General features: G+C 31.7%; 7 protein-coding genes across 11 annotated transcripts; 5 read left to right on the top strand and 2 right to left on the bottom strand.

Annotated features, from left to right (window-relative positions):
• The first annotated feature begins 2,118 nt into the window (after positions 1-2,118).
• Positions 2,119-5,371, top strand: LOC124934027 (two-component response regulator ORR21-like). Of its 4 annotated transcripts, none has more exons than XM_047474487.1 (7): positions 2,119-2,352; positions 2,433-2,693; positions 3,145-3,297; positions 3,385-3,822; positions 3,914-3,987; positions 4,348-4,927; positions 5,012-5,371. In XM_047474487.1, the coding sequence occupies exons 2-6, from the start codon at positions 2,495-2,497 to the stop codon at positions 4,924-4,926; spliced, it is 1,443 nt and encodes a 480-aa protein (XP_047330443.1). In that variant the 5' UTR covers positions 2,119-2,352; positions 2,433-2,494; the 3' UTR covers position 4,927; positions 5,012-5,371. The 4 variants fall into 4 exon arrangements, with proteins under 4 accessions (XP_047330443.1, XP_047330442.1, XP_047330441.1 ...); XM_047474486.1 differs by having other exon boundaries at positions 2,120-2,352; positions 3,911-3,987; positions 5,021-5,371; XM_047474485.1 differs by having other exon boundaries at positions 2,121-2,352; positions 2,437-2,693; positions 3,911-3,987.
• Positions 5,372-18,003: 12,632 nt separating this feature from the next.
• On the top strand, positions 18,004-21,417 carry LOC124934029 (CRAL-TRIO domain-containing protein YKL091C-like). The gene is made up of 5 exons (XM_047474489.1): positions 18,004-18,443; positions 19,992-20,028; positions 20,128-20,245; positions 20,935-21,045; positions 21,120-21,417. Exons 1-5 carry the CDS (start codon positions 18,107-18,109, stop codon positions 21,258-21,260), a joined length of 744 nt encoding a protein of 247 aa, XP_047330445.1. The 5' UTR covers positions 18,004-18,106; the 3' UTR covers positions 21,261-21,417.
• A 10,255-nt stretch (positions 21,418-31,672) lies between these two features.
• LOC124934031 (CRAL-TRIO domain-containing protein YKL091C-like) lies at positions 31,673-35,382 on the top strand. Its single transcript, XM_047474490.1, has 5 exons — positions 31,673-32,065; positions 33,853-33,889; positions 33,995-34,112; positions 34,905-35,015; positions 35,093-35,382. Exons 1-5 carry the CDS (start codon positions 31,729-31,731, stop codon positions 35,228-35,230), a joined length of 741 nt encoding a protein of 246 aa, XP_047330446.1. The 5' UTR covers positions 31,673-31,728; the 3' UTR covers positions 35,231-35,382.
• Positions 35,383-36,840: 1,458 nt separating this feature from the next.
• On the top strand, positions 36,841-41,776 carry LOC124934024 (eukaryotic translation initiation factor 3 subunit A-like). Its single transcript, XM_047474481.1, has 13 exons — positions 36,841-36,941; positions 37,286-37,375; positions 37,474-37,955; positions 38,036-38,251; positions 38,328-38,696; positions 38,791-38,820; positions 39,304-39,531; positions 39,634-39,795; positions 39,938-40,159; positions 40,231-40,431; positions 40,515-40,802; positions 40,872-41,073; positions 41,156-41,776. The coding sequence occupies exons 2-13, from the start codon at positions 37,330-37,332 to the stop codon at positions 41,584-41,586; spliced, it is 2,877 nt and encodes a 958-aa protein (XP_047330437.1). The 5' UTR covers positions 36,841-36,941; positions 37,286-37,329; the 3' UTR covers positions 41,587-41,776.
• Positions 41,777-47,508: 5,732 nt separating this feature from the next.
• Positions 47,509-50,774, bottom strand: LOC124933876 (alpha,alpha-trehalose-phosphate synthase [UDP-forming] 6-like). Its single transcript, XM_047474318.1, has 4 exons — positions 50,638-50,774; positions 48,491-50,560; positions 47,959-48,232; positions 47,509-47,883 (listed from the first exon to the last, which is right to left on the bottom strand). Exons 2-4 carry the CDS (start codon positions 50,485-50,487, stop codon positions 47,599-47,601), a joined length of 2,556 nt encoding a protein of 851 aa, XP_047330274.1. The 5' UTR covers positions 50,488-50,560; positions 50,638-50,774; the 3' UTR covers positions 47,509-47,598.
• Positions 50,775-52,933: 2,159 nt separating this feature from the next.
• Positions 52,934-53,724, top strand: LOC124933482 (CRIB domain-containing protein RIC10-like). Its single transcript, XM_047473892.1, has 4 exons — positions 52,934-52,991; positions 53,085-53,182; positions 53,273-53,381; positions 53,489-53,724. Exons 1-4 carry the CDS (start codon positions 52,934-52,936, stop codon positions 53,716-53,718), a joined length of 495 nt encoding a protein of 164 aa, XP_047329848.1. The 3' UTR covers positions 53,719-53,724.
• A 5,424-nt stretch (positions 53,725-59,148) lies between these two features.
• Positions 59,149-65,028, bottom strand: LOC124935686 (vacuolar fusion protein CCZ1 homolog B-like). Of its 2 annotated transcripts, XM_047476102.1 has the most exons (10): positions 64,468-65,028; positions 63,760-63,853; positions 62,185-62,368; positions 62,040-62,078; positions 61,842-61,951; positions 61,630-61,725; positions 60,636-61,082; positions 60,393-60,548; positions 59,464-59,696; positions 59,149-59,389 (listed from the first exon to the last, which is right to left on the bottom strand). In XM_047476102.1, exons 1-10 carry the CDS (start codon positions 64,647-64,649, stop codon positions 59,359-59,361), a joined length of 1,572 nt encoding a protein of 523 aa, XP_047332058.1. In that variant the 5' UTR covers positions 64,650-65,028; the 3' UTR covers positions 59,149-59,358. The 2 variants fall into 2 exon arrangements, with proteins under 2 accessions (XP_047332058.1, XP_047332060.1); XM_047476104.1 differs by lacking the exon at positions 62,040-62,078 and having other exon boundaries at positions 64,468-65,027.
• Positions 65,029-70,864: the final 5,836 nt, after the last annotated feature.

Here is a 70,864-nt window from a genome sequence, read left to right as displayed (position 1 = left end):
AACTCACTCAAGAGTTTTGAGTTGGGATTTATATATAATTTTTATCTAAAAATTATAATGATTCAAAATCCAAACAAAAAAACATGTTATAAAAATTCATGGTGTAAAAAGTAATATTTATATCTTTTAAAAATTAATATTAAATAAAAATATATATAATATAATCTTAATAATGATCTAAAAATAATCTTGTAGTTATACCTAATTAAAATTAAAAGAAGTTGCAATTTTAGTTTAATGGAAATCATCAAGCAAAAGAAAAATAAATTTTATGTGTTGGATTGTTTTACTTTATTTCTTTCAATCATTTTATTCATGTAACAAAGTCCAAAAATATTATTATTAATTTTTATAAAAAAAAATATTATATTAATTCAACCAATTAATTTTTTTAATAATTTAATAAACCCTAATTCAAACATAGAATGTCAATTTTCAAATAGTTTGATAATTCTAATGCACATGCCATTTATATATATATATATATATATATATATATATATATATATATATATATATATTTTAATAACTTTTATTAATTCTTGTGACCATCATACATCATATAGTTGACAAGCTAAAACTCGGAATTAAACTATTTAATATATAATAATAATAATTTGTAACCATCATCATTCACAATGATGAAATCTCATAATTAAATTGTTTTAAAAAATAATAATTTAACCTTTAGTAATTGTAACTATCATCATTGACAGATATGTATAAAATATAGGAATGATTAAAAACAAATCTCGTAATATAATACTGTAAAAAAAAAAAACTTTTTCCATTTCAAAATATACAATTAAATTTGTATTTAATTTTACTTATAAATCATTCCCACTTTTAATTAAAATAAAAACATATTGGTGGCAGTCATATTAATAGTAACGAAAAAACCAATCCTCCCCTATAATTAGTTAATATTAATCATTATAGATTTTAAAGTAATATTATTTTAATAATGAAATGTACAACTTGATAATATCCAAATGAATATAGAGAAATGAAAATACATAATAGAAGATTTCTTTAACAAATAATTAAAATTAAATTGGGGGATTGCTTGTAAAGGGTTATTTGAGGTCGGTTGATATGTTTTGTTTTTATCTGTTTTTTATAATAAAAAATTCAATTATATTAATATTATTTTAACAATTAAATTATTTATTTTATTCATTAAAATATTAAAATATTCTTATTTTACTTTTATTAAATTTTAAATATAAAAATTATTTTAATAATTAAACCAAAACAACTTATTTTCTATGAAACAAAATTAATTAAATTATAAAAACCAAGTTCAAACAAATTTTATATTTACATATTTTTTAAACAAAGTTTATTTTATGTAAAAAGTTAATAAGATTCATTACAATCACATAAATTTGTTAGTGTTGAATTTTTTTACTTAATTTATCCTAATTAATTATTAAGTTATTTTTTAAAACGTTATATATTAAAAATGATAATAATCGTTTAATCACACAATAACCCAACCTGATACGAAAAAAAAAAGTCGCAAAACATACCAATATTGTTGCAAACGAGTCAAGCCGAACTCAAGCCAGCTTGAACTTGAACTCAAGTTCGGACGAATTTATAAATTTGAGCTCGACTCGACTATTTACCTACAAACTCGGCTCGATTCGAAAAACTTAAACTAAAATTAAATTTTCAAATATTTGTGAAGAAAAATATTTATTTTAAATTTTAAATTTTAATATTAAAAAAATTATTATCATGCTCGAAAAAGCTTTACAAATCATCGAACAAATACTATATTAGCTCAAGCTCGACTCGAATATTAAACAAGTCGGTTCGAGCTCGACTTGAATTTGGTCAAAGTCAAACTTAAGTTGAGCTTTGACCGATCGGCTCACTAGCAGCCCTACATGAAAACAAGAAAAGAATACAAACACTTTACTCAACTGATTATCGAGATAGATCTAAAAAATAATGAATAACTCTATGACCAACTTTTCGACTTTTCAAAATGAATATTATCATTTATTGGTAACTATTTAGATTTACATGTTTGATAAAGGTTTAGGGTTTCTTGTAAGTTTTCTTTACTTGTAAATTATAAAATGAGAAAAGAAAAATGGAGGATTTTGACTATATCAAGTCACTCCAAGAAGCCATGGGAGTTGTCTTTGGGGGTCGCGTTATCCTTTCCATTTTAAATTCCTTTGTCGCTTGTCTCAATCATCTTCACTTCTCTCTCTCTCTCTCTACTCCACTGTACTCGCTTACCATTCTTTCTTCCATTTTGATCGCTTATCTCCTCTGATTCTCGTACAGATCGCGTTCCAAATGATGCTCTAACCGATCTTTTCTAGCTAAGAATTGGTAAGTTTCGTATTCGATGATGTTTGATATATTAATTCTGTGCTATGAAGGCGGATTTCTGAATGTTTGATTACTATTAGTTAGGGATCCAACTGGAACTGGACTTTCGTGTAGAGAAAATAGGGCGAGAAACCGTTTACTTATGGCTGCCCTGCATAATAGAATGTCGCCGACGAACATGAACACTAGCACGGATTCAAACAGTTACGTCCAGTCGAATTCAAGAGTTGATGCGACAGTTACCGATCAGTTTCCGGCTGGTTTAAAGGTCCTTGTGGTTGATGATGACATTACTTGCCTCAGAATTTTGGAGCAAAAGCTTCGAAGATGCAAATATCAAGGTAATTTCTTGGTCTATGTCAGTCAAGTTAAATGATCCATTCGATCTGAGTTTAGAATGGTAAAAGCTGTAGCATTATGCTCTTATGTTTGAGATGGATTGCAGATATTGATGTTATTTCAATTATAAATTTGATTTAGTATGAAGGCCTCAAACACAATTGCCATAAGGCAGACTTTGTCTTCATCGAATTATAGTTTTAACTGTATAAGAATCGACATTGAATTACAATTCAATTATTGTGTTTCGAAGAATCATAAGATTGTATGAAGGAAGACTCGTTAGTTAAGCTAATGTATATGGGTTTATGATGGAGTTATATGTTTCCAACTCTTTGTTAATTCAGACCATTAGAATTCCAATGTCAATTCCTCTCTAACTCAACACACCCTTATGGACATTTTTGTTAATGCAGGATTGAAACTAAGCCTGATGTTTTGTTCATATTGCAGCTTTTACCTGCTCGAAGGCTACTGAAGCATTAGATCTTTTACGGGAAAGGAAAGGCTTTTTCGATATGGTATTAAGTGACGTCCATATGCCTGACATGGATGGGTTTAAACTTCTAGAACTTGTTGGATTGGAAATGGATCTTCCAGTAATTAGTAAGAAGAAGAATCTCACTATTGGTTAGATTATGTATACTCTGTTTTGTACAATACTATATATAATAAACCTATATGAATTTGCAGTGATGTCAGCTGATGGAAGAACAAATACAGTAATGAGGGGAGTAAGACATGGTGCTTGTGATTATTTAATTAAGCCAATACGAGAAGAAGAGTTGATGAATCTATGGCAGCATGTTGTGAGGAAAAAGTGGAATGGAAATAATAAAGAACATGATAACTCTTGTAGCTTGGACGAAAATGACAAGCATAAACGAGGAGGAAGCGATGGCGATTCGTCTAATAATGAAGTTGTGGAAGGGTGGGTTGAAAAGACACAAAAGAAGAAGAGGAGAGATCGAGGAGAAGAAGAAGATGATGATGATAATAATAATAATAATAATGGTGATGAAGGTGAAATGGACAATGACGATCCATCTATGTCAAAGAAGCCGCGTGTTGTGTGGTCAGTGGAGCTTCATCAACAATTTGTCAGCGCAGTAAATCAACTTGGCATTGATAGTATGTGCTTTTCTCCTATTTTTTTTCTTTCTATTATTGTTTCAGTTAGTTTAATTCAGATTCTTCTATTTATTCTCTTTCGCTTCAGAAGCTGTCCCGAAAAGAATACTTGAATTGATGAATGTTCCTGGTTTAACTAGAGAGAATGTTGCGAGTCATTTGCAGGTATAGCTCTTTCCTGCCCATTATTATTATCGGTTTCTCTTGGGCTTGTTTGCTATTGGGTTATTTGAAAATGATTTTGTTGAATGAAAAAATGAATTATTTGGGTGGGTGGATAGAAATTGACATTAAACAAGCCCTTATTATTTGTAAGAACTTATTTGAAGTTGTTATTTGGCTGTCTTACTTGATTTCGTTTACTTAATTGCTTTGAAATGACTTGAATTTGTGTATGTATTGGGTTATATCCAAAAGAATTGACAAATGGACCTTATATCTGATACATATGGTCTTGATTTGATAGAGTTTAAACCCACGAATAACGAATTCATTCTTAGTCATATCTTCAATGTTATTTGACAGAAATTCAGATTATATTTGAAGCGGTTAAGTGGAGTAACTCAACAAGGTGTTATTCCTAATAGTCTACCATACTGCGGGGCTCTAGAACAACAACAACGGAATACAAGAAGAATAGGGTTTGATATTCCTCCTCAAACACTGGCGGCTCTCCAATCCGAGCTCTTAGGTCATCATTCATCTGGGGGAATACTCTTTAATGATTATCATCATCATCATCGCCAAGTTGCATATGGTCAGCCGTTGATTCAAACAGGATACGGATATTACGAGCAACAACAGAAACCACCACCACAACCACCAATGATAATGAATGTGCCGCCTTCTTGCTTGGTTATACCCCCTCAATCAAAATCAAATTCATTAATCGATATGGATATTAAACCTGCCACTGCTATAAATATTGGTTTTGTCGGTAAAGGGACCTGTTCTATTCCAAAAAGATTTGCAATAGATGAACTCGACTCACCACCCAACAACAACAACAACAACAAAGTAAAGGAAGAGCCAAACGCGGGTATTCCAATTTCTCAACATTATCTCTCGCCCTCGAATGATCTCATGGGCGTGTTCTCCAAATAAGGTAACTCATTCCCATTTTTATTGCTAATGTTTTTCCATTATATATTAGTTTTGAGCCAAACAATTGACATCGAGTATCTTAAAGATGAATCAGAAGAACTTTCGCGGTTTGCTGCTAATGGCGGAAGGACAAAATTGAGGTAAAAAAACTGGCCAATTATTACCTCTTAGTTACTTCTTAGATAGTCTTTGGTTAAAAATAAATGAATTGGTTCTTCTAGAATTAGGATATAGCCCATAAATCATAATATTGTGTAGCTATGATATGTTAAAAATGATCATTTATTCAAAAATATACCCAGTTTGGGGGAAATTATTGAATAATAATTAGAATTTTAAGAATGTAATTAATTATGATGTCTTACTCATGTATATATGGATGACTATGAATCATGTTTGGAAATGAAACTTAGGTATAATGTTTATTGTTTTTGAATGTGACCAACTCTGTATTTCCGAAACTATTATTTGTTTTTTTTAAAGGTAAAACATTTGATTAATAACAAACCAAGTTATGATGTCGATTTATACAAGTTAATCCGAAAAACCAAGGAAAAACAAACTGTTCTTTGTTCAAATTATCGTATTAGAAATGTCAATTAGACCCTAAGAAAATGCTTCCACATGCAATTTTTTTCTTTTAACATAATTAATTGTTTTGACTAAAGATTATATTTGTGAGGAAAGCATAGTTTTTGAAACATAGTCAAAGTAAATTGAATATCTAACTATGAACAAACCTTACAAAGTATCTTGAGTATGTCACACTTTTCCAACATTTTTTTAAATATTCAAACACATTAAAATTAATATGAGTTTAAACCCCAAATACAATATGTTTAATGTGTTCAAATTAACTGAGTTCTATGCTTAAATAGCATAATAACCTTGAATCTTCTTCTTATTTTTCAAGGGTAAATAGAAAAAAACATTCAGTTTGATTTTTTTTTTATTAAGAGTTAATTCTCGTTAATTTAAAAAAGAGTTAAATATGCAAAAATTAATTTGCAAATAATACCATATAACATCGACACAATCAAATAATTTACGAATATGTTAAATTTATAAAAATTAAAAGTCCAATAGAGATGATCCAACAATCTTGTATTTTATTGATGGTGACTTTGACAAACCGAATAAATCAATTAAGCGATATCGAAGAATTTTTATCATATATTATGTATGGTAGTGAAAATTGCATTTGTCCATGGTTAACAAGCAACACCGGAAAATGTTTTTGTCAAATTATAACTATGGCCGACAATTTTAGACCCGACACAAAAACACGATCCGAACCGAATACGAAAAAATCAGGTTAAGGTCATGTATTATTTTGTTCGAGTCAAAATCAGGTTAAGGTCATGTTTATTTTGTTCGAGTCAAAATCAGGTTAAAATTGGGTCGACCAAAAATGACCCAAGTAGACGGTAACTCGTTTACAAGTTTCTTTTGTTGAGTTTTGTTTTTTTACTGCTCACTCGCTCATTTTTTTAGGATTTTTTTTGTAAGAAGAACTATGATTTAGCTTTATTTTTGTTTTGTGTTGTAATTTTAATTATAAAAAGAGATATAAATTAATTATATCGAGTTGGGTTCGAGTTGAGTTAAATAAATTGAGTCAATCAAGTCATGTTCGGGTCAATCACAAATAAATAGGTCAGGTCAAAGTTAGAGATTTTGACACAAATTAATAAACAGACCAGGTTCAAGTTAGTATTGATCAAACTGTTAAACTGCCAACCCGAACCTGCCAATTTAAAACTGACCCGAATTATCATTCCTAGTGATATTCAATGGTCAAAATAATAAAAAATCAATACAAATAAATAGATGATGATAGGTTTAAGAACTCCTCCAAATGGAAGATTTGTTCAAATAATTCGTTAACTTTATCCTCTTTGCTGTTAGGAAGACGATGAACACGGACTCGAAAAAATCTCACTAGAATAATCGGTAGGAATGAGAACAAACAACCCATCAAAAGTTGTAAGTATTATTCGAATTTCGAGACAATAAATTCGATTTGGCTAAACATAATTTCAAATCAAACAAAATACAAATACCAACTTAAATTTGAGTGGAAAAAATAAAAATAAGATATCTTTCCGACGCTAGAAAAGTCAACTAAGGCCAAACAAAAAAAAACTTTTGATATAATTTTTGGTTAAAGTGGAGGTAATAATGTGTTTTGATTGAAAAAAAAATAAATAGATAAAAGAGAATTATTATTATTATTATTTTTTTGTCTCTCACATTTTTTTCGTTCAAATTCTCTTCATAATTATTTATATATATATATATATATTTGAATATATATATATATATTTGAATATGACAGGTTTAATTTATAGTTTGAAAGAGTTGATGGCTTTAATTTCTATAGATATTTGGTTCTAGAGAAATGATTATATATATATTAATTAGAATTGAGCAATACAAATTTAAATTTTGTGATTCTAAATTATAAATAATTTTTAATTTTTATTTAATTTTTTAAGAAGATAAAAAGTAAAATAAAAAGAGATAAAAAAAAAGATATATATATATTATAATATATATTTAATATGAAGAAGGAAAAAAATATTAATAATATAATATAAAGTTAATTATACTATTATATTATTATATTTGAAAATTTTGATATATATATATAAATCGAGTAAAGGTTGGGGATGTGATTTGAATAGATATGTGAGACTAATTAATATGCAACACTCTATTATACATATTTGGTTCTAAATAACTAAAATTTTAGTAATAAAGTTATTTTTAGTTAGGTGTCCGAATGGTTTAAGAATGGTCATTTCCAACTGCAATGTTATTATTATCATCCTAATAATTACAAGAGTAACTCCACGATCTTAATTAATATTGTTTTTCACAAAATTCATAAAATAATAATTTAAATTATAATAAAAATACATCCGCATCACAATTAAATGATCACACCAACATACATTTATAAAATAAAATAAAAATAGATGATATAACATTTAAGCAAAATTCAACATCATTATCTTGGTTTATGTCATCTTCAATGTCCTATATGTTTAGGTTATAATTTATTGTTTTGACAATTGGGGTTCCGGTGGTAGGAGAAGACTCATGGTCTTCATTCAATCTTTCATCACGTCTTCCTATTTGAAAAAAATTTATTGAATTTTTGTAAATAAAATTTAACCTAAAAAGTATAAAAATGTTGAGTGTTTTTTCATTAAAATGGACAAATCTAACAAATTAAATATAGAATATAACATATACAAGCTTATAAGACGATATTCACATATCCATTGTCTTCTTCATTATTGTTATTGTTATTGTTGTTGTCCTCATCTTCTTCGTCATTGTCATTATCAACGGCCTTGGAGGCGTCTTGAGCGTCATCTTCCTAAAACAGTTCAGAAATGAACGGTCTCTGTTTTAATGTAACTCTATTTTTTTTTTTTAAACCGACATATCTAACAAATTAAATACAAAATACAACATATACAAAGTTGAAGTAGACAATACTCACATCTTTATTGTCATCATCATTATCGTCTTCATCGCATTCATCATCTTCTTTGTCGTCAACATCTATGGAAGAGAGATTCTATAATTGGAAGAGGTGGTCGTCTTCCTCCTTTCATTATCTTATCCTTGTCGAAGAGAAAAAAGAGAAGATTCATTGTCTTCATCCTTGTCAAGAGAAAAAAGAGAAGATAATAAACCTAATAAGAAGATTACTCAACTCTTTTTATTTTTATTTTATTTTGTTGGAGGTTCTTTCATATCATTTTATTTAATTTTTTTAAACTTTTGTTTGATTCGCGGATTAATAGATATGTTATCCGTTATGGTGTTATGGTGCAGATACCCAACCATCTAAACTTACACTATATAACTTAAACGATATTATATATATATATATATATATATATATATATATATATATATATATATATATATAAACATTTTAACCATTATAAAAATTAAAATATTTTATTTATATTTTATGTATTCACATATTAATTCACATTCTCTATAAAGTTCTTTAAAATATAATAATCAAATAATTGAATGACTAATCTTAAAGGGAAATTCAAGTTACAGTAGTTATTTATATTCAAGTACAAATTTAAATCAATAAAAATGTGACACCATATAATAATAATTAAACTATATATTAAATAAGAGGATAAACATTATTAAATTGATTAATTTATTTTACTCACCTACCTATTATTTATTATTATTATTATTAATTATATATAACGCGGCTGGGAGGATTTGTAGATTAATTTTGTGACGGTAGGTGTTTGATTTCGTGGTGGACTTTAATAAAGGGGACAATAACAATTAATGGGCACTCCAAAATACAGTTGCCATAAATAAATAGAGATTTGTCACCTGTCACTTTGAATTAAGGTAACACGGCTTAGGGCAATAACCGATTTGTTTGTGTAATTTTACACTGAAAAATTCATTATAATTATTGATGTCGTCTTTTTAAAATCTTCATCCGTCGTTTGACAGTTAAATATCAGATCGGTTTAATCGATTAAAAAATCAGTATATCAGTTTAATCGATAAAAAATAACAAATATATATAATATAATAAACTAAAGAATGAAAAAATTGATTGAATTATATAATAAAATTCTAATAAATTATATAATAAAATAACTGTATTACTTTGAAAAAAAATATTATAATATTAATTAAATCAAAATAGTTTAAGAAAAAAAAAAGTTAAATATACAAAATAATAAATATTTGTACCAAGATTTAAATCCTAGACATAAAAATATTATGTTTCTATCATTTATCAATACACTAAAATATATATTTTTTAAAAATATATCGAAACACATATATATACCATTGGTTGGTTAAACCTAGGGCGGGACATATTTGGAGGCGAGAGAGACCATAGCCTCATGGCCCCGCATACCGAGGTGCCCAAATTTTTTAATATTAATATATATATATATATATATTATATTTAATATAATACAAAAGGCTCGTCACAATTTTTATCTGTGCAACTTGTCGGTTGTCGCCCCTAATCCTCATTTGGCCATCTAATGGCCCCAAATGTATCAAACAATTTCAATCCTTCTTAATCTCATCATCTGGTTCAAATCTTGTTTGATTCTTCAATTTGTTAATCTTCTAGTCTGAATAAATAAATATTTTTTCTAATAAACTTATGTGATTTTGATGAAATGTCTGAAATATGTGTAGTTTTGGTGTTTTACTTGCATTAATAGATTTTTTATTTGTTATATTATTAATGAATGTTTGGAATTTGTAGGCGAGAACTCAAAATCAAAATCATAGCAATTAATTATGATTTTATATTTGTTATATTATCAATGAATGTTTAGAGTTTGTAGGCGAGAACTCAAAATCAAAATCACAGCAATTAATTATAACAGATGTTCTAATATATTGAAATGATAAAATCCTAATTCTATACTTCTATTGCTCCATAGTATGAATGAATGTATTATTGAGTTAGGCTGTGTTGATTAAATTAACCTTGTTTAAAAAAAACTTGATAAATTCAATCTTTATTTGATGAAATTGTAAATTATGATAATTTCAAAATCTGTCGACTGAAAAAAAAAAAATGATTGTAGCTATTGAAATTGATCTTGTATAAAAATGCCTCCTAAATATCTATTTGGAGCTCAAAAGAGAAAATGGGAGGAGACATTAATTCAAAGTCAAGTCGGTGATAATAACAAATATTTTAGTAGAAATAACATAACAAAAATAGAGGAATGAGATAGTTTGGTGATTGAAGAACGTCACTATGAAAATGAAGAATTAGTTGAGGTTAGTCAAAAACTAAGAGATTACTTGGTACATATGGGTCCAAAAAGAGTGAATGATTTTTTGTTTCCTAAGGATAGTAACAATATGCATTTTGATTCATCGCATTATACACGTATAATAGCAAATGGACAAACATTTGATAGATTATGGCTTGTATATTTTATTTCAGATATAATATTTTGTTGAAAGTGGTAATGATGATGTGACACAATCTGGTGAAGAGTTTTTAGAGTTGAATATTTTTTGTTTATAATTGATCAAGCTCGATCTTCGCTTCAGGTTCGGTTTGAACAATTTAAATAATATCAAGAAATATTTGGGTTTTATTGAATTTGGAGAAGTTAAAACGTGAGCATGTAACTAGCTTGATAAAGTTTTGTATGGAGCTTCAACAATTTTTGAGTCACGATGGACGTTCAGACATTAATGGTGATGAATTGTATTTAGAGTTGATGGTCGTGAGATGCTATTTAACAAATGGAAAAAGAGAAATTGATATGCTACAATGTTTGGAAAATCTGAATGGTTTATTCCCAAATATTAATATTACTTATAAGATTTTATTAACCATAACAGTAATAGTTGCATCGGTAGAAAGAAGTTTCTCGAAGTTGAAGTTAATTAAAAATTATTTTCGATCAACAATGTTACAGGATAAACTAAATGGGCAAACAATGTTATCGATTGAGAAAAAAATAGTCCGTCAATTAGATTATACATATTTGATCAATATTTTTGCCTCTAATTAGACGAGTGATGTTTATTTAGTTATTTCAAATATTGTTAACTTTTGTCTTTTTATTGACGTGACATATTTCAAATATATATATATATATATATATATATATTGCATACTAAATTTTACGGCAACGAAATGGCCTATTTTTTATTTTTTGCCTCAGGCCTTATCGAACATAGGTACGACTCTAGTTAAACCATCGATTTTTATTATCTAAACTGCCAACCGTACCGACTAGGATCAGTACAAAAAAATTATGAACCTAACAACTATATATACACGTGTTTTTGGTGGGTCGTCCAACCTATCTAATTCGAAAATATTAGGTGGAGAAGATGTCGGTTCGCACTTACACAGTTCTTAGCTGCATGCAGCCAAATTCTCATGCCATCAATGTACCATCATATGCAATGCAGGCTGGCTCAGGAAAGCGCATTATATGGTTGGACTAGACAGAAAAGATAATGGTCGGTGGTAAGTGTTTAGAATTTCAAACCTTAGTCCTGGAGTTGTGGTTATTTCAGAATGTAAGATGGGTAAAAGGAGATAGATCAAAGTGAATGAGAATCACTTAAAGTTGATATGTAAATCTCTTCGATCATCATGCAAGAAGGAGCGACTTGCATCCGGTCCTTATAATGAAGAATTTTGGTCGGGGTATAATTCACATGGAAGGTGCATTTCTTTATGGTGTGAGTTCAAACAATATTTATAATGCCGATTGTAATTTGTGTAATTCCATTGGTGGAGGATAGATTTCGTCGACTTGTTAATGGTCGACCGATCGTCACTGAGAAATTGTAGGTTAAAAGTGGCATTTCTAATGTTGTGGATATGAATAGACTAGTGTATGAAACAAAACACGTCACTCTAAACTAGGTTCAACTCAGAATGGTATCTGGATTTGTTTGTTTGGAATGTCTATATTATTATGGAATTCTAATCTTCTCCACAAAGTAGAGGATGATCTTGGTGGGTTTATTGAGTGTGATGAGAGTTATCAAAGCATAAATGATGAAAGATGGGTCTGAATTCTTATTGACCCTCTTGAACCGAACATCAAATATCCGGAAGTCCTTCTTGTGGATAACAGAACACATGATTGTAAGGTTATGGTTTGGCTAGAACACTTTACCAAGATTTTAATAACGACGAATACTAGTTCTTGTCCTGATCCTAACAATGATACCAATATTGAACCTTTATCGACATCTCATCCTACGAGTTCGACGATATTAGAAGAATGTGTTAAGGAATTAGTGGTGACTCATTTCTATGTGGATCGGATTCGTTTGGCTGGGCTCAGTAATGTTGAATGGTTAACTGTTGTGGAGGATAATAAACATGTATTGAGTCTTGATGCCTTATATGTCGAGGATGTCACAGTGTGTTTAGGCGAAGAGGTCAGATCCACCGTTATATTCGATTCATCATTCTCATGAGTGTCACGCTTTATATAAGAGTCATGTCAATGTTATGGAGTATTTGTCTGAGATGCACACGGTTGAGACAAATATCAAGCATTTTTCTCCTCTTTTACACGTGCTTGAGACTATTAACCATGATTCTCCTGTTAGGGGAGAAATGATTTAAATTTGGTCTCATACCATGTTATGGTGCCCCCGGTCTCACATCCAATCTTAGATTTAATTGAGAATTTGGAGCATGTTAAAAGAGTTGAGGATGATATTTGGTCCCCTTTTTAGTACGTTTAATGTCACCACAAGCAAATCGCTTTATCCCATTGGCGAGCCGACTGTGGTCATTCATGAGGTTTCTAAGAAAGAGTGTTGAGTCTGATCCTGAGTATGATGCTGAGGAGGAGGTTTGCGCAGAGTTCTCGACTCATAATATTATTTTGAATGTGAATAGATCTCCGGTACAAGAAGTTTTGAGGTGTGAGAATGAGGTTTGACTGGAGATTCGTGAGATTTTCCCACTTCCATATTGTTATCTTCGAAGTGAAATGAAGAAGATTATTTTGCTTAATGGTAATATTATAGATGGAAAACATGTTTCAAAGCCTAATAGGGCGTATTCTAATTAATTTATCTTAATGATTGAAAAAATTGTGGTGTGGAATGTCTGTGGGATTAACAATAGTGTAAACCCGCAAAATAATAAAGTCTTTGGTTGGCACTTTGAATTGTGGTATTTATTGTATTAGCGAGGCTAAGATGCAACATATGAATCAATGGATTATTCGTGACCTATATAATTGGAGATTTTGTGGTTAGGAGGCTCTTAATTCTATCGGGGCATCATGTGTGATTTTGGTAACTTGGAATGAGGATTTATTTGAGAAAATTGACATTAATAATAGGTCGATTATCCGTTAGTATTCAGTTTCATAACCGTGGGGATAATTTTTGTAGGGTGTTTTCTAAGGTGTACGGACATGTGCTTTCTAACCTTAAGTCTGATTTTTTCAATGAGCTTGTAGATGTGACAAGTATTTGTGATCTACCTATTATTTTTGAGGAGGATATGAATGAAGTTAGGGTTCCTACCAAGAAAAAAGGGGCACGAAGACTCACAAGACATATGCGTGAGTTTTCTAAGACAATTAAAAATTTGGAGCTCGTTGATTTGACTTTGGAAGGAGGGAAATTCACATATAGAAGAGGTAACAGACACAGTAGGAGTGTGCAATCCCGCATTGATAGATTTCTTGTGAGTAACTCGATTTTCTATGGTGTATTTAATATATTTTAGAATGTCTTACTGTGGAGTTGTTCTGATCATTGTCCTATATATCCTTATTGAGCGGATTGAGGTGGTTCCAACTAGTCAACCTTTCAAATTTGAGAACAAGTGGTTAACTAAAGATGATTTTATCTCGAAGGTGGAAGGGTGGTGGGCAAGGGAGGTTGTGTTTGATTCCCTATCTTCTAGACTATTTATTAAGCTTAAAAATCTACAAAAGATGTTAAAGACTTGGTTTGTTGGGGATCGTGCATTGTTTTGCTCCAAGGTTGAGGTTCTAAGTCGTGAAATTTTATCAATTATTAGTGTAGAGGAAGTTCGTGATCTCTCTAGTACAAATTTTTTAACACAAATTCATCGAGTGAGCAAGTTGCTTGAACTATGTAAAGAAGAGGAAATTAGGGCAAGATAACGCAATAGAACGATTTGGTTGCGAGAAGGTGATAAAAACACCAAGTATTTTCATGGCATCTCTAAAGCACACAGTAAAAAATAACGCTATTAACTCGATATTCATTGTTAATGTCGTGCATGAAAACAAACTATGTATATCTAATAGTATTATTCAATTTTATAAATATTTATTTCAGGAACCATTCCGGGTTAGACAAAAGTTGAATAACATTAGTTTTGCATATATAAATGCAAATGAGAAATGCATGTTGGAACTTGGAAGCTCCTTTTTCTATTGAGGAGGTGGAGGCGACAATAATTGACCATGGTAGTGATAAGTCCCCCAGGAAGGACGATTTTACTTTATTATTTTTTTTAAAACGGCTTGGGAGTTCCTTAAGGCTGATATTATGGAGGTTATGAATCACTTCTATCAATTTTCATCTTTTGAGAAAAGTTAGAATTTTACGTTGATCGTCCTAATTCGTAAGGCAAACAGTACTATCGACGAGAAGAATTTCTAACTCATTAGTTTGGTTACATAATTTTATAAGATTATCTCGAAATGTTTGGCAAATAGAATGCGTGAAATTTTAGGTACGGTTATCTCTGGCAATCAGATGACTTTCATTAAAGGCCGTCAAATTTTTGATGCAACACTAATCGCCAATGAGTATATTGATTCGGCTAACTCCAGATGCGATAAATATGATTTTGTCAAAATCGATATCGAGAAAGCATATGATCATATTAATTGGGAGTTCCTTTTTGATATTATGGGTAGAATGGTTATGGGGAAGAAATAGATCGGATGGATTAGATTTTGCGTATCGACGGCGAAATTCTCTATTATCGTGAATGTGAGTTCTCATGGTTTCTTTGAGAGTTTAAGGGGTTTAAGACAAGGGGGACCCTTTTTCCCCTTTCTTATTATTATTGTCATGAAAGACCTTTCTAGAATGATGTCGTTTGTTGAGGATGCAATTTTGTTTCGTAGGGTGGAGCGGTGCAAGATGATCTTTGTTCTCAGTGTCTCATTTATTATTTGCAGATGACACTCTTTGCATGATTTAGGCTACAGAAATGTCAAGCACCTTCGTGATATTCTTTGGTTATTTGGAGCGTGTTCAGGACTGCGTGTTAATTTGGGTAAGTCATATATCTTCTTTTCTAATTCAGTTTCGTCTAAGAGAAATATTAAATTGGCTTGTATTTTGGAATTTAAAATTGGAACTTTTTTGTATATGTATCTCGGGCTCCCTCTAGGGGCTAAAACTAGCTCCAAAGCTTCTTGGGACTCGATCATAAGTAAGATGGAGAGAAAACTTCCCATATGGAAAAGTAAGATGATTTCTAAGGGAGGTCGATTAGTTCTTATTAAGAGCGCTCTTTCTTTAATGTCAACTTATATGATGTCTCTATTTGTCATCCCTAAGTCTCTGGCCGTGAAGATGAAGAGAATTATGTATAAATTCTTATGGGGATCGTCTGATTCCTCATTTTTCATTTAGTGAGTTGGGATAAGGTGAAATTAATAAAAGAGCAGGGGGACTAGGAATCTGCGATCTTGTTTCCTTTAATAAAGTCTTATTATCCAAATTGTGTAGTAGATTTGCAAATAAACCTTATTATAAGGAACAACATCAACAACCAATGAACTCTTGCTTAGCTTCCATGCTCCACCACTAAAAACATTATAGTAGCCTCCATCATTGAGCTTACCTACTGAAATCAAATTCATTCTCAAATCAGGAACATGTCTTACATCTCTCAATGTCATGAAATAACTCATGTTTGTCTCGATTCTAACATCACCAAGACTAACTATCTTGGACACACCACTGTTACCCATGCGAACTTCACCATAATCACCAGCTTTGTAGGACTGGAAGTAACCTTTGTGTGGACTAATATGGAATGAGGCACCTGTGTCAACAATCAATGTTGTTTCATTTGAAGATGTGCTAAGAAAGAAGTCTTGACAGTTAGAAGCATATGTCAGTTCACCATCTAAAACATAAGCAGATGTATCTGCACTTTGTTCTTTCTTTTTTCTAGGCTTCACCGTACCCTTCGTTTTATCATTTTTAAATTTCCAGCACTCGTTTTTTTCAATGACCCATTTTCCCACAATAATGGAAAGCACCATCCTTCTTTGGAGCTTTAGACTTGCTTCTAGACTTGCCCCTGCTCGAACCACTTCTATTATCCTTTGATCTTCCTCTACCAGTCACCAACATATCAGACTTAAAGAGTTTATCCCCCTTTCGATTCTCCTCATCAAGTAAGGAACTGGTGACAAATGCCATGTTGACTTTACCATTTGGTGTTGAGTTGCTGAGAGTGATAATAAGTGTCTCCCAACTTGTAGACAAATATCCAAGGACTAAAAGTGTTTGCACCTCATCATCAAAGTTTATCTTCATACTACTCAGCAATTGATTTATTATCAATGTACTTCAGATTCACCAACCTTCGTACCAGTGTTGCTTTATTCTTTGTTGACCTCCCAGCGTAGAGAGCTTCAAGTTTGCTCCACACACCATACGCCGTAGTCTCATTCTCAACATGATGCACAACATTTACACCAACCTAGGAACGAATAAAGCTGCAAGTCTTTCTATCTGTCTTTTTCCAATCAGCCTCTTTTGTAGTCTCAAGTCTAACACTCTCATTTTCAATTGCTTCATTCAAATCATCTAAAACTAACAGATCATTAATCATCAGTTTCCATTGTCTGTAGTTTGTACCATTCAGACTCACCATATCACGTCTAGATTTCCCCATTATTACTGCTTTAACAACTGACAAAAACCCCAGCAAAGAAATCAGTTGATCTCCTCTTTGAATTTCGTCAAGTAACCAGTAGAACACTCTGCTCCAATGTTAAAACAGATAACCAATCAATACTGCTCTGATACTAGTGTTGGGTTTTACAACAGCAAAACTACGGATCTTCTTAGAAATCAAACATGCCGCTCTCAAATTAAAAAAGTGATTACACTAGGAATGATTAGAATACTCCACAACCAAAAGCTCCCCAAATTTTTCTCTCTAGATCAGCCAAAGAGCAAGAAAGAAACTAGAAAACCCTAGATCTATTCACTCTCTTTCAACCTTACTTTATTATGAGAAAAAATACTCAAAAAAAATATTTATACTCTAACCCGTTATCCTAACAGAAAACCTGACCCATTTACCTGAAATTTAAAATCCGCCCGCAATCACAAAGAACACCTAACCCATCAAAATCATATTTATACTTCACAATAAATTAGAACCTAAATATTAGGGTTCTAATCTAAATATTGGCGTTCTAGTCTAAACTACAACCAATAAGATGACACCACGTCATGAATCGGCCGATTATTTTATAGCGGAGAAAAAAACCCATCAGTCTCTTTCTCTGTGTCGTGTTTATAAAAATATCTTCCTCATCTAATACCAACTCCCTCCTCCATTAGAGGACCCAACCATCCTTCTCAAAATTGCAGAATTTCAATTTTAGAAAGGAACTAAATGGATAGAATTAGAAACGGTGAAACGGCGATAACCCAGATGAGAAAATCAGTTCAAAATCTTGGATCATCAACAGAGAAATATGAAGAAGCAACACTGATGAGATTCTTGATTGCTAGATCGATGGATCCAAATAAAGCAGCTAAGATGTTTGTTGAATGGAGGAAATGGAGAACTGCAATTGTTCCTGGTGGATTTGTTAATGAATCTGAAGTTAGTGATGAATTGGGAGCTAGGAAAATCTATTTGCAAAGCCAGATGTCGAAAGATGGATATCCTGTTTTGATTATTAAGGTTAACAAACATTTTATTTCTAAGGATCAACCTCAGTTAAAGAGTATGTCTTTTTCTCCCTTCTCCTTCATTTTTAGGGTTCATGTTGTTTTCTTCTTTCTCTTTTCTTTATAACAATGGTGATTGGTTATTTCTTTCATACCCGGTTAGCCTATTCGAACACAAATAAACATAATTAAAATATTGTCATTGATAAAAAAAAAATAACTCTTTCTTATTGAATTAACTAGATTTGGAACTTTGTTCAATTCAAACTTAAAATCTTACTCTCAAATAAAATATTAAATTAGTCAATTTTTTAAAATTTTAAATTTATTAAAATAAGAATTTAATTTTATGATTTTATACCAATATTCTACTAGAAAATAGTGTATTTATATTTATAAATAAAATTATATTTATTTAAATAAATTAATTAATATGATTAATTTTATATATATATATATATTGTTATACTGTTATTTATTTATTTATTATTATATACGAAACACTTAGTTATATATAAAAATAATAATAATATAATATATAACTAATATTCTTGCAAAATAAATTCTTTTAATTTTAAATAAACTTTTAATTTTACAATCAATCAACCAGTCAAAAATTTTAAATAAATTATCGATTTTGAATTCTTTCCAAATGAAGAACATTAACCATCCTTAAAACTAACTCGAGGCCATAAAAATGTTGAGATTTCTTTTGGAAGCAAAAAAAGAGTTTTGTGCAAATTAAGAAAACAAAATAATATTTTGTTTTCTTTTGTTATATATACTTAACAAGTCAAGAAGGTGACCATTAATTAATTCCCTACATTGAATTGGGTTTTATTGCAAGATGATAGGGATTTTGAAGTCCTTCTCTTGATTTTGGATTGTCAAAACTAGGCTAGATATTTTACCAATCAATTTTGATTTAATGTGAAGGATAGAAAGAACCCAAATATTGTAAAATCCACCTAACTTTGTCAGCACTAATATGATCATGAATTTAATTCATTAGCCCCACAACTCTTTATAATCATGTGTTGCTTCTTTGACCGACCTTCTTACAATCATTTTTGTATGCTAATGAATTCTTAACTAGATAATAATAGATTGAAAAGTTAAAAGCACAAAAGTTAGGGGATCACTAATCTAGGGTTTGGTTCGAATTTGGGTTAAAAAATTATGTTAAGAGAAAATTAAATGATGTTTGGAAAGTTTGTAAATAATGGGTAAACTCAAAGTTCAATATAAACCCGAATTGAATAATTAAAATTGGATTCAATTCGGGTTATCTAAACTATTTGAATTTTCATTTTTGTAAAAAAAAAAATATCTGAGTCTATAGACATCCCAATCACGTAATAGACATTGCACATTTTCTATATCGTTTGCTCAATCATTTTTATATGAGAAAAAAAATGAGAAATATTGAAACATAAAATAATTATATTACATAGGCAACCCATTCTAATTTTTTTATTACTAGGAAAAGAAAAATGGTTCAAACACATTGATTAAAAATATAAAAATCACTTAAATTTGTGATGTTTCCATAAGCTAAGTTGGTTGGAGAAAAATTAATTAAATTAATTACTTTAATGATGCAGAGTTTATGATTCATGTTCTAGATAAGACAATTGCCAGGTATTCTCTTCTCCTTCAAAGATTTTGATATTGATCATCTGCAGAAGTTTTAATGTTATAATCTCAATTCTCTCTTTGATTTTGGTTATATACATATAGTTCTTTTAAGGAAAGGGAAATTGGAAATGAGAAGTTGATTGTGATAGTTGACTTACAACATATCACATATAAAAATGTTGATGCCCGTGCACTCATTACAGGTTTTCAGTTTCTTCAGGTATCTCCCAATCTTAAACATATTTATAGTATAATTGTATTATTCCTTCCAAAAAAAGTAGAGTATGCTTATATGTGTTATTTGTATCATTTAAGGATAACGACAAAAAAATATTTATAAAAACTCAAATCGCATATAAACATAACCTCTTAAAAGGTAATTAAAACATTTGCGTCCAATTAGAAACTCGACCAACCACATGATGAAAATTATAGTCATAGACCTCTCTTTACATTTTATTAAGTCTTTATTGGTTAGAACTCTAGCTACATATTATAAGATATGTTTGTCAAAATAAGTTAAGGTTATCATAATTCAAGCCTAAAAGATGAATGTAACTTTAATAGTTTATATGGTTCACAATTGTAATTGTTTATTTGGTCTCAAGTTATTAAGATATTGTTTACAAATATGAGAAACTAAATAATTTAGGTAAATTAATTAAAATATCTTCAATTTTAAATATTTTAAAATTATTAAATAACATGATTATTTTGAATAGTAATTTAAGTGAGTAGACAACTTAAAAGAAAGGAATTTAAGTGAGCAAACCTTTTTTTCCATATTTTTTATGAGCTCAAGTATCATTCTAACTCTTACATATATAGTTGTTTAGACTATTTGGTGGCCTTTAAACAAAATTACATATTTACTTATGAATTCAAATAACTGTGGTTCTTATATGACAGGCCTACTATCCTGAGAGGTTAGCGAAATGTTATTTCCTACACATGCCTGGTTTCTTTGTGAGGGTTTGGAAAATGGTTTCTTACTTCGTAGAGAAAACAACTTTAGATAAGGTGATTACTTTGATCCAATCCAAACAAAGTTTTCATTTTTTTAAATTACTCTAATTAAAATATGGTAAGCCTAGGTTGTAATCATATCTAACGAGGATGCTACGAAGGAATTTGTAAAAGAAGTTGGTGAGGGCGCATTACCAAAGGAATATGGTGGTCAAGCCGAGCTAATAGCTATACAAGACCTAGTCGTCGTGACTCATTTGCATAACTAATATGCAAACTATGCCTAATGAATAACCCAACCATAATTGATGAAATGCTAATTCAAAATTGAATAACAATGGTTGTATTTAGACTTGAAATACATTATTATGGTGAATAACAAAATTGCTAAAAACTTGTTATTAATAAATGTCTTTAAATTTAGTATGGAAGCATATCTTGTCTATTATTTCTATTTTTTTTTAATATTAAATATTATAATAAAGAATTTTACTCTTTTATTGAATTGATGTATTTTTTTTTGTTCATGTTCTCATGTTAGTATATAAATATGATATATATCAATTCAATAATTCATCTAATTTATTTATTTATTTATAATTTAACTAGATTATATTTGAAAGTGGTTGTTATGCCACCTATTATTTTTTAATTTTAGTTTTAAAATTTTTGAATGAGCTTGTGGAAGTGACAAGTATTGGGATCTACCTATTATTTTTTAAGGGGATATGAATGAAGTTAGGGTTCCTACGAGAAAAAATGGGCACGAAGACTCACAAGGCATATGCGTGAGTTTTCTAAGACAATAAAAAATTTGGAGCTCGTTGATTTGCCTTTGTAAGGAGGGCAATTCACATTTAGAAGAGATAACGGACACGGTGGGAGTGTGCAATCTCGTATTGATAGATTTCTTGCGAGTAACTCGTTTTTCCATGGTGTATCTAATGTATTTCAGAAGGTCTTACTGTGGAGTTGTTCTGATCATCGTCCTATCCTTTTTAAGCGAAGGGAGGTAGTTCCAACTAGCCGACCTTTCAAATTCGAGAACAAGTGGTTAACTACAAATGATTTTATCTCAAAGGTGGAAGGGTGGTGGGCGAGGGAGTTCGTGTTTAGTTCCCCATCCTCTAGACTATTTATTAAGCTTAAAAATCTATGAAAGATGCTAAAGAGTTGGTTTGTGGGGGATTGTGCATTATTTCTCTCCAAGGTTAAGGTTCTAAGTCGTGAAATTTTATCAATTGATGGTGTAGAGGAAGTTCGTGATCTCTCTAGTACCGAAATTTTTACATGAATTCATCTATTAAGCGAGTTGCTTGAACTATGTAAAGAGGAGGAAATTGGGGCGAGACAACGTAGTAAAGCGATTTGGTTGCGGGAAGGTGATAAAAACACCAAGTATTTCTCTAGCATCTCTAAAGCACAAGAGAGAAATAACGTTATTAACTCAATATCCATTGCTAGTGTCGTGCATGAGAACGAACCTTGTATATCGAGGAGGTGGAGGCGGCAATAATGGACTGTGGTAGTGATAAGTTCCCCAAGAGTGACGGTTTTATTATGTTTTTTAAAACGGCTTGGGAGTTCCTTAAGGATGATATTATGGCGGCTATGAATCACTTCTATCGATTTTTATCTTTTGAGAAAAATTGGAATTCTACATTGATTGCCTTAATTTGTAAGGCAGTCGGTACTATCGACATGAAGAATTTCCAGACCCATTAGTTTGGTTACATCATTTTATAAGATTATCTCGAAATGTTTGACAAAAGAATGCGTGGAATTTTAGGTACGGTATCTCTGGCGATCAGATTGCTTTCATCAAAGGTCGTTAAATTTTCGATGCGACACTAATCGCCAATGAGTGTATTGATTCGGCTAACTCTAGAGGTGATAAATGTGCTTTTGTCAAATTCGATATCGAGAAAGCATATGATCATGTTAATTGGGAGTTCCTTTTTGATATTATGGGTAAAATGGGTATGGGGGAGAAATAGATCGGATAAATTAGATTTTGCGTATCGACGACAAAACTCTTTGTTACTGTGAATGGGAGTTCTCATGATTTTTTTATTAATTGGAACATTTTCAAACGAAAAAGTATATTTATAAAAAATTCAGACATGTAATTTTGTTATTGTATTTTAAATTCGAATTAGATTAATGTATTTATTTAAATAGACTTTATATATATGACTCTAATACATTACATTAGTTTTTATTTTATCAAAAACTTATATCTAAAGTTATAATATTGGACTAATCAATGTATTTTTAGATTCCAGATTGAATCGGTTTAGCGATTATACAGTTCTGAATGTTATCTTTAATATTATCCATAAGTTTTTACAACTCTTTTAAGTGGTTAATTTGAATATTATATTTTTGAGATTATTATTATTATTTTAATATAAGAGATATACTTAGAATTTTGTTTAGCATGTGGTTTTTGCGGGAAATTGGACGAAATGACCCTACAAATAGGGGAAATTGCCTCCGTGGTAATCTTTAATAAAATTTGATCTGATGACCACTTATTTTTTTTTGACGAATTTACCCTTTTCGCGTAACGCGAAGGGACTTCGCGTTTCGCGAAGTGAGACGCTGTGAAAAGTCCAGAATACCCTTACTATATAATAAAATCCGGCCATCTTTTTTTCATTTCTTTTCTTCTTCTTCTCTCTCTTCCCTTCCACTTTTCTCCTCCTTCTCTCTAATCTCGCCGGCGACGGAGTTCAACGGCGGCACTCAATGAGCTCCACGACGAGCACAAGCACTGTAACAATTGGTAAGTTTATGTATTTCAAGTTTATTGTTGTTCATTTATGCATTTTCGAATCACTGTGTTGTTTAGGGTTTCTTCTGATGATACTTCCCGTTTCGCTAAGTACTTCCCGTTTCGCTAAGTACTTCCCGTTTCGCTAAGTACTTCCCGTTTCGCGAAGGGTTTCCATTTCACAGTATTAATTATCCCGTTTCCTATTTTTCTTGCAGCCGAAGTTTTCGTTTTCTATAATGGAGAGTGGAAAGTTGATGCTAATGGAATATGGTTTTTTGATGCCTCTTCAATCAAAACATTGGATTTACCCCAAAGTACTCGTTATGCTGAATTAATTGATAAACTCCATGAAAGACTTCAAGTGCAGAAATCTACCTATGATTTAGTGCTGCAAGTGAAGTATGATATTCCGAATATCACAAATCCTAAACCCGTTTTTATTGAAGATGATGAGGATCTGAACATATATTTATCACGCTTGATTTTGGGTAGAACTGTGTCACCATTGTGTGTGTCTGTAGTAGAGAAGTCACAATTTACTAAAGAAAAGATACCACTACTTACCTACCCAACTCAAGAAAGTATTCTCCCACAATTTACTCAGAAAATTGTACCAGAAGCTTTACCCTCGGAGGTCTTTGTTGAAAGTAATGAAGCCGGAGATAACTCTTTGTCTCACATCCCACTTACTCAGGACTTGCATGCATCGATACCTACACCACATAGTGCGAGAAGAGCATCAACGGGTACACCTACTAGTGCAAGAAGATCATCATTGGGTACACCATGTAGTGCAAGAAGATCATCATTTGGTACACCATCGACAGACATATCACCGACAGACATATCACCGACAGACATATCACCGACATACATATCACCGACAGACCCCTCATTTGCGTTGGCGTTAACTACTGAAACTGTATTGGAAGTCGGTGCCTTGTTTGAAAATAAAAAAGAACTACAACTGATGCTATATAAATATGCGATGGCTAATCATTTTGAATTCAAGGTGGAGAAGTCAAGAAAACATCTTTGGTATGTGAAATGTTTGGATGAGAAATGCAAGTGGAGATTGCGTGCCGTGAAAGGTAAATTATCTGAGATGTTTGAGATCCGGAAATTCGACCAACAACACTCATGCTCAGTTCTATCTAGGCTAGAGAAAAAAATGCAAACACCAGCATGGGTTATTGGGCAGTGCGTGAAGAGTAAGTATATGGACCATCACCATAATCACTTGCCTAAGAAAATAATTGAAGACATGCAGGCAACTTATGGGGTAAATTTGACTTATAATAAGGCTTGGAGGGATAGGGAAATGGCATTAGTGGCGGTGCGAGGAACGGTTGAGGATTCATATGAAAAATTACCCTCATACCTATACATGTTGGAGAAGCATAATCCTGGTACCATAACAGACATCCAAACAGACGAGGTCGGGCACTTCAAGTATATGTTCATGTCCCTAGGCCTCTCTATTAGGGGTTTCAAAGCATTTTGTCGTCCCGTATTGTGTGTTGATGCCAGTTTTCTTAAGCACAAGGTGGGAGGTCAACTATTGGTGGCTATTGCATTAGATGCTAATGAACAATTATATCCTGTCGCATTCAGAGTTGTTGATTCAGAGAATAATAACTCTTGGACTTATTTTATGCAAAAATTGAGAGAAGCAATTGGATTAGTTGATGATCTCGTCTTCGTATCCGATAGACACCCAAGCATCGCCAATGCCTTATGTGCTGTTTTTCCAGAAGCATACCACGGTGCGTGCACATATCACATAAAAATGAATATCAACGCGAAATTCAAAACTGATAATTGTCATATGGAGTTTGATATGGCTTCTCGTGCGTACCCTGCTGGTGATGAAGACGATTGGGATATTCCCGAAATGATCAAGGAACGCGTATGTCTAAAACCACCTGTCAAGGTTAAGAAAGGGCGCCCACAAACAAAGCGTAGGTCATCTCAAGGTGAGGTACGTAAGGCTCCGAGACGATGCAGCTCATGTGGTGGACTAGGACATAATAGGGCCACATGCAAAGCAGTCATGCCTGCTCCATCTACTGCAAAAGCATCATCATCTAAGCATCATGACTCTTCTTCTCAACAACACGAGCCATCATCTCAACAATATGAGCCTTTAGATTGATTGGGATAAGTTGTATAAGTGTTTTGGATAAGTTGTATTATGTACTCGGATAAGTTGTACTCGGATAAGTTGTACTCGGATAAGTTGTACTCGGATAAGTTGTACTCGGATAAGTTGTACTCGGATAAGTTGTAATCGGATAAGTTGTAATCGGATAAGTTGTAATCTGTATGTTGTATCTAGTTTATCTGTGTACTGAAGGAGTACTTATCGTTTCGTTAAGTACTTAACGAAGCGTTAAGTACTTAACGCTTCGTTAAGTACTTAACGCTTCGTTAAGTACTTAACGAAACGATAAGTACTTAACGAAGCGTTAAGTACTTAACGAAGCGTTAAGTACTTAACGCTTCGTTAAGCGCTTCGTTAAGTAAAACTTGGTTTAAGTTAGTTACTTGGTACATTGATTTATATGTTCAATTCTTTGGTATGTAAATATCAGACTACCAACCAACCAGACTACATTAAAACTACAAATATTTTAACATGAAATGTAACTTAAGTTGAAGTTCTACCCAAAAAGTAATACAAGTTCAGAATACATAAGCACAAGTCAAGTTCTATCCAAAAATCAATAAACGATTACAATACAAACTAAGGTTCTGTAATTTGATGAAATAACCGGACCGCCATCTTTTGTCGAAAAAACTCCATTTCATTGGAAGTCACCTTCTCTACACCTAAACCAGCAGTCAAGTATTCCATGTGCATAAGCATAAATACACCACAATCCCCACTTTCTGCTGCTCTAGGGACTTCCCCATATTTGGCGACTGCATTTTTGACTGGGTGTGGCAACCTTTTATATGTCAGTTTCTGGAAATTGAAATTAGGATACCGTTGTAGCTCAGCATCACTGGCTCCCATTGCATATATTCGTGGAAACATCTCACACAAAGGTCTCATGTATGGATCGAGATTCCTATAAATACTCGAGTCGCAGTCATAAACGCCAATGTGATTATCTTGTATACGAACGACGCACAGTACCCAATGCTTGTTGCCAATGTTCAAAGGCACGTAAATATCGTCTACTAGTGGCCATTCTGGCATATGTCTATGAGGCGCTCCCCAGAAGTACTGAGAAAATACGTCTGCTATTGGAAATTTTTCAGAATCTTTTTTATAGTTCGGGTACTCTCGCCTCATCATATCTGCTAATAAGCAATCCCCTATTGATACTTTACAATGTTTATATGTCTTGGGATATTGCTCAATCCTTTTGCGCAACAAGTGGCAGACTGCGTCGATTTCCTACAAAATGGGGGAAAAGGCAGCATATATCAAAAACCTTATTCATAAGTTAAAGAATTAATATGAAATGCAAGACTTACAGGATCTTTAAGCCATGTGCACTTTGTTAGAACTCTAACAAACAACTTCTTTCGTGCTTCGCAAGTAAACACAGTCTTTGTCTCATCATTGGTAGCTTCATCTTTCAACCAATTCTGTAATTGAACCAACAACTCATCATCAAATTTTTGAAGGGGATTGATAGTTAATGGATCATTCGTCTTTGGCTGTTTTGACAAAGAAGGGTTGGTGTAGTCTTCATCTTTCTTCTGCTTCCTCACTCTTTTTTTGGGAACTACTCCTTTAGGTGGAGTGTTGTATAATTGGAAATCATCATCATCGTTCTCATCATTCCCATCCCTCGAATCCTTCCCATCCTTCCCATCGTTCTCATCCTTCCCATCCGTGGCATCCTTCTCAACCTTGACTTTCTTCTCAACCTTCCCAACCTTGAGTTTAACCTTCCCAACCTTGGCTTTCTTCTCAACCATCTCAACCTTGACCTTATCCTTCTTTTTCTCAATTATTTCTTGCATCATATCAGAGAGCAACATCTCCCCACCATCCACCTTCACATCAGTCTGAATCTCCCCAACATCCACCTTTACATCATTCTCAATCTCCCCATCATCCACCTTTACATCATTCTCAATCTCACCACCATCCACCTTCACATCAGTCTCAATCTCCCCACCATCCACCTTCACATTATTCTCAGTCTCACCACCATCCACCTTCACATCAGTCTCAATCTCCCCACCATCCACCTTCACATTATTCTCAGTCTCGTCCACCTTCACCACACTATCCTCCGCCTTCCTATCCTGCAAAAATAGAATAACAGTGTGGTCAACGTTTACTTCCCGAAACATTAGACTTCGCTAATCAAAACTTACCTCAGTTTTATCCTCCACCTTCCCATCCTTCATCTCCATCTCATTCGTCATCATCTCCTCCACCTTCCCATCTTGCAAAAAGAAAACAACAGTGTGGTCAGCGTTTACTTCCCGAAACAACATTTGACTTCACTAAGTAAAACTTACCTCAGTTATATCCTCCACCTTCTCACTCTCCTCCTCCACCTTCCCATCTTTCATCTCCATGTCATTCGTCTTCATCTCCTCCACATTCCCTTCCTGCAAAAATAAAACAACAGTGTGGTCAGTTAAGAACAACAAAAGATAAGTACTTAACGCTTCGTTAAGTACTTAACGCTTCGTTAAGTACTTAACGAAGCGTTAAGTACTTAACGAAGCGTTAAGTACTTAACGAAGCGATAAGTATCTTCATCTTACCTCAGTCTTGGCCTTCTTTTCCAATTTGCTCTTCTTCTTCTTCTTCCTCTCCTCCTTCATACTATCTAATTTGACAATTAACGTGGCCATCCTTTGGTTGGATTTGGCTAATAACTGTTCGCACATACTAACAACCAACTTTTTCATATAAGCCTTGTGATTTGTTTGAGTTTCTTCGTAAGCTGTTTTCATCTCTTTGAGCTCCTCCTTCACCTCTTTGATGAGCTCCTCCTTCAGCGCTTTTACCTCCTCTTTCAGCTCTTCACATTTACATCCAACAGAAGATGTTGGAGGTAATCCAGGAGTAGTAGCGGATGGGGGGCTAGGAATGTTGGCAGGACTAGATTCATAAGCAAGCTTCCTCTTCAGGTTTACTGCTTCTTTGAGATTAAGCGCAGCCTTTCTCTTCCGGGTGTTTGGTTTGGAAGTAGGTTCTTCATGTTCATCCTCAGGTTCACTTCCCTCCTCTTCATCATCATAATCCTCCTTCACTAACTTCCCTTCTGTAAATCCCTCAAAAAATTCATCAGTTGACTCATCTATTTGTTCAAAGTCCTCACCACTGTATAACCTCTTCTCCATGGAGGACTCTTCCATCTCAGTCAGATCCGTTGTCTCCAGGGCAGACTTTATCTCGATCAAGGTGTTCTTCCTGTTGGAATGATAGACTAACAACCTTGGGCGTAGAGGATCATTAAGCTCATTCTTTCTAGCAAATTTAGGAACAAAACCTTTGATGACCTCGTATGTCCACACTTGAAATGCCAGTGCAAACCCATAAATGTTATAAGCAAAAGGGAGCATAAGGATCAGTACTCTTCTTCTTCTTCTTATAATATTTGTGACAGAGATGTCTCATGTTCTTGTTCAAACCCTTGAGGGTGGCTCTAAAGGTCACCTTCCCCCAAGGAAATCGGAGGAAACTTTCCTCGTCTTCGACCATGTGGAGGATTTTGGCAAATACCACCCTCCTTGGGTCAAATGAAAATAGGTACTGGCAAATCAAGCATACCAGCCCCATCTTCCAGGCATCTTCCTTATCTCTACATTTCAAAAAAGCAGTCTCCAAGTCTTGCATTACTACACTCGTCTTCCCTTTAAAATATTTTACCAACAGAGGTGGACAACCTCGGCATTCTTCTTCGTTCACCTCAGGAAACCTTCCGAAGTTTAGGCCCGTCACCAAGGCGTACTCTTTCATACCAAACACAAGTTCTTGCCCATTGATATTGAAAGTAATCTCCTTGGAGGTTGAGGTTACCCTCCTAAGCAACATGTGATGTACAATAGTTCCTAAGAACTGCAACACTGGCACAGAGACTATATATCGGAATTGGGTATTGTACACCTTCTCCACAAGATCCATTTCCTCAAACTTCATAACAATCTTCTTCAGGCAGAGGGCGCTTTTCCAAGAAATCCGTCCAGGGAAATCAGGAACGGTGGTTTCTGCCATCTACAAAAGGAACAACAACAAAAATGTAAGATCATATACATAGACCACATCAAACGTTAAGTACTTAACGAAGCGTTAAGTACTTAACGAAGCGTTAAGTACTTAACGAAGCGTTAAGTACTTAGCGAAGCGTTAAGTAATTCGCGAATCCCTAAACCAGAAACAATAACCAACAACTAGAAACAAACATGCAAATATAATGCAATAATCAATAACCAGAAACAAACATTAAACGCTAAACCTAACCAAATAAACTGAAACAGCCAAAACCCTAAAACTAAACATGCAAATATGAAAACCCATAACCAAAAAAAGACATGCAACAATCAAAATAAAACTAACCTGAGATTTATGGGGAATCAATGATAGAGAGGGAGGACATGAAGGGGACGGGAAGATCGGCCTTGTCAATGTCTTCTTCAGTGAGACGGTTGTAGAGAGAGAGGAATCGAGAGGATAGAAGAGGGAAAATGGAAGAAATGAATGTCCAAATGTTTTATTTTTTAAAATATATGGTACGGCGCGTGCATATACGCGCGCGTGCAGAAGCGTTAAGTACTTAACGAAGCGTTAAGCACTTAACGAAACGATAAACACTTAACGCTTCGCTAAGTACATAACGCTTCGTTAAGTACTTAACGCTTCGTTAAGTAACTAGCAGAAACGATATCATCTGCAAATATCATCACAGCCAAAAGAATAATCAATAAGATGAACAAACTAATAAACCAATATGAACAAATATGAACATATATGAACAAATATAACCCAATATGAACAAATATGATTCAATATGAACCAATATTAACCAATATCACCAAAAAGAACATATTTAGGGTTAGAGTTTCATTAAGAAATACAAATAAGAACATAAATCTGTTATATAAACATAGATTCGGGGATTAGGTTTCTTATCTTGTAGATTTCATTCATAGTAGTCGCCGTCGCCGGAGTTTACGCCGCCGGCGACAAACTCAGGAGGAAAGAAAGCATGAGAGAGAAAGAAAATGAGAGAAATGAAAAAATTTGAGTATATATATCAATACTGTTTCACTTCGCGAAACGCGGAGTCCCTTCGCGTTACGCGAAAAGGGTAAATTCGTCAAAAAAAAATAAGTGGTCATCAGATCAAAAATTATTAAACATTACCACGGATGCAAATAGGCCTATTTGTAGGGTCATTTCGTCCAATTTCCCGTTTTTGCTTGGGTTATTTGAAGGAAAAAAATAATCTCTTTTAGTCTTGGGGGCATATATTACTAATTTTTTATATTTAAAATTAAAATTAAAAAATTAAAGTAAAATTATTTTGATATTTTTTAATTAATGAATTTAATACTTTAATATTTAAAATGATCCAATAGTTTTATGGGAAAAAATCATTAAAGTCTAGTGATGATAATTTGAAGAAATTAAATTTACCATCCTCCTATTTTGAAGATTCTCTATCTAAAACTAAATAGATAAATTAATGACATTTTTTTTATAATTAGTCATTTGAGACAGAACCAAGACATAGGTTACAAATACCATTATAACCCATCAAAATCATATTTATACTTCATAATTCTTAGATTAGAACCTAAATATTGGCATTCTAGTCTAATCATTTATAGTGGAGAAAAAAAACCCATCAGTCTCTTTCTCTTTGTCTTGTTTATAATAATATCTTCCTCATCTAATACCAACTCCCTCCTCCATTAGAGGACCCAACCATCCTTCTCAAAATTGCAGAATTTCGTGAGTTCGAAAAAGAAACAAAATGGATAGAATTAGAAACGGTGAAACGGTGATAACCCAGATGAGAAAATTAGTTCAAAATCTTGGATCATCAACAGAGAAGTATGAAGAAGCAACACTGATGAGATTCTTGATTGCTAGATCGATGGATCCAAATAAAGCAGCTAAGATGTTTGTTGAATGGAGGAAATGGAGAACTGCAATTGTTCCTGGTGGATTTGTTAATGAATCTGAAGTTAGTGATGAATTGGGAGCTAGGAAAATCTATTTGCAAAGCCAGATGTCAAAAGATGGATATCCTGTTTTGATTATTAAGGTTAACAAACATTTTCCTTCTAAGGATCAACCTCAGTTAAAGAGTATGTCTTTTTCTCCATTCTCCTTCATTTTTAGGGTTCATGTTGTCTTCTTCTTTCTTTTTCTTTATAAATGTGCTCAAATGCCTATGTTTCTTAAAATTCTTTAATTATTTCTCTAATTTATTCATATTTGGTTAGCCCATTCGATCAAGACTCTATAAACATAAATTGATAAAAAAAAAAAAAACAATTAACTATTTCTTAGTGAATTAAAGAGATTTGGAACTCGTTTTCAATTAAAACTTATAATCTTACTTCCAAATAAAATATTAAATTAGTCAAATTTTTAAGATTTTAAATTTATTAAAATAATAATTTAATTTTATGATTTTATACCAATATTGTACTAAAAAATAGTGTATTTGTATTTATAATTTATAAACAAAATTATATTTATTAAAATAAATGAATCAATATGATTAGTTTTATAAATATAGTTTTTTTATATTGTTATTTATTTGTTATTATATACACACAAAAAAACACTTAATTATATATAAATAATAATATATATAATTAATATTAATTTTTTAAAAATAAATTCTTATGATTTTAAATAAAATTTTAATTTTACAAATTTACAATCAAACAATCAACCGTTTTAGATAAATTCTCGATTTTGATTTCTTTCCAAATGAAGAACTATTAACCAACCTCAAAAGTAACCCCGGGTCCAAAAAAATGTAGGGATTTTCTTTGAAAGTAAAAAATATAGTTTTTTTTATTCTGCAAATTAAGAAATCAAAATAATTTTTTTCTTTTATTAGAAGGTGACCATTAATTCTCTACATTGAATTGGGTTTTCTTACAAGATGAAAGGGATTTTGAACAATTCAATTATGGTTGTGGTCCTTCTCTTGATTTTGCATTGTCAAAAGCTGGATAATTTAGCAATCAATTTTGATTTAATGTGGAAGATAAAAATATTGTAAAACCCAACTAACATTGTCAGCACTAATATGATCATGAATTTAATTCATTAGCCCCACAATTCTTTATAATTATGTGTTGCTTCTTCGACCGACCTTTACAATCATTTTTGTATGCTAATGAATTCTTAACTAGATCATAATACTCACGGTTACCTAAATTCAATTAAGATTGAGGCACAAAAGTTAGGTCATCACTAATTTAGGGACTTTGTTCGGATTTGATTTTTTTTTATAGATATGATTTAGTGGATTGCGAAATTTTTTTTATATATAAAAAACTTAAAAGGTATTAATATATAAAATAATTATTTAAAATAAATGCATTTTAATATTTTGGTTAATTAATTGAGTGATGTGATAGAAAAGAGATTGAGTTAAATGATATTTGAATTATTTAAATAACTCAACCCGAAAAAGTTTTCAGGATTTGTAAATAATGGGTAAACCCAATTCAATATAAACCAGAATTGAATAATTAGGGTTTGATTCATTTCGAGTTATATAAATTATTTAAATTTTTATTTTTTAAAGTTCTTTTTTATTAGAAGAAATATCTAGGTATTAAATCTCAATAATCACGTAACAAACATTGTTTATTGTCTATATCGTTTGCTCAATCATTTTTATATGAGAAAAAAATGAGAATTGAACGTATAATATCGTTTTTTAGTATAATATTGAAACACAAATAATTAGATTACATAGACAACCCATTCTAATTTTTTAATTACTAGGTAAAGAAAAATTGTTCAAACACATCGATTAAAAATATAAAAATCACTTAAATTTGTGATGTTTCCATAAGCTAAGTTGGTTGGAGCAAAATTAATTAAATTAATTACTTTAATGGTGCAGAGTTTGTGATTCATGCTCTAGATAAGGCAATTGCCAGGTATTCTCTCCTCTTTTGAAGATATAGATATTGATCATCTACAGAAGTTTTAATGTTATAATCTCAATTTTTTATATGATTTTGGTTATATATATATATATATAGTTCTGTGAAGGAAAGGGAAATCGGAAATGAGAAGTTGATTGCGATATTTGACTTGCAACATATCACATATAAAAATGTTGATGCTCGTGCGCTCATTACAAGTTTTCAGTTTCTCCAGGTATTTTTTTCGAATAATAATTTATTAACCTTGTAATTGTAAAAATTATATATATATTTTTAAACATCACAATCTCCAAAAATCTAGACATATTTATAGTTTAATTGTATTATTCGTTTCAGAAAAATAGAGTGTTTATATTTTTTTGTCGTTATCGTTTAAACATAACGACAAAAAACATGTAAACACATCCTCTTAAATGACAATAGAAACATTAGCGTCCAATTAGAAACTCGACCAACCAAAGCATGATGAATATTATAGAGCCTTATACTTCTCTTGATATTTTATAATAATTTAAGTCTCTTTATTGGTTAGAACTCTAGTTACATAGGTTATAAGATATCTTTGTCAAAATAAGTTAATGTTATCAACTTATTATAATTCAAGCCCAAAGGATGAATTTAATAGTTTATATGGCTCACAATTGTAATTGTTTATATGGTCTCTTATTAAGATGTTGTTTACAAATATGAGAAACAAAATAATTTAGATAAATTAATTAAAATATCTACAATTTTAAATATTTTAAATTATTATAAAGAATAAAAAAACTTAAACAATACAAATAACATGATTATTTTGAATAGTAATTTAAGTGAGTAACAACTTAAAAGAAAAGTAATTTAAGTGAACAAACTTTTTTTTTACATATTTTTTTATGAACTCAGTTTTTTTAACTCTTGCATAGTTGTTTTTAATCAAATTCAAGTTGTTTATTCTATTTGATGGCCTTTAAAAAAATACATATTTACTTGTGAATTCAAACAATTGTGGTTCTTATATGACCAGGCCTACTATCCAGAGAGGTTAGCGAAATGTTATTTTCTACATATGCCTAGTTTCTTTGTGAGTATTTGGAAAATGGTTTCTTACTTCATAGAGAAAGCAACTTTAGATAAGGTAATTACTCTTATCCGGACAAAGTTTTTTTTTTTTTTTTTTTTGTAATTACTCTAAATAAAATGTTGTAAATTTAGGTTGTAATCATATCTAACGAAGATGCTATGAAAGAATTTGTAAGAGAGGTTGGTGAGGACACATTACCAAAGGAATATGGTGGTCAAGCCGAGCTAATAGCTATACAAGACGTCGTCGTGACTCAATTGCATAACTAATATAACATATTATGCCTAATGAATAACCCAACCATAAATTGATGAAGTGCTAATTCAAAATTGGATAATAATGGTTGTATTTAAACTTGAAATACATTATTACGATGAATAACAAAAATGCCTAAAACTTGTTCTTAATAAATGTGTTAATTTAGTATGGAATATCTTGTCTAGTTCTATATTTTAATATTAATATTATAATAAATTAGTGTTAAAAATAAAAAATTTACTCTTTTATTGATTTGATGTCTTTTTTGTCCATGTTCTCATGTTAGTATATAAATATGATTTATAATTTATTTATTTATTTTTATGTTAACTATATTATATTTGAAAGCGGTTGTTATGCCTTTAATTATTTTTTTTAATTTATAATTTTTAAAATTTTGAATTTAATTATATGTATAAACACTCATTTTTAACTCTTCAGTTTATAATTTTTGATTAATTCCGAACAAACTGATTTAAAATAAAATAAAATTATATAGACTCATTGTATGATATTAAAATCCTGATCAATTTCAAATGAAACCTAAACAAATAATTATATACATAAATGATATATGCTAAATTGAATTTATATATATTCCAAGTTAATATATATATATATATATATATATATATATATATATATATATATATATATATATATATATATATATATATATATTATAAATCATCAAGATTAGGGCCTCTTAGAAGTCAAAATCTTAAATTTTCCTTTATTTCCTCCTTTTAGAGGTCTAAACCATTTTTAAAATTTTCCAAAAAAATAGAAAATGGTTGGAAATATTATTTAGAACAAAACCAATTTTTTTTTGTTAAAGTTTCATTTGGCTTCATTTTTAAATTTAACATTTTAATTGTTTGTCAAGTACTCAGACTACAAGGTATCCAGATCTTTGCTTATCATTTCTTTCATGTCAAATGATATAATTAACCTAGATAGACATGGTGGAGAAAATAATTTAATAAATAAAAAAATCAATTTTATAAAAAATAGTCAAAATTTTGAAATAGAGAGACTTAACGCTTTTGAAGTAGAGAGACTACCTATATTTTTTTAGGCGTTAAATAATTATATTTAAAAAACATTTGGATTATTTATATTATTAAAATACTAAATAATTAAATATAACTCATAATTCATTTTAATATTAGTTGAATAATAATAATCAAATAGAATAAAGTAAAAAATATTAATAGAAAAAAGAAAAAAAAATCGGAATTAATTTTATTTAGTTAACATGTGGAATTAATTAATATTTTAATAATTTTAAATTATTTAAAAAATCTTGCTTTTGAAATTTTTATTTTTTTTATAAAATTCTTGAAAGTTATTAATATATAAAAAAGTGAATAAAATTAAATTTGATTATAGTTATTTATTATTTATTTATTTGAGTAAAAGCCAATAATAAAAAAGTAAATAAAATTAAGGATAAAAAGATAAAAATGAAATTATCTTTATTTACAAGTATAAGGATAAAATTGAAAGATTATGAGTAAGAGGGTTAAATGAACATTCAATAAAAGTTAAGAGGGTATATTTTACATTCATCTTGTAAAAAGAGAAAACCTAATTTACATACTATAAAAAGAAAATCATGGCCCATTTGAAGGCCCTTCTTCTCACTAAGTTCGCCGTCGCCGTCTATATCGGAGAATTGTTCTATCCTGTAGCATTTTCCGGTGGTGGTAACCGGCGGAGGTATATCACATTCTCATCTTTCTCTTCATACATGCAATTCTTCATTGATTTATCACCTTTTTAGTTAGATTAGATCTTTAGTCACTGATTCGTATGTTAAACCTGATTCTTTGTTGTTCGATTGCGGACATTGTGTATTCAGAGTGAGATATTAACATCAAGTCTGCTTAAGTTGGATTGTTATGCATAAATCCTTTTGATATGAACATTCTTTGTCGCTAATTTTGATTCTGTCTGAGTTTATTCATGTTATTGATTTATTTATACGGTTAAATGACGATCCTTTATCTATAATTTACTGATTTGTTGAATTGATGTGTTTTTTTCGTCATGTTGTTATATAGGTTACTGTTCTTTTGATTACTGTTGGAGGATTTGACATTTAATCATGTCAAACTTTGCTAAACCTGAGAATGCTTTGAAGAGAGCAGAAGGTGAGCTATATATATATATATATATATATAAATAAGTTCATCTTTTCATTCTTGTATTTTATGTTTGAAGCTTAATTTGATTTTTTTCGTCTGTTTAGAGTTGATCAATGTTGGGCAAAAGCAGGATGCTTTGCAAGCTCTTCATGATTTGATAACCTCAAAGAGACACCGAGCATGGCAGAAAACACTTGAAAGGATTATGTTCAAGTATGTAGAGCTTTGTGTTGACATGAGAAGGGGTAGATTTGCCAAGGATGGTCTAATTCAGTATCGTATAGTATGCCAACAAGTTAATGTGAATTCACTGGAGGAAGTGATCAAGCACTTCATGCACCTATCCACTGAGAGGGCAGAGAATGCAAGGAATCAAGCTCAAGCCCTTGAAGAAGCTTTAGATGTTGATGATCTTGAAGCTGATAAAAGACCTGAGGATCTTATGTTAAGCTTTGTTAGTGGTGAGAAAGGAAAAGATAGATCTGATCGTGAGCTTGTTACACCATGGTTCAAATTCTTGTGGGAGACATATAGAACAGTCCTTGAAATCTTGAGGAACAACTCAAAACTGGAGAGCCTTTATGCGGTAATTGAAAATTTAACAAATGTTTTTTTTGCAATCCATCCGGTTGTCAGAAAATCTTACCAGAATTTATCTTATTATAGATGACTGCACACCGAGCCTTCCAGTTCTGCAAGCAATACAAACGTACTACAGAATTCCGCAGGCTGTGTGAAATCATTAGGAATCATCTTGCAAACCTTAACAAATATAGGGATCAAAGAGATCGTCCTGATATTACTGCACCTGAAAGCTTGCAGCTTTATCTCGATACAAGATTTGAGCAATTGAAAGTTGCAACTGAGCTTGAGCTTTGGCAGGTCAGTTTTCCTTTCATGTGTTAAAAATTCATCATTTATTCGCTATGGCCTGATGGCTTTTATTCTGTTACTGCAGGAAGCTTTTCGCACCGTGGAAGACATTCATGGATTGATGTGCATGGTTAAAAAAACTCCAAAGCCATCTCTTATGGTTGTTTACTATGCAAAGCTAACAGAAATTTTCTGGGTCTCTTCCAGCCATCTCTACAATGCTTATGCATGGTTTAAGCTTTTTTCTCTCCAGAAAAGCTTTAACAAGAATCTGAGTCAGAAGGATTTACAGTTAATAGCATCTTCAGTTGTTTTAGGAGCATTGTCAGTTTCCCCATATGATAATTCCCATGTTGCTTCTCATCTGTTGCTTGAATATGAGAAAGAAAGGAACTCAAGGATGGCTAATCTCATTGGTTTTTCTGTTGATCCCAAGCTTGAGAACAGAGAAGTGGTAATTAAATTTCATAAGTAAATTAAGTTGACTTCGCTTTTATAATATATTTTTTTCTTTCCACTAACATTTTAATTCCTCTTCTTCCCTGCAGCTTTCTCGGTCAGCTCTTCTCTCAGAACTGGTAAGACCTATATTTTACAAACTTAGGAGTGTTTGAATGCTATTTTGAATTAAGTTAATAATTAATTATTTAATTTCAGCTCTAATGAAGCTTAAAAATCTTCCTTAACTTTGTAAAGTATGGATGACTTAATTAATATAGTAAAGCCTACAAGAGACAACTTTAATCTTTGTAAATTAATTAAGTTACACCATTTGTATATTTCATTGTTTATTCAACATTTATTTTTCATACACTTAACTAGTTCATCACTTAAAATTCAGTACTCAACATTCAACATATAATTTTCAAACAAACCCTTAGCTGTATTCTCTGTTGCACTACTAGTTCTGATTCAACAGAAGTTGTTATATAGCTTATGTAATTGATTTCAGTTTTCTCTTTGTGCTATATCAACTTAAGCACACACATAGATCATATCTCAAACTATGACAGTCATTTTTATGACTTTGGTTTTATGGACTGTGGTTATTGGTTCTTCAGGCTTCTAAAGGTATAATGAACTGTGTTCCCCAAGAAGTAAAGGATCTATACAATCTTTTGGAGCTCGAGTTTTTTCCCCTCGATCTTGCTTCAAGGGTGCAACCTTTGTTGGTTAAAATATCAAAACTTGGGGGTAAGCTGTCTTCAGCTTCTTCTGTACCCGAAGTTCATCTTTCCCAGTATATTCCTTCATTGGAACGACTGGCGACTCTGAGGATTCTTCAGCAGGTATAGCATGTTCAATAATATCATACTCATGTCATACAATTATGAAAAATTAAATCTTCGGGATTTCTGTTGTTTAAAACATACCTTTCTCTATTTTTGCAGGTCTCTAAGGTCTATCAAACAGTGAAAATTGAGAATCTATCTCGTATGATTCCTTTCCATGATTTTTCTACTGTGGAAAAAATTGCGGTGGATGCTGTCAATAGCAATTTCTTATCCTTGAAGGTTGATTACATGAAGGGAATTGTCATATTTGGCCACTTGGTAAGTTAATTTTCTCTTTTGTTATCATATATTTTTTCACCTTCATCATGAATCCAGTGAATTGCGGTATCTTTCTTTTTGTTACAAGTTAATTTGCTCTTTTTGCTTGTCTGATCTTTCTTTTTTTAACATCATATTTTAGGGTCTTGAATCCAGTGAATTGCGGGATCATCTGACAAACTTTACTGAATCACTAAATAAATCAAGAACAATGATATATCCTCCTGCAAAGAAAACATCTAAACTAGGTGATATATTGCCCGGGTTGTTGGAGACTGTTGAAAAGGAACACAAAAGACTTCTCGCAAGAAAATCAATAATCGAGAAGCGCAAGGAAGAGCAAGAACGTCAACTGTTGGAAGTGGTATATTTTTATTGAGTTGGTTTTCTGCAAATCCCCCCCTCTTTTATATTTTACTTACCACTTTTACACAGGAGCGAAAAGAGGAGCTAAAAAGACTTGAGGTTCAGAAAATAACCGAAGATGCAGAACAGAGAAGGCTTGCTGCAGAATTCGAACAGAGGAGAAACCAAAAACTTAAAGAGATAGAAGATCGTGAAATGGAAGATGTGAGAGCTATGCTTGAAGATGCAGATAAACGTGGCAAGAAGAAAGGAAAGAAACCACTTATTGAGGTATGTATTGTCTATAATTTAGATACATACATTTGCATATTCGATTTACTGAAAGAGACCAACCAACCAAACCTCTGTTTCAGGGGAAAGTAACGAAACAAAGTCTGATGGAGTTAGCTTTAACCGAGCAACTTCGAGAGAGGCAGGAAATGGAAAAGAAACTGCAGAAATTAGCCAAGACCATGGATTATTTGGAGAGGGCTAAAAGGGAAGAAGCATCTCCTTTGATTGAAGCTGCTTTTCAATCTCGGCTTGTGGAAGAACGTGAACTCCATGAACGCCAGCAGCAGGTTCAGGTTGAAATTAGCCGACAACGACATGATGGAGACCGTGCTGAGAAGAACAGGCTTACTAAGTTGTATGAGCACAAGGTAATAATTAAATTAATCTTGCAGACTTTTTTCGGGTTTGTTTTTGAAAATTTTGTTTGTGATTTGTAGGTACAATTCCAGGAGAAGGTAACAAAAACCAGGCAAGAAGAATACAGTAAACTGAAGGCTGAAAGTGAGGAAAGAATTGCTGAAATTCTTCAGCAGAGGAGACAAGAGAGGGAATATAAGAGGAAGGTTTTGTTTTATATTGATCAAGAGGAGGAGCGTCTGAGGAAGGTTCGGGAAGAGGAGGAAGCTCGTAAACTTGAAGGTATTTTTTTCTTCTTTAATTTCATATAATTCGGTTATTTAGTTAGTTTCAGTTATTAAATCTGTTATGATTATACTAACAGAGGAGACGAGGAAAAAGAAAGAGGAAGCAGAGAGGAGGGCTAAGTTGGATGAGATTGCTGAAAAGCAGCGTCAAAGAGAGAAAGAACTGGAGGAGAAAGAGCGGGTCAGGAGGGAAAACATCTTTCGTAGACCGGCAGATGAGCCAATTAGGCCATCTGTTGATGTTCCTGGAGATGCAACTGCTCAGGTGGAACCCTCTCCTGCTGTAGCTGCTCCGGCTGCTGCAGCTGCTGCTGCTGCTCCGGCAGGAGGGAAGTATGTTCCTCGGTTTAGACTCTCAAAACCTGATGGTGATGGTCAGGCTCCTCCTCCTGCGGCTGGTGGTGGCCGGTGGGGAAGTGGTGCTAACCGAGATGAGAGAAGGGATAGTGACCGAAGGGGTTATGGTTCTACTGGCGCAAGCTCGGGTGCTTCTAAGTGGAGGTCTTAGGGTTTTGGTTGGAGTTCTTTGGATTTGTGGTTTGGTTTCTATCATTTTGCAATAGAGGGTTGAAAGATTTTATTGCTTGATGCGGATTTTATGTTTACAGATATTGTTCTTAATTTACAAGAACTGAAATTCTAGTTTTGATTGAGGATCATCAAAATAAACTATTCTAAATTTCATAATAATGATCACATTGGATATTTTGTTAAATACTATGTCAAAGTATGGCTGAGATTGTGTCAATTAGAGGTTTTTAGTGTTTGTGATTTTTACTAAATATATGTATTGAAGAAATGCTCCAATACTTAGTTCTATTACATTTTTGTTAGTAAATATAATTGATATCATTAATTAAATTATAATTAATTTATAATCTATAGAAAAGTTTAATAGAACTTATTAATAAATTAATTAATTTACATTTAATTTAAGTAAACTAAGGTTAATTAGATGATGAAGAATGAGTAATTTATATATATAAAGCTGTTTAATTTTCAAAGTATTCGGATTGTCGGGTCGAGAGATGTGTGATTAATTTGGATATATACGTGAGAGTAATGATTATTTGGGTTGGATTGTAGGTTGATTCGTCTATAAATGGTTAAAAATAAAATTAAAAATGCTACAGATATGTTTCGAACTTGAAACATAATAAAAACAAGTACAACCATAACTAGGTTAATAAAACTTTATATTTTTAATTCAACACTAAATTTAATGAACGCGGAATGTTTTAACAATATAAATTCAACTTTTTATCTAACTAATATATATATCCAGATTGTTGATCGAGATTTGTGGTTAATTTGAATATATATGTGAGAGAAAATGAATATTTGGGTCGGATTTTAGGTTTACCCGTCATAAACTTAAAACGGTTAAAAATAAAATTAAAAATATTACAAATATGTTTTGAACTTGCAACATAATAAAACATGTAAAATTCTTTAACCAACTAGAATAATAAAACTTTATATTTTTAATTCAACATCAAATTTGATGAACGAGCGACGTTTTATCGATATAAGTTCAATTTTTTAACTAACTAATATATATATATATATATATAGAGAGAGAGAGAAAAATGATTAGGTGAGGGAATGACTTGGCATAATCTTTTCGCTGAAAAAAATAAATAATTTATCTCTTTTCTCTCTTTCCTCCCATTTTTACATTTTCCAACCAATGAAGGTGGACAAGTCATTCCCTCACCAAATTTCCTCTCTCTATCACTCTTCATATATATATATATATAACCGGTTTGAGAGCTGTGGTTAATTTGAATATATATGTGAGAGTAAATGGATATTTGAGTCGAATTATGAGTTGACCCGCTCATAAACTTAAAACGGTTAAAAATAAAATTAAAAATATTACAGGTATGTTTCGAATTTGCAACATAACAAAATAAATATAACAATCTAACCAACTAGATTAATAAAACTTTATATTTTTAATTCAATACCAAATTTGATTAATGCAGGACGTTTTAACAATATAAGTTAACTTTTTAACTAACTAATATATATATATATATATATATATATATAATTAATTAATGATGCTTAATTTTAAAGTTTTCGAATTACCGGATCGAGAGCGGTGGTTAATTTAGATATGAGAAATGATATTCTCAACCACAAGTTAGCGAAAGCAAGACCACGAATCATACGTGGCCTTGCCAGCTAGGAGAGAGAAAAAATAAAAATAAAAATAAAATTGAAACTTTCTATTTTCCCCAAAAAAAACCAAAATCTTATTCTTTCTCTCTCCAAAATTGAAACTTTATTTTTTCCCAAAACCAAAACCTCACGACAATCTCTCTCTTTATTTTTTGTTTCAATTTCCCAAAACCCAACCCACTGTCGATCTTACTGAAACGTTTCATCGACTTCTTCTCTTCCGATCGATTGAAATAGAAAGTCTTTTTTCTTTCTTTCGTTTATCTTCCGTTCGAAATGATTGTCATATCAATATTTATGTTTAACGTTTATGGTTTAGCTGCCGAATCGATTTAGATTAGGGTTGTAAAAGATCTGGATCTTTATACATGACCTACAAATCAAATTAACATTACAATAAGATTATTGCTTTAAAAAAGAAATAAAATAGCCATAAAAGATCGTATATAAATTATTTCGGAGTCTGAAATCACCATAAAATGATGATTTCGGGACAAGAAATGCTGGTTTTAGGACTAAAATGCTAGTTTCAGGACCAGAGAAGCTGGTTTCGGGACCTGAAATGAGTAGTTTCGGGACCCGAAACGGCCATTTCGAAAAAAAAATATTTTTTTTTTCGAAGTGAGTGGTTTCGGGACCCGAAATGAGTGGTTTCGGGACACTTTTTTGAATTTTTTTTAATCTGAAACATTATAATGAATCTTAGAAAATTAAAAATAATGTTGTTATACTAGAAAATTTACATAATTAAAAATTTATTTACAATGTTACAATTTGTCCTTTATATCACATTTAAAATACAACCTACAATTTGAGAGATCTCAAATAATCTCATTTCTTCGTTAACTTGATCAATAAGAAGATCTGGATATCCATACATGACCTACAAATCAAATTAACATTACAATAAGATTTTTGGTTTAATAAAGAAATAAAATAGCCATAAAAGATCGTATAGAAATCATTAAGGAGTCTGAAATCACCCTAAAATGGTAATTTCGGGATAAGAAATGCTGGTTTCGGAACTAGAAATGCTAGTTTCGGGACCAGAAAAGCTGGTTACAGGACCCGAAATGAGTGGTTTCTGAACACTTTTTTGAATTTTTTTTAATCTGAAACATTATAATGAATCTTAGAAAATCAAAAATAATTGAAGATAATGCTGTTATACTAGAAATTTACATAATTAAAAATTTATTTACAATGTTACAATTTGTCCTTTATATCACATTTAAAATACAACCTATAATTTGAAAGATCTCAAATAATCTCATTTCTTTATTAACTTGATCAATAAGAAGATCTGGATTTTCATACATGACCTACAAATCAAATTAACTTTACAATAAGATTATTGGTTTTAAAAAGAAATAAAATAGCTATAAAAGATCGTATAGAAACCATTTCAGAGTCTGAAATCACCCTAAAATGGTGATTTCGGGGACCAAAAATGTTGATTTAGGGACCAGAAATGGCCATTTCGGAAAAAAAAAAAAATTTCCGAAATGAGTGGTTTCGGGATAAGAAATGGCTTTTTTTACAACCCTAATTGAAATTAGTTTTGCAGCTAAACCCATAACAACAGCCAAACATTATATAATCATACTTTCGGATCCCGAAACCACATTTTCGGGACCCATAACAGCCAAACATTATATAATCATACTTTAGGGTCCCGAAACACCCTATTTCGGGTCCCGAAACCACACTTTCAGGATCCTTAATTTAGTAAACATGATATAATCCCACTTTCGGGTCCCCAAACCACACATTTCAGGTCCCAAAACAACACTTTCGGAACCCTTAATTTAATAAACATTATATAATCCCACTTTCGGGTCCTTAAACCATTCATTTCGGGTCCCAAAACCACACTTTCGGGACCCTTAATTCAGCAAACATTATATAATCATAATTTCGGGTCTCTAAACCATCCATTTCCGGACCCATAATGCAGCAAATACACAATAATCATAGTTTTCTATCGTTAAAATCATTAAAATCATTAAAATCTCTAACCCTAACCGTAAAAACTTAAATGATCTTCAAATCATCAAAATTATCTACGATTCTAAAAGAGAAGATGTTATTTACCTTATCCTTTGAGATCTTGGAGTCTTGCATGGAGATGTACCTAGACCACCAGCCTGAAAAAATAGTATGAAGTGAACACGAAAACAGACAATGAAGTGAACATACACGAAGGAGTTCTCTTACCATTTTCGATCGAAAGAAGAAATCGGGGATGCCGGAGAGAAAAATTGCCAGAGAAGAAATCGGGGTTCGTCGGAAGTGATAAATGAAAAAAGAAAGAGGGGGAAACTGAAACATTTAATTTTTTTTATTTTTATTTTGTTTTATCTCTCTCCTAGCTGGCAAACCACGTGTGATTCGTGGCCTTATTTTCGTTAAAGAGTCGTTGTATTTATCAATACTCTTTAGATATATATATGAGAGTAAATTAAAAATGTTATCACATTTTAACCGTAATTCTTTTTCTCAGTTCTATATCTTCATTTGTGTAAATGCTCAGAAGTGATTGATAATATGACTAAAAAACATTTATAAGAAAAATTATTTAATCTAAATCAACATATAAAAAAACATTTATAAAATATATATATATTTTTAAATAAAAAAAATAAAAATCGTCCAAAGTTGTGGTTCCAAATAGTCCATTATATTCTCCTTGTTTTGTTACTATCATTTGTTTCTCTTCTCTCTAATCTTATTAATATAATATAAATAAAAATAAAAATGATATGGGACAGAGAATTTAGAAGAAATAATGAGGATAGAATAACAATATGATTAACTAAAAAATTAATAAATTTTATTTTTTATTCTTTTCAACCACAAACATAAACGTGTGATGCCACCTCATTTTCTTTCATTTTTTTCCCGAATTTCCTTTATCTATCCTCCTCTTAATATAATTACATAATTTGAAAAAAATTTACCTTCATTTCCCCTAATTATACATTTATTTATCTCTTTTATCAAATTTATTCTATTTCATCTCTTTGTTTTTCAATTCAAAATCAAATTTATCTTAGTAAAATTCAGATCTATTATGTGTCAAAACAACAATTTTTTTTTTTTTTTTATGTTGGTAATCTCTTTCAGTGATCATTTCACTACTACTACATACATTGTTTCTATGATACATCTACAAATATGTTCTTGTGAATATTTAAAATGGTTAATTAGCTACATTTCAGGTACCAAAAGTTCGGTGATAGGATGAGCTAACATATCCCATTAGATTCTGAGATAAGATTGAATAATAAATAGGTATGGCCTTTGCCATCCCTAGCTAATAGTATCAACTATGAAAAAGATCAAGTTAAAAGTAGAATTGAGAAATGATGTAAAAGAAATGTATGGATGGGGTTAACTATGAATTATTAAGAATTTTAAACTTTAAATGAAACTTTTATAAAAAAATAGATTTAATACCTTGAGACTTTAATGATTTATTTTTTTATTTTTTTTGTATTACCTATAATATCTTATATAATTTTGTAATATATATAATATTAATAATTATGAATAGGTGTGTTTAATATTTGGTCTCAACCGAATATCCGACCGAATTCGAATTCACCGAATTTGAATAAATCGAATTCAAATTTCATTTTTGGTTTTCGAATCGAATTTCAAACCAATTCGAATTCAAATACGGTTTTTGAGTTTGAGTTTCAACTCGAAACCAAACCGAAAACTGAATTCATTATTTTATTATTTATTCTTCCAAACTTAGCTTAAGAAAAAGTTTAAAATAATTAAATTAGAATATTTTGAACTCAAATTTTAAAAATAATAATAATGTAACTAAAGCACCAGTGGTCTAGTGGTAGAATAGTACCCTGCCACGGTACAGACCCAGGTTCAATTCCCGGTTGGTTCGGTTTTTGAATTGACAAAAAAATAACCAATGAACACCCCTAAGTGTGAACCCAAATATAAAATGTTAATACTTATTTATATAATTATAAGTTCTGATTTTTGTTATTTGTTTCTTAACTATGATTTAAAATTTAGTTTGATTTATTCAACTAGAATATTAATATTACGATTAATTTATTTTAATATAACAAATCTAGAAAAAAAATTAAATGATAAATAAAAACATAACAAAGTGTAGATTTTTTTAATATGGATTTCTTATACCAAAACAATTATCATTTAGCATAAGATTTAAGATTAAAAAAAACATATTTTAATATAGAGTTTTCTCATAATTCCAAAACAGTCCAAGTATTATTCAAATTTTTATTTACAAGAAGACTGAATTGTAATGAAAAACATCAAAATTCTAATACAAAGTCTTTTAATACATTGCTTGTTCCGAAACAGAGGCCAAACCTTGCATCAACCTAACAATTTCACTTGCATCGTCCAAATAATACTTAGCTTTGCTCGGTTTCTTACCAACCGTACACGCAAAGACTTGAGCATTCGGAGCCATCGATGGCCCCGATACAGAACTCGCGATTACCTCAAACATGTCTTCGTCCGAACGATCATCTCCTATACACAAAACAAAATCCGGCGTACTTCCCTTCTCTTGCATTGTATTTAGCAACCGTTTTGCAACCAAACCTTTGCTCACGCCCTAAGAATCGGGAATATAAAACATCAAACTCGGTTAATGTTAAATTCAGACATGTCTAGGACATTGTTTTATTACCTGTGGCTTAACCTCGACTATGCTTTGTCCACTTTTGACTGTAACAGGTTCATTAGCGAGAACACTCTCGAGATGATCTAGAAGTTCTTTGGCTTGACATGATCCAAAATCATGATCAGCATCTGCATAGCACCAAACTAAAGATGTTTCTCGGTCTTCGATTGTTGAACCGTCGGTTGTTTCGGTGTAGAGTCGCATCACGGGCTCAGCGATCTGCTTCCAACCGCAATCTATAATCTGCACGCAAGTTTCCCATTCTGTATCGCGCTCCATCCTTGCAATATATAACATAGAAAATAAGCTAATTGTTCCAGCATCTCATTTCGCTGGCTCAAATAATTTTTTGTAGATGCAAATATTTCAACCTTCGTGTAAATATAGCCACATATTATGTTGAAAAAACTTAAAATAACTTGCAAAAAACAATGTTTGCGACAAAATATGAGACATTTTATAAGTTAATGCAATCTATGTATTTGCATAATCATTTAGTTTATAAACAAGACAATATAACAAAAACATAATCACTAACCTTAGGTAACAACCATGCTCCGCCGCGATCCCGAGTTTCTCGCACGAAGAAAACCAATTGGACAAGGTGTCGCGCCTTTTAGCACTTACCATGATAACCATATTGTTCTTGTCTCTACACAACATGTTTAGAATACCAACTGTCTCAAAACTTGGGCTCTTATCGATAGAGGATTGAGGCATCAATGTACCATCGTAATCGAAAAGAATGGCACGTTTCTTCGATCTCTTATACGCGCTATTTATATACTCCATCGATAGTTTCTTAAAATTCGGATCGAGAGCCACGACCCTAAAACTCAATCCAAACCCGATTCCCCAACACCTCCGCCTAGAGTGGTCCTTACAAGTCCTCTCTAAATCTTGAAGAAAACTTCGAGCCCAATACCCGACATCGTGAGTGCTCACGTATTTATAATGTTTTTCGTGCCTAAGATGCTTCTCGGTGTCGGACATCTCCAAAGCCGCCACCATCGCCTCCGCCACCGCGTCTATGTTCCACGGATTAACCCTAACCGCACCACTCAAAGACGGGGAGCACCCAATGAATTCCGAGAGCACCAACATGCTCCTCTTCGGGTCGGGTTCTCCCGACCCAAAAAGGCTGTTAAGCCTCGAGTTTCCTTCCCGACTTATTACATACTCGTAAGGGATGAGATTCATCCCATCCCTTACCGCAGTGACGAGACAACACTCGGCCACTGCATAATACGCGACCCGCTCATAGAACTTGAGTGGGTCGTCGATTAGGATAACCGGGTCGTAACCCGGTTTCCCAAACGAGTCGTTTATTCGCTTAACCGTGGCGTAGGTTTCGGATTGGATTTCTTTAACGTCCTTTCCTCGACCTCTCGCTGGATTGGCGATTTGAACTAGAACCGCTTTTCCTTGCCATTCAGGGTTTTGGGCAAGGAGTTGTTCCATGGCTAATAGTTTCAAGCTAATGCCTTTGAAAATGTCCATATCATCAACCCCTAATAGCATTACCCTTTCTTTATCATGAAATTGTTTGATCAAATCTGAGACTTTCGATTCAGTCTCCGGCAAGCTTAGAACAGATTGAAGTTGACCCATGTGAATTCCAACCGGGAGTATCTTGATGCTAACAGTTCGACCATAGTACTCCAAACCTATGTAACCACGTTTCGATTCATATGATAACCCTAGCATCCGACCGCAACAGGAAAGGAAATGTCTGGCGTAATCGAAAGTATGAAATCCAATCAAATCAGAGTTGAGAAGTGATCGAAGAAGTTCTTCTCTAATGGGTAATGTTTTATAGATCTCAGATGAAGGAAAAGGACTGTGAAGAAAGAACCCTAGTTTTACTCTGTTAAATCTTTTCCTCAAAAATGTTGGTAAAACCATAAGATGATAATCATGAACCCAAACATAATCATCTTCAGGGTTTATAACTTCCATGATTCTATCTGCAAAGATTTTGTTTACAGAAACATAAGCCTGCCATAACGACCGATTAAACCGACCACCCAAATCCGGCGACAACGGTAACATGTAATGAAACAACGGCCATAATTGCTGTTTACAGAATCCATGGTAGTATTTTGTAAAGAGATCAAACGGTAAGAAAGTAGGAACACATTTGAATGTTTCTAGAAGGATTTGAGAAACTTCTTCTTGATCATTTAAATGAATTTCTTCTTTTAAACAACCAACATAAATAACTTCTCTGTTTTCATCTCCTAATCCGTCTTTTAGTTGTAGAAGAAGGGAATTTTCATCCCAGTTAAAGATCCAACCTTTAGTATTGTCTGGTTTACGATGAACCCTAATTGGGAGCTGATTTGCTACTATGATTATTCTCTCCGGCGAGATGGATGAAGTTGAGATTGTTTCAGATGGGTCATCGTCAAGATCGGAGATAATACCGGGTACTGTCATAATCCGAGGAATTCTATTACTGACCCGACTGAAAGACGGCGCCGGAGACTCGCCGGAGGCAAGTTCTAGGAGATTTGAGTACGATCTTGATACCATTTTCACACCACCAGTAAATAAAAAAGCTTTCTTTTTAGCAGCAACAGCAGACAAGGAATCGATTCTCCATTATCTGAATGAAAATGAAGGATTGAAGATGATGTATGACGATTTGAAATCAAGAATTGAAAGATTAGTTGGAGAAATTACCAGTTAAATTGACAAATCGGAATAATCAAAACAGAGCTTCTTGAGTAATTGCAGGCATGGAGAAACTAGAGAGAGAAAGTGATAGTGAAGAAGAAAAGAACAGTACTTCTCTCTCCCCTTCAAGACTTGTAATTATTTATTTCAAATAAATCTCATCATTAGTTTATATATATATATATATATATATTAAATAAAATGATGAATTTTGATTATTGAAGTTTTAATATTTTATTTTAATTTATTATTTACATGATATATAAATAAATTTTTAAAAATTTGATAGTCTCTATCTATCAAAAATTAATAGTTAAGTTAATGATATTAATTTTTTTTTATTTATTTATAAATAATATGTATATATTAAGTTAACGAAGTTTTAAAATAATTAGATAAAATCTCAATTTATATAAAAAGTTTCAAATGTTAAAGTTTGAAAAAAAATATTTAAAATTAGATCATAAATATCTTAAAATTAACCGTTAAACATATGAAAAACCTATGGTTGGGTTTATTGTAAATAAAATTGAGAAGTGAGGATTACCGTCGGATTAGATTACAAATTGACGGTGGGGTGGGGGAGCGTAGTTAAAAGGCACTTAGTTTGGGGACCACAGGATCACTTTTGATAAAATTCCACGTGGCTATTTAGAGTCTTCATTTGGTATTTGTACTCAAACAAGTTAGTGACATGTCCTTTATTATTATTATTTCCTTTAAATACTTATTTTTAAATTAAATCAAAAAATTTAAATTTATCAATGAAAAATATCCTACCTAAATTAGTTAAAATTTAGGTTCTCTTTGAATCTTTATTGTTAAGTAATAGTCTAACTAATATAGGTAACTTTTAAATTAATTATATTTTAAATTAGATAAAATTATAAAACTGGTATTTTATGGGTTAATTGAGATTTCAGACTATTTTTTCAAATCTAAAATTATTTATAGTTAAAGTTATAAAAATTAAATTTTATCATAAAAAATTTAGATGTCATTAACTGATTATATATTTCTCATTTATAAATAAACAAATAAATGTTACATGTTAACTATCGAATTTTAGCGAGAAAGAATTTTGACTACCATTTCGATAGTTAAATCCTCTGTTCATTGAAATTAATAGTTTAATTAGTAATATTAAAATTTTATTTATTTATAAATTTTATGTAGATAATAAGTTACGCGGCGTTAAAGACAAAATATTTTTCTTATAAATTAAAGAAAAATAAGAGGTTCCAAATGGTAAAATAAAAAAAATGAGTCATAAATTCGGGAAATTTGACGAAATGACCTTAAAGATGGGTCTATTTGATCTGTTGGTAAATTATAATTTTTATTGCGTTCGTGGTCTTTTTATTTTTTTTTGACGAATTTGCCCTTGTAGCGAAACGCTAAGGGACTTAGCGTTTCGCTAAGTGGTAATGTGTGAAATGTCCAGATTACCCATACTATTTAATATATCCCAGCCTATTTTTTTTCATTTTTTTTTTCTCCTTCTCTCTCTTCTCCTCCTTCTCTCTAAATTAGGCGGCGGCAATCGGCGGCGATCGGCGGCGACGGCGAAATCCACGACGATGAGCTCCACGACGAGCACAAGCACGGTTCCACTTGGTACGTTTATCCTATGATACTTTAAGTTTATTATTGTTGTTTGATTTATGCATCTTCGAATCTGTTGTTTAGGGTTTACTTTCTGTTTCGCTAAGTGCATAGCGTTTCGCTAAGTGTTTAGCGTTTCGCTAAGTGCTTAGCGTTTCGCTAAGTGCTTAGCGTTTCGCTAAGTGCTTAGCGTTTCACTAAGTGCTTAGCGTTTCTTTCTTTCTCTTGTTTGGTGTATTGAAGAAGATTAGCTTAGTTAAATTTGTCATGAGGAAGAAGATAGAGATGGATTAGTGTCGTAATGCAGGGATTAGTTGCAGAAGAAGAAGAAGTAGGAACAATTATTGATTCTCTTGGTCTTTAGAATCAAAGGTAGTATCTTTTTCTAGCTAGGCCAATGTTTGTTTTTTATTCCATGATTGGATGAATCATTCATGAATATATACCAAGCTCCTTCTGCGGGCAAGTTACCGTTGCAAGAAGCATCATTTCTTCTGTAATTTTACAACTTTTTGTGGCTATTATTCATGGACATTGTTTATGTTATTGGGTTTGATTCTTAACTTTTGATGAGAAAAAGGGGTTAAAATATGTTCTGTTTTTGACAGGCATGCCGAAGAACCTCCTTTTGTAAAGGAATTAAGGATTGATTGCTCTTTTGTCCTGAGGATTGGAGTTTTCAGTCCGTATCATATCAATGGCAACCAAAATCAAAGGGATCCGTAAAGGATTTAAATATATATCACAAATCTTTGGTAATTCCTGCATGCAAATGGCAAACCCTCTTTCCTTTTTCTTTTCTCCCTTTTATCATAAGTCACAATAATGATTAAGAATTCTTCTTGCAGTTGTGAAGGATCGTGAGTTGGATATTGGGTATCCAACAGACGTGAAACATGTGTCACATATTGGCTGGGATGGATCCACTGGTAATGCTCCCGGTTGGGTATGTTCTAATTCTTTCTCAATTTGTGTAAATCCAACTTCAATTATTGTCCTTTAATTTGATGATGATATGATGATGATGATGATATAGATGAACGAATTCAAGACATCGTCTGATTTCTCGACAACCTCCATAGGCAACATTCATGAGCTAAGAGGCGGTTCCAGTTCCATAATCTCGTCAACATGGGCGTCTCAAGGTTTGAAAAAACAAATAATTCTAGTTTGATTGATGACTTGATTTAAGGAACATATTTAATTTTGAATCCATATTTGTTTTCTTTCTCTTTTCTGGTGGGATATATAGATTTTGAATCCATGGACAGCCAACCAGTAGCTGATATATTCAAAGACACGCCACCAATGGATATGCCAGATATTCCTAAGAAGCAAAAACGGAAGAAATCGAAGTCAAGTTCCTCATCGTCGACGTCTACATCCGCATCTTCGTCAAGATCGTCTCGAGCAACTGCAAAATTGAAGGCTAAATTCGTCGATGAAACTGGCAGACAAGAAAACAGAGATGTTGTGTTATAAAAGAAGATACCATGCAAATCTTTTAACTAAACCTTAATATTTTGACCAACAGATGAAGTGTTTGCAAGAACAAGGATTGAGGAAAATTGTCAATGTTTTATATATTGTTGTAAATGCTCTAATGTTTTCGGTTGCACAGAGAGCCAGAGCTTTGATCATCATTTGTCTCCACTAAAATTGAAAATAAACATTTAAGCCTTCCTCCATCAAAATTTCAGCACGCGTTTCGCTAAGTGCATAGCGTTTCGCTAAGTGCTTAGTGTTTCGCTAAGTGCTTAGTGTTTCGCTAAGTGTTTAGCATTTCGAAATGGATATATTGAACCCTATTTATTATTATTATTATTATGCATTGTTAAGCTATCTAGAATTTGTTTTTAATCATATATAAAAACAATCAAAATAAAAAGATGATGAATGTCAAAAGTACTGAAAAAAGGAACATTATATATTAATGCCACAAGAAGCACACAAGTTAAAACAATTATATCTACATAGTCAAGTTTAGTTTAATTGTCTCTAACAACCTTATAAAAAGAAATAATGAACTGTATTTGCTGCAACAAACTCGTCATCATCTTAATCTTAAGTAGCATTCACACACACATAACTAATAATAATAATACATCATTTCATCCATCCCAATCTAAACAAAGAGTCTTCATCATAAAGGTAACAATAAGTCGCAAAGCTTAGTATCTGTACTCATGGGAGTGATGATCTTCAAAAAATGGATTATAATTATCGCTCATCATCTTTGACTCCTTATCAGTCTGCATCATATGCAAGAGATTTCAGTGAAATTTTCAATTAGTCGCATAAAACATTTTTTTCATACCCTTATCCGAACAAGGTCTAAAAAAGAAACGTCGTTGCGGGGATAACATATAATAACAAAAACAATTCTTTACAACTAAAGAAACAAAAAGGTAAGCACTTAGCGAAACGGTAAGCACTTAGCGAAACGGTAAGCACTTAGCGAAACGGTAAGCACTTAGCGAAACGATAAGCACTTAGCGAAACGATAAGCACTTAGCGAAACGATAAGCACTTAGCGAAACGATAAGCACTTAGCGAAACGATAAGTACTTAACGAATCTTCCCTGAAACGGAACCAATATGAACCAAATAAGAACAGGTTAAATCGAAGGGTTTGAAATGAAGATAAGATAATGGAAACATTAACATAAATCGAATTAGGTTAAGGTTTGAAATAAAGATATTCTTCTCCTTTTTTCTTCGACCTTCAAATCCTTAGAATCCTTCATCTGCATTCAAAATAAGTTTAGGGTTAGAGTTTGAAATGAAGATCGTGTAAATTAAAACATAAATCGATTTAGGTTAGAGTTTGAAATCAAGATCATTTAAACCCCGCCGCCTCCGTCGCCGTAGCCGCCGCCTCCGTCGCCGCCGTCAAAGAAAGAACAAGAGAAGAGAGGGAAGAGAGAGAAAGAAAATGAAGGAAATGGAAAAATTAGAGTATTTATACTAAACCTAATCCACTTAGCGAAACGCTAAGTCCCTTAGCGTTTCGCTACAAGGGCAATTTCGTCAAAAAAAAATAAAAAGACCACGAATGCAATTAAATTTATAATTTACCACCAACTCAAATAACCCAATCTTTAAGGTTATTTCGTCAAATTCCCCCTCCCCATAAATTCTCCCTCCAGTTTGACCATTTTTTTGACCTTTTGAATTTATGATTACTTTCTAAATTGGGTAGATTTCATGATTTTATAAATAAATAAATTAATATAATTAATTTGATAGCTATAACTTGTTTTTAATATAATTGATTTATTATTATTTTTTAAAGTAATTTTATATAAATTTTAACTTGATTTGGACCTGCACTTTAATTTGAAATAAAATTATGTTTTAAACATTTATCGAAAAAAGTTATAATGATTTGTTTATTTGTTATTGGAAGTTGTAAGAACCAGCTTAATTAAAAAATTATTGGTTACAGTGGGCTAATAATAAGTTCAAACAGTAAAAAGTTAAATTGGTAAATCAAATGAGCGGTTCAAAGGAAGAGATAAAAGTTAAAAAAAACAGCTGTATAGTGGGGTTTATACTTATCCCCACCATATTGTGGGCTCCATTTGTACATGTGCAAAAAATACAAAGCACTTGTAGATGCTCTTATTTTTTCAATTTATACTCCCTTTTTTTCAATTAAGATTTATTTATTACCCTCTACTAAATTTAATGTTTTTTAATAGGAATAAAATATTAAAAATATTAATAAAAATATTAAATTATTAAAATAAATTAGTCTTGTGTATATCGTCGGCTCTTGTAATTCAATTCCACCGGCAGTGCATCATTTCCTCGGACAACTGTCTAGACCAGGATTTTGTTCGGACATTTGTTTCATATGTAAGTTTATTTGAATAAAAAAGATTCCTTTATTCTCAAACTTAATTATTTATAATTATCAATTTAAATAAAATAGTAAGTAAACAAGTCAAATATTATGCATTTTATTATAATAATTATCTAGCATTAAAAAAGTAAATGATTCTATTACTATATGGTGACCACATGATATATTGACTTTTTATGTCAACTCTTTTTATCAAATTTTATTATTTTTAATAGGAAAGCAACTTTCAAATTCTTATAAATATTACTTGTAATAGATTATTTAATTGTCACTTAAATCCTAGTCTCTTAATTGTCATTTAAAAATTTTGGTTGACACAATTATATATTTATTTTGATAAAATAAAATATAATAATAATAATAATTAAATAGAATTATGACATAATTGGAAAAAAATATATTAATGATAAATATTAATATATATTTAAATTAGTTACATCACAAATGCATACGTTCTAAATAAGATTTATTCTTTATTTAAATAATTGAATGTAACATCATTTTATTATATAACTTAATTCATTAATTAAAATATTAAAATATTTTATTTAAAAAAAAAAAATTTATTTTATTATTATATATTATTTTTTTAAAGTATTTTTATAAAAAAAATTAAATCTAAAATAACTCAAGTTATTTAAATAATATGAATCTAAACAAACCCTAATTTAAAATAAAATTTACCCAAATTAGTAAGTTGAATATTTTGATTAAATTTGATTCATTAGTGAAAGGTCAAAACAAAATTATTGAAGTATGTAACAAAAAAATAGTGACATTAAAAAAGTATGACCCTTAAAATGTTAAAAGTTTAAATGACAAGACAGGGAATGACCTTTAGATATGTATGGATAAGGCTCAGACATTATTAATAATTAAATATTTGTTTTTCATTCTTATCTTTTCGATTTAATCACGCGGCTTGTCTTGTCATGTTTTATTTATATTTTATTCACCTTCTTCTCTATGCCGACCACGTGGACTCATCACTCAAGCTGGTATATCATTTATGTTTCCAGTTTTTTTTTTTTAAATATTATATATATATATATTTACAAGATAACCCATTTTTTTAATAACTTATACTCATAATTAATAATTTTCAAATATTTTTTACTTAATTGAGATGGTTAAATATATTTTCAATCATTAACTTAGCCAATTTTAAATAAATATTTCTCTTGAAAAAAAATGATGTTGATGGTAATGTTATAAGGTGTATCATACCTCATTAATGAGGGTAGCATATACATAAGAATAGTTGAAGCATTTAAATCTATCAATTCTTGTATTTATTATTTGTTATTTATACTTATAGTTAAAGCCCAACTAACCTCAAATAATAATAAAAATAAAGTTAAATGTTAATTGCAAGTTAAGTATATTCCCACATTATCCTTATCCTTTTTTTTCAGTCTTTTGCACGGAAGGTTGTATAAAGGATTGGAAGAATGAATTTGGTTGCTTTGTTTTGACGGAGGAATTTATTTTATATGGGTAATTTTGTAATTTGTCCTTTTACTTAAATATGTCAGTATATTATAGAGTCGCACCTTGAACGGTTTTACTAACAACTCAATATAGTTTTGAAATATCAGAATGGAGAGTTTAAGGTTAACAGTTTGATCAACAACACGACAAATCGAGGTTGTGTCATTTTTTTATATCCTAACACAACCACTAAAGTCGCAATAGTTAATTGTGAAAAGATTTGAATTGGAACCAATCATTTTTCAAATATGTGAAAATCAATTTTAAATATTTCAATTAATAATTTAATTATTTTTTTTAAAACTAGTTAGGAGATTTCAAAAATTAAAAATAAGTTTTATAAATATGAGAAATAATAAAATATAATAAAATTATATCATATCACATTAATTTTAATTTTTAAATTTAATGTAAATTATTCTCATTTTATTGTGGAAATTAATTCTTAAAATATACAAAGTAACACTTATTATTTTTATACATAAAATATTTTTATTTATATTGTATTACTCTCATTTATAACATATTAGAATATTTTTTTAGTTGTAATAAAAAAAATATATTTTAAGAATAAATTTTTTAGCAAAAACTCATCGACAAGCGGAAATACAACTAAATGAGTTGTATGAATTAATAAAAGTTCGTTTATAAAAAATTGACTTATTTAATATTTTTATTTTAATAAATACAGTTATTATTTTTAATTAAATATTTGTTTTTTCTCTATATTTATTTTTATTAATTAATTAATTAATAAATTAATTAATTTGTCTCTTATTATTTATTCATTAATTTATTTTTCTCTTTTAATTTATTTTATTTTTTAATATTTTTTAAAGATTTATTTTTTAATATAAAATCAATAATAGTCTTTCAATTTAATTTTTTTATTCAAGTTTATAATAAGAGTAAACTAAATTATTGAGTTATTATTATTTTTTTTTGTATAATGAATTAATATTTATTATTATTATTCATAATATCAAAATATTACTGTAATAGGCTTTTAAAGAGACTAAACAATTTTAAAATAATCAATTTTAATATAATAAGAACGTAAAATAATAAAAAGAAATAAAATTAAAATAATCAAATATCAAATGCTAACATATGAATAAAAAAATAGATAATTAAAGAAAAATCAATTAATTAATTAATAAATAAATAAAATTAAGAGAAATTAATTAACTAAAGAAAATAAAAAACATTCAGAAAAATATTACAGAATGAAATAAAATTAAAGAAAAAAATTAATTAATAATAAATAAATAAAAAGAGTAAAATTAATTAATAAAAGAAAAAAAGGAGAGTAAATGAATATTTAATTAAAAAATATATAAATTTAAAAAAATTAACTTTGTTTATTAATCTTAATGAACCTATTTTTTATGTACTAAAGAACTTTTTTCCCTAAAATTAATACAAAAATAAAGAATAAAATAAATTTAAACTCTTACATTTTTTTATCAATTATAATTTGACACATCTTATCAACTTATTATGATATTTCTTATTTTCTTTATTATTTTATACTACTCTGGGAAACAAATAGCTTTGGTCAATTACATACAAAATTAATATTTTAAGATTCATTTTCAGAGTGAAAATTACAAAAAAAAAATAAAACAGAACAAAATTATACAATTTCTATAACAAATTAAATGCAATGTAGTTGTTATATAGAACATGCATTTATTCTACGATCTTAAGAAGGGATGATGATGATGGATTCAACTAAAGAAAAAGCTTTAACATCTGAATTTCTAATCCAACGAAAAAGCTCCATTGCAGTACCTGTAGAAAACATGTAGTAAAGTCAAAGAAGACGATAAACTTAACAATAGATCGATAAATAAAAAAAAAAAAACCTGTTGCTGAACTTTTCCAAAGCATCAGAGGCATAAAGAAGTGTCTCATTAGCTTTCTCTAAAACCATATAAAGTTCTTTCCCTCTTGTTACTCTTGCAATTGCCCACGCATTATTCTTCGCTCTAACCGATATTTCCAAGTCCTTTTCTTGCATCCGATCTCCATCCCATTTTCCCCTCTTCTTTTCCGTATCAACCTCTTCTCTCAACTTGCTCAAGGCAATTAACGATTCCTGCAAATCAAAAGTCAATTTCGCAATCACATTAATGAAATCCCAGTGGTGGTGGTGGTTATACACAATCAAATGAGCAAAGCATAGAAATGATGTGATTTTCAACAAGTTAAAGGATGCTTCAAATTCCATTCAATTTCTTTGGAATGAGTTGAAACGTTTTTATATCCTTCCCAAACCTGTTATTATATATTTTGTGATGCTTTCTTTCAACCGACAATACTTCATCTATTTTTGCTACTAATGAAGAAGAAAATATTTATCTTGAAGGATTGACTCATGTTGGTACAAATCCAAATTTGTACAAATCATGAAGAATTCAACTACTTAATCATCACTGATTCAATGCAACTTATATTAACTAGAGAAAAAACATATTCAGCAAACAATCAAGTCACAATTTGACAAATCCTTGGCTTTCATTTCATTTAGAAAGTTTGTCCAACCAGCCCATGAATTCTGTAAATGGGTTAGGTCTTCTTGTTTTCGGAATGATATTAGTGTTTATAATCTCCTTTGCACTATTATAAATTTTTGTAATTTATCTGCTCTCATCTGTATAATATTGGTTCTCACAAACAAGTATAGGTCAAACATTGGTTCTCACAAACAAATAAGAACCAATCCTACAATCGAACAAGGATTCGTCAACAGAAAATCAACATAGATTTCTACATCAAGGAGACGAGAGCTAACCTTGGTTAGTGTAGTCACTTTAGCAGGTGGAGAAGCCCTTGATACATTTCTGTCACAATCGACCAGCAAGTAACGGTACCCACTCACATGATACGCATTCTCCCCTCCCCATCCTTTCGATAGTTTCTCTTCAACTCTTAATATTTTCAGCGAAGCCTAGAAGAAGGTTGAACAAGAGAAAATAATACAAACTGAAACATAGAAGATTCTTTAATGTTGAAAATAAAAGAAAAGAAGTTTTACATGTTCGAGCATTTGCTGCTTCAAAATGGAAATCCCTTGCTCCACATTAGAAATGGAAGTGAAGGGAATTAAAAGGATTATGGTAAGATTTCTATGCTGAAAAGGACACATATACATCTTCTCTTCTGTCTTCTCAAGCCATATAGTTGGGGCGTTAGGAACCGAGTTACCAGGTTCAGTTCCCCAAATATTAGTCACTAGAAACCCATCTTTTCCTTTCATCCATTTTCCAGGTTGCAAGGGCCTAAGAACATGTGTACTGCGATCTCCACATAAAGATGAATCATTTGAACCAGGATGATCAATAATTGAGCCAGAATTGGCTGCAACAGCTTGAGAAGCCACAGTCCCTTTGCGTAAATAGGACCAAGAGCTAGTACTGCCAGAGGATAAAGCACCTAGTGACAACCTTCGTACAGAATATGCAAACAAGCTCATACTGTCCTCCTGAGAAACGAACATGGTCAAAATTAGAAACAAAGAAACTCACACTTTTTTCTTCTGTTCTTTCTTTTTCTTTGAGACATGGTTTTTTTCACTGGAAGAGGCTTAGCTATCCATCGTTATGACCTCCCACTTCAATCAATATGCTTTTAGTGGGAATCAAACATGAGACCTCAGCCTCTTTGTTTAAGACTCTTAGAGGTAGTTTGATCTTGAATTATTTGAAAAAAAAAGTTGTTTGATAAATGAGTGGGTTAAAACTACAAAAATGTGTTCTGCACTTAAAATTTATCAAAAATAAATATAGGGTATTTTGGTATTTTGATTGATGAATTGAGTGATTTGATAGTTTAAAGGATATGTGATGTGATAAAGGGGTTTTCGAAATAATCAAATATTTCAAGATCAAACAATCTCTAATACCACTTGAGCTACCCTGATTCGGTGATATTATTCACATTTAGCACATTGGGATAGGGCTGTTCTTTAAACATTGTATATTTTACTTGAGAAAGATGAAACTCAAATGTAATGAGGAAAAGAACCATACAGGAGAAAGAGTTGTGGAGACCAACATGTTTCGGAACAAGATCATTGAGTAGCATGATATGTTCCCAGCACATGATTCCAGTACCCTGATAAGTGACTACCGAAGAAAGTTGAAAACATTAAACATAAAATTATACTTTTGTTGCAATCTTATAAGATGCTTTAAAGTATGTCAATTGTCAAATTACAAAAAAAAAGAAAGTGAAGATCTACCTGAACTTCAATGGCAGCTTCACGCCCCATGGTCAACATCTGTACAGTTCCTCTTTCTTTTAAAGAATCGCGGAAATTAGGTAGCTGCAGTTTCTTCCCGACAAAGAAATCTGCTTCAAAGAGAAAAACCACACATAAGGCATTGCCCCAGTGACAGAATTGAATGGAGACCAGTTGATACAGCAACTGCAGCATTACCCAGGCAGCATAAATCCAAGGAAGACCGCTTTCGAAGTGCTGAGAATTAGTGGCTTAAAGTGAAACATTTTATAGAATGCACTAACAGCTCACATAAACAAATACACTATACGGCTCACATAAACAAATACACTACGCATCTTACCACTTAAGTAGTCCATTATGAAAGAATGTAAACAAGATCGGGCAATTCCTCCACCCGCTTCTTTATCCAGCAACGCTCTAACAGGTCCTTGAAACATCACAAACAGAGAGTGAATTTCCTTGAGTACTCTTTTCAATGCATCAATTCTCCATATGCCTTCAGACTCCACATTTTTCTCAATTACCTAGAAGAGCAGCAAAAGTTATTTTTGAAAATACATTAGGTAAAGCATGACAGCATTAGATGATATACATAGTCTAAGCATTGTGGGCCTATTTGTTATCACATTTTATGATCGGATCATAATCCAAAAAGAAAAAGGAAATCTACAGTAGTTGTGTTTTCCAAAATTATAATGATCTAAAAAATTATCTGGATCACTATGTTAAAAATAATCTGGGATCATGATCCAAAAAATAATCTTTATACCAAATGAAGCCAAAAACCACACAATGATCCAGATCATGATCAATAATCATTATGACAAACTAAGCCAAAATCAAAGTATAATCTGCTTCCAGAAACAATCTTATACAAAAAAAAATCACATTCAATTTAGCTTTGATGATTTTCCAATGGGATCGTTGTTGTGACCGAGATTGCGACTATATACAAATTTCCAAATAAGTTCAGTGTGGTGGATTTCTTTCTTAGTTGTGAGCCAATCAACTTAAATAAAATGAAATCCAAGAAACAAACACAAGAACCTTCGTTCAGACAGGTTAGCAGTATCAAGTTCAAAGAAGCATGATAGACCTTTAACTAAACTACAAAAGCAAATTTGAGTTTTTTTGGTATCAAGTTTTTGGCAAAGTGACCAAAAATCAAAAATAATTTGCATTTGGGAAAACATGGTTGTCTAAGAAAATGTCTGATGTTGTCTTCAAAACTTTCAACAACTTTTATACTAAAAAAAGGCCAATTACAAGTTCCAAATGCAAACAAATCACTTTCACTTTTTATGACAATTTTCAAATATGATTTGATGGTAATTATGACAAAATACCACTTTCAGACTGATAATTTTTCACATTCAAGCAAGAAAGTACAATTTCTTCTTTTTATCCCATTTTAAATCAGAGTATTAACTTGCTTCATGAAATACTTTTCTATTTAAGCTACAACTTTGCATAAATTAAATGTCACAAAATGTGACTTGTTGGAATGCGACTTAATACAAGCAACTATCCAAAGTACAAAAAAAGGTTTAGATGAAGAAAACTGAAAAAGAGAGAAAGAAAAATACCTCAAACATAAGGTCAAATAATATTCAAGGATAGAAAATTGAACCAAAACTACTCAAAGAGTAATAGCTGTGTGGTAAATGCATCATGAGTTACTTAATTTATTGGATATGAACATAATGCCCATTCAATGTCTGCATACAAACTGAAATCCACCTGAACATACACATACCCAAAAGGACAAAAGCAAATAAGGTAGGTCGAGATTAAAGTAGGCGACCCACAGAATGGTGAAGTACAAAATTGTTTATGACTAACATAACAAGTTAATTATGCATCTAATAACTGCAATAATAACCGCCAAATAATTCAAAAGGAAGAAGCAACATACCATCACCATCCAGATATCTGGTTCTGCCTCATAAAATACATGGGAATGCAATTCTGCTTCTATGACATCGCAAGCTGCCTCCGGTGAGAAAATTCTGCCAAAATGACTCATGAGTTTTCTCCATAGTGACAGTTAATATGTTATCAAGGGCTTCATATGAACAATGAATACAAATCACCACAAAAGCTTGGACACTTAGTGGGAAAATGAATTGCTATAAGAATATCTCATTAGTCATTACAATAAACTTAATAAGACATTAAAGAGAAGAATTCAAAACGGTTGCGCATAAACTTGAGCAACTGTAGAGAAAATATTTTACTGTCCTGTCAGAGGTAGTAACAAATATCAAGTTCCACAAAGGGCTAATCCATTTTTGCCTACTGTAACGAGTAAGAAACATTGCTAAATCAAATAACCTTTTCCCTCTCATACACACATTCAAAGCCAAATCACAAATGGAAGCCTAAGAGTATGTCATGTTTTCCTGATGAAATTTCCACCTATCTAACCATTGCACAGACAGAAGTTAGCAAAAGAAGAAGAGCTAACGACTTGTTTTCAAATACACTAGACATCAGACACTCCTATTCATCAATAGTGATATCTAAGCTCTAGCCGAAGCTTATTCAAGTTGAACTAGTCCACTTTATGATCAAATATTGTAAGAACTTGTAATTGATTCAAGCTAAAACATACTGGACTAACCTGGTAAAAGTGATAAGTCCTTCACTAAGCCCTACGACAGAGAGTTGAGTTGAAATAGGTAAATCAGAAGGAAAAAAGAATAATATCTTATCCAACTCCTGTCCTTCATATTGCCCCCTTCTCAAGTCAAACATACATATTTGTGTGGATTCAGTGACAGTAGCATTCGATGACAACCCCATCTTAATTAGCAAATCAAACACCTTCGAATACGATTCGAGATGACCAGCCAACAACTCAGATTCGGCTCGATGAAAGAGCTTTGTAGAGCATGAATAGCGGTCGATGAGAAAGAAAGAGATCGGGGATGAGAAAACGTCAATTTCAGTTGCGTCCAACCCTAAATCTAGAGCTTAAACAGAACACGCGAATGGGAGTAAGTAGGATGGTCTGGTAGGTTACTTGCAAAAGGATAACATACTTCCATGGATGAGAATCAGAATCTGAACCAGAAAGTCTCGATTGAATGAAACCCCAACATACATTCAACGCTCTGAATGGATGGAGAAGTTTATCACCGCGACATGCGTAGAGAAGACCAAGAACTGGAAGGTAAGCTTGGTATGATTATTTCTTTCTTTGGAAACTATTTTTAAGTACTATAAATGAAATTATTTTATATTTATATTACATTTGTATATGATAGTTAATATTTATAACTTTGAATAAATTTTTAATGGTTAAAATTATACAAAATGTTAACTATGTTTGAAATAAGGAATTTATTATTTGTGTGGAATTGATAAATAAATAAAAGATGCACTACCATTCATAGTCAAAACTTTGGATTCGTTAAAATTTGCTAGTTCTATCCCCACAAGATTTTAGAATAGTGGAACCCTAGTTCTTTCCACCAACCGGTGATTATAATTTTAGGAAATAAGGGCGAAAGTCAAGAGCATCTCTTGCAATCAAACTACGATTGATCTTTCAAACCCCTCAATTTTCAGAAAACTCTTATCCATGGATATACTTAATAAGCTCGTTTTCGTGTTATGTGATTATCTAGAAAATTAACCCTCGAGAGAAGGCTTTTGAAAAAGATCTGAAATAAACCCCTAAAAGCCAGCCGAATCCGTAATTTGAGAAATGACGTCTCATTCCTTTTTGTATAAGAGAACAGAGAGCACTAGACTCAAGTCTTCAAAAAAATATATATCTATAAAAATCCCTTGCAGGTCAAGGTGAAGTCATCGTTTACACTCACTCGGGCGGCTACCTTGATGACTATTGCAAGAGTAGAACGTATTGATTCCTCTTGATACCCAAGGGACCAAAAAATATATAAAACACTCCTGTGTAGGTTGAGGTGTTGAAATTACCGTTTATGCTCACTTGGGCGGTTGCCCCGATGTCTATCGCAAGAGAAAAACGTATCGACTCCACCAGATATACCCGAAAGTCAAAGTGAAAAAGAGAAAATTTTCCCAGCCGAAAAGTTGAAACTCTCTCTGTGATTATGCCCAGAATAATTGAACTTTTGAAGAATTGCGGCCCATGACAAAAGCAACCAAAAATATAATTGAACATGAATTTATAGTCACCTTCCCCGATTATCGTTTGCACGAGATCGAATCTATCATCCATATCCTAACATAGGAGAATAAGGAGCTCGGACTCTTTAAAAAAGAGACAATCCACATCAACACAGGAATGCTCGTGTCCTAGCTCCGAACACGTTTCGAATCCAAGTCCCCCTATTACATGGGTAAGACCAAAGTTTTTTCTGCTTTCAAACCTTGTTTGAGACCGAATTAGGAATAGTCTGTTCCCCAAATAACTTCTCTTAAAGCTCCCCGCCTTACAAATCAATAAAACAATTGGTTGATGTGTCAACCAAGTTATGAAGAACACAACCATTCCCTTAATTCCCCAAAGAGTCGACAACTTCACCCAGCTGTGAAGGACACTTTGCAAGACTAGAGGAAAAACTCTATAGAAAGTTTCCTAAGTGTTAAAATCCTCACAAGGTCAACGGTTTTAGCCCAGTTGCGAATGACACTTTGTCAGGTCCAAGAAAGATAAAACTGCCAATCAGGACAACTCTTCTCATGAACAACCCCAGCGGAAGTAGGATATTCAATCAGCTATGAAGGTCACTTCGTACAAGACCTTTCTAAAATTCCTACTTAATAGGCACAGAAGATCATTGTTATGATTCTTAAAGCCCTATTCCAATAGGCATCTATCTAAGTTATTGTCATAACCTATCTCCAACAGATTGACGTCTACATGGGTTATTGTTATAACTCATCCCCAGCAGGTTGGCGACTATAAGAGTTATTGTTATAACTTATTTCCCTCAGAGTGAGTGTTCTCGCTTATCCCCTACAAGAGTAAGCCCTATCTCTTGATAAGTATCTATACCGGTCATTGTTATGACCAATCCCCATTGAAGTGATTGTTATCACATATCTTATTTGTAGGTCATTGTTATAACCTATATTCTCAGCACGATTGTAATCATCCCCAGAGAGAAATGATTGTTACACAGCGTAATTGTTATCACCCCCAACGTGATTGTTGTCACGTCACTCTAAAGACCTCATTCATCCTCATCAGAAAATTCTCTTCATCCCCAGAAAAGTCATAGTTGTGGACATCATCTCCTATAGTAAGTCCTATTGTATTACAGACATCCTCTAGAGTCATTGTAATGACTAGTCTCCAGTAGTGGATTTCATCTGTTGATGAACGTGGTATGATTATTATGATTATCCCTGAGAGTATTATCTCTATTTCCGTGAGATTTTATTCTCAGAAGAGCATTTCTCATAGAGTCCTACTTTTCGATAGGTAATCTTATAGACACAAGATCCTCTCCCTACAAATGATTCTTTTCACTCCCCAAGTGAGTCCTATCTGTTGATAGACACCATTGATCATTGTTATGACAGGATTATTATAATAATCTATCCTTAATTGGAGTCATGCTTACTCCCCAGCATGGTAAGACTATTGTCATAGTCTATCCTCAGCAAGATTTAACAAATAAGAGAATGAGCCATTGTCATGACTCATCCCCACAACATCCTATCATCTTCCCAGTGCATGATAAGACTATTGTGGTAGTCTATCTCCAACAGAAGACAACATGCAAAAGAAGATCATGTAATCTCCCCAACCATGAGTCATTGTGATGACTCCTCACCAACATTCGGTATCATTCAGGTTTTATCCTTCTACCTCATTATATGTTAGGGTACAAATTTTTATGACCAAATTCACTTTTTCCAAAAACTAAGTTTGTTTTATTCAAACTCGGTTCGAGAGGGGCATTCTATAAGAATGAAAATTTGACTCACCATATTTTCAAATAATATCATTATGTTTAATAATATTAAAATAATAATTTGGATTTTTATATTCAAAATAACTTAAAAAAGGAATTAAAACCTAATTAAGGATTAATTATTAATTTATTGTGATAATTAAACCTTAATTAAAGAAATCTTCCTAAATTTCAAAAATAATTTGAGTATAAGATATTATATTTGTTTTACTCAAATTAGACCAAGGAAGGGGTATTTAACTATGATTTATTCAAAATTTATGTTTAATTCATGACTTAAATCAATTAAATAAAATATTCAAAATTTCCAAAAATTTTCAATAAAATAAAATATGATCATAATTGTTATTATGATTTCAGAAATATTTTTTTATGAAAATTTTGGTTAAAAAATAGATTTAAAAGGGATTAAAAACCGTTTTTAATAACCTTTTAAATAAAAATACAATTGTATAATCCTGTGTAGCTGAAATTATATTTAATCTCTGTAATAGGATTCTTGACCATTAGATGAGCGCTCATATCTCATCCAACAGCCCAGATGCTCCCACGCAGCCGAATGTAGCGAAGCCACGCGCTCGTACTAAATCAACTAACGGGACAAACTAACCCTGTTAGTCAAATAGGCTGACCGCGGACGGAACCAGACGAAACTCGGTGTCCCATTACCCAAACAACGTCGTTTCCTTCGTCTTCTTCATTGGAATCGCGACCTCGTTATTGTCCAACCTTCCAGAAGCTCTAGTTTCCTTCACAGGCGATCAAATTTCTTGAGTTTTTCGGCCACATGACCCTCTCGTCAGCGTCTACGTTTTCCCCCTTATTTAGAAGCCTCATCCTGCACTGGATAAGGCTGCCAGCTGCCAGAGATAAGGTTAAAGATAAGATTACCGGAGGGTAAAATTGACTCAAATTATCCCTCCTCAACCAACATATATACCCTATAAATACCCTCCTACCCTTCCACTACCAAATCATCATACAATCACCCCTCAATCACCGGATTTCATCGTCTGAAATCAAACCTTAAAGATTCCGGCGAACTAATTTTTTTCAAAACCCGTTCCAATGATCCAAACTTCAATCCAGGCTCTTGAATACCTGTTGACACACCCTAGGAGTGTTTTCCTACTGTTGGTATGCATCCATATCGTTTGTATCACGATTTGTGATTAAAATTTTTGAATTTTTTCAAATTTTATTGTTTGATCAATTTGGTCGTGTTCTTATGTTTGATTGTGTAATTTCTTTGTTGAGAATCATTATATGAATCATGTATGAGCTTTCTAGTAAAAAAGAATCGATCAATTCAACCTGAAACAAAATTTTGTAAAATTTGGTTTGAAAACTAATTTTTTAAATGTTTGTGTTCTTAGTTTAAACCTGAATTTTTTTTTATCTAGATAGTTGCTATACATATTTGAATGATTTCCAAGTAACTGTAATCACGTTTTGATCATGATTGATCAAACTGAAATTTTAAAAATAAAGTTCAAAAATTAAATTTTTAAAATTTCGTGGTCTTGCTCCTAATCTGGATTTATTGATTCAATTAGTTGTAAAAAATGTTTGTTAACATGTTGGATGAATCCCAATTGACTGATTCATCAATTTGATCAAATCTTGTTTTTAAAATATTTTGGATTTTGATTCAATCTTAAAAAAATGTTTGAATGATGCTATGATGTTCTTATTTTAGTTTAGATTAACTATATTCATCATTTCAAAACTAATTGAACAAAAATCAGACATTGAAATGTTCTAATTTAAAAGATCCTAAAATTTGACCTATAAATGACTATTTGAAATTGATCCTTGTAGGGCTTCAAAATCGTGATTTATATTAGGGTTTTTGTTTTTCATAATCATATGAACCTACTGTGGCTTACAGATTTTGATTTCATCGTCCAATCAAAAGTTATAGGCTTCTAAAATTTGGACCAAAACAAGAACACCCAGTCATAGGGTTTTAGCCTAGGAGCGAGGAAACTAACCTATGACCGACAAAATTCACCCAAAACCGACGAAATTCATCTAGGACCCGCGGAATTCACTTAGGACCGTGGAGTTAGGACCGGTGAAACCAACCTAGACACTTAACTTAGGACTGGTGAATCTAATCTAAACACTTAACCTAGGACCGGTAAACCTAACATTGACTCTTAATCTAGGACCGACGCAACCGAACCCTAGCCTAGCCTAGGACCGATGATTAGGACCTAGCCCCCACTTAAGCTTAGGACCGATGCAACCGAACCCTAGCCTAGCCTAGGACCGATGATTAAACCTAGCCTTACTTAAGCCTAAGACCGACGAAACCACACCATAGCCCTCACCTAGGACCGAACTCCCACTTAACCTAGGACTGGTACACCTATCCCTAACTCTAGACCTAAGTTTGAACCCTCACTCACTCAGGACCGAACCTCCCAAATCCTATTGAGCCCAGATTGACAAAATCGGACCCAAGCCTAGAACTTGAATCCTTAGACTAGTTTGGTTCCAACTTTCAAAAATCCAAAACTATTTTTGGAACCAAACCCCATTTTCTAAAAATGGTATTCTCGAGATTTTTGTTAAATATGAACATCGACGCAACAGGTACACACCCCTTCTTTAAATAATTTTGTACAATTATTTAAAGTCTATCCTCATTTATGACTCATGAACTACTAATTAAAGATAAAGAATGTTATAATTAAATTTATGAAAATCAGACTTTGTTTATTTTAGAATAATTTTGAAAATCGTCCTTAGGCGGACGTAGAGGACATAGCGCGAAAGCCCTTTTTCGAGCGTAAACAGACAACGGACCACATTTTTTCAAAAACTCTAGTATAAATATGTTTGTACACGTATCATTTTATTAATTTTCATAAAATCTTTTGGGCACTCTAATTTTCAAATAAATAATCTTTAAATTGATTGTGTTTAATTAATTTAAATAGGACTCAGCTTAAATTGTTATTTAACCTCCCAGATTATTAAAATTTGAACAAAGAAATAATTATTTTTACAGAATTAATTTCTTACCGCTCTAGATATTTTCAAAATCTTTTAAAAACTAAATGTTTCATTTTAAAAGATGTCTAACATGCAAACCAA

This window comes from Impatiens glandulifera, chromosome 4 (genome assembly GCF_907164915.1).
Source record: "Impatiens glandulifera chromosome 4, dImpGla2.1, whole genome shotgun sequence".
NCBI lineage: Eukaryota > Viridiplantae > Streptophyta > Magnoliopsida > Ericales > Balsaminaceae > Impatiens > Impatiens glandulifera.
The sequence above is the reverse complement of the archived record's forward strand: the minus strand, read 5'-3'. Positions and strand labels throughout refer to the sequence as shown.

Bases quoted from the DNA above. Each gene is read 5' to 3' on its own strand.
- LOC124934027 (XM_047474486.1), top strand. From the start codon at position 2,495: ATGGCTGCCCTGCATAATAGAATGTCGCCGACGAACATGAACACTAGC. The intron at 3,298-3,384 runs GTAAGAAGAAGA...ATGAATTTGCAG, and splicing joins AATGGATCTTCCAGTAATTA to TGATGTCAGCTGATGGAAGA. The intron at 3,823-3,910 runs GTATGTGCTTTT...CTTTCGCTTCAG, and splicing joins AAATCAACTTGGCATTGATA to AAGCTGTCCCGAAAAGAATA.
- LOC124934029 (XM_047474489.1), top strand. From the start codon at position 18,107: ATGGATAGAATTAGAAACGGTGAAACGGCGATAACCCAGATGAGAAAA. The intron at 20,029-20,127 runs GTATTCTCTTCT...ATATACATATAG, and splicing joins CTAGATAAGACAATTGCCAG to TTCTTTTAAGGAAAGGGAAA. The intron at 20,246-20,934 runs GTATCTCCCAAT...CTTATATGACAG, and splicing joins CAGGTTTTCAGTTTCTTCAG to GCCTACTATCCTGAGAGGTT.
- LOC124934031 (XM_047474490.1), top strand. From the start codon at position 31,729: ATGGATAGAATTAGAAACGGTGAAACGGTGATAACCCAGATGAGAAAA. The intron at 32,066-33,852 runs GTATGTCTTTTT...TTAATGGTGCAG, and splicing joins GGATCAACCTCAGTTAAAGA to AGTTTGTGATTCATGCTCTA. The intron at 35,016-35,092 runs GTAATTACTCTT...TTGTAAATTTAG, and splicing joins AGAAAGCAACTTTAGATAAG to GTTGTAATCATATCTAACGA.
- LOC124934024 (XM_047474481.1), top strand. From the start codon at position 37,330: ATGTCAAACTTTGCTAAACCTGAGAATGCTTTGAAGAGAGCAGAAG. The intron at 37,956-38,035 runs GTAATTGAAAAT...ATCTTATTATAG, and splicing joins AACTGGAGAGCCTTTATGCG to ATGACTGCACACCGAGCCTT. The intron at 39,796-39,937 runs GTAAGTTAATTT...ATCATATTTTAG, and splicing joins TTGTCATATTTGGCCACTTG to GGTCTTGAATCCAGTGAATT.
- LOC124933876 (XM_047474318.1), bottom strand. From the start codon at position 50,487: ATGGTATCAAGATCGTACTCAAATCTCCTAGAACTTGCCTCCGGCGAG. The intron at 48,233-48,490 runs GTTAGTGATTAT...ATATATTGCAAG, and splicing joins GAGCATGGTTGTTACCTAAG to GATGGAGCGCGATACAGAAT. The intron at 47,884-47,958 runs GTAATAAAACAA...CCCGATTCTTAG, and splicing joins TAGTCGAGGTTAAGCCACAG to GGCGTGAGCAAAGGTTTGGT.
- LOC124933482 (XM_047473892.1), top strand. From the start codon at position 52,934: ATGGCAACCAAAATCAAAGGGATCCGTAAAGGATTTAAATATATATCA. The intron at 53,183-53,272 runs GTATGTTCTAAT...ATGATGATATAG, and splicing joins CTGGTAATGCTCCCGGTTGG to ATGAACGAATTCAAGACATC. The intron at 53,382-53,488 runs GTTTGAAAAAAC...TGGGATATATAG, and splicing joins GTCAACATGGGCGTCTCAAG to ATTTTGAATCCATGGACAGC.
- LOC124935686 (XM_047476102.1), bottom strand. From the start codon at position 64,649: ATGGGGTTGTCATCGAATGCTACTGTCACTGAATCCACACAAATATGT. The intron at 60,549-60,635 runs GTAAAACTTCTT...ACCTTCTTCTAG, and splicing joins AGCAGCAAATGCTCGAACAT to GCTTCGCTGAAAATATTAAG. The intron at 59,390-59,463 runs GTTTTTTTTTTT...TGTTTTCTACAG, and splicing joins TTGGAAAAGTTCAGCAACAG to GTACTGCAATGGAGCTTTTT.